The sequence below is a fragment of the Triticum urartu genome, chromosome 7, assembly GCF_003073215.2.
Source record: "Triticum urartu cultivar G1812 chromosome 7, Tu2.1, whole genome shotgun sequence".
NCBI classification, from domain to species: Eukaryota; Viridiplantae; Streptophyta; class Magnoliopsida; order Poales; family Poaceae; genus Triticum; species Triticum urartu.
This window is the reverse complement of record NC_053028.1, coordinates 73027275-73099363: the sequence shown is the minus strand read 5'-3', so window position 1 is coordinate 73099363 and position 72089 is coordinate 73027275. Positions and strand designations below refer to the sequence as shown.

The 72089-nt window shown below is 47.9% G+C and overlaps 3 protein-coding genes and 1 pseudogene across 3 annotated transcripts; 2 read left to right on the top strand and 2 right to left on the bottom strand.

Moving 5' to 3' along the window:
• Window positions 1-43550: 43550 nt before the first annotated feature.
• LOC125525040 lies at window positions 43551-47065 on the top strand. Its single transcript, XM_048690059.1, has one exon. It carries the CDS (start codon window positions 43624-43626, stop codon window positions 45052-45054), a length of 1431 nt encoding a protein of 476 aa, XP_048546016.1. The 5' UTR covers window positions 43551-43623; the 3' UTR covers window positions 45055-47065.
• LOC125525041 lies at window positions 46939-49584 on the top strand (annotated as a pseudogene).
• A 63-nt stretch (window positions 49585-49647) lies between these two features.
• On the bottom strand, window positions 49648-51280 carry LOC125525043. Its single transcript, XM_048690060.1, has one exon. The coding sequence runs from the start codon at window positions 50862-50864 to the stop codon at window positions 49845-49847; it is 1020 nt and encodes a 339-aa protein (XP_048546017.1). The 5' UTR covers window positions 50865-51280; the 3' UTR covers window positions 49648-49844.
• Window positions 51281-55774: 4494 nt separating this feature from the next.
• On the bottom strand, window positions 55775-56893 carry LOC125525483 (non-specific lipid transfer protein GPI-anchored 7-like). Its single transcript, XM_048690481.1, has one exon. It carries the CDS (start codon window positions 56675-56677, stop codon window positions 56162-56164), a length of 516 nt encoding a protein of 171 aa, XP_048546438.1. The 5' UTR covers window positions 56678-56893; the 3' UTR covers window positions 55775-56161.
• Window positions 56894-72089: the final 15196 nt, after the last annotated feature.

Below are 72089 nucleotides of genomic sequence, written 5' to 3'. Positions count from 1 at the left end.
TAGTGCTGGTCGTGGCTCAGCAGGATAGCATAAGCTTGCCCTTGTTCTTTTGTGTTTGAATCAGATTTGCTGGTTCTTAGTTTTACATACACCTATCAATCTTTCTTCTGTATGCAGGTTACACACCTGATGATGTTTACGGCGAGGCGCGGGAACAACCAGAGGCCGAGGAAGTGTGGGCACACGCGAGGAAGGTTCAGCAGGCTGCAGAAGTCGGGCGACGCCCGGAGCGCCGCGCCAACACATGTGTGCGTGGTCGGTGGGTTGGCCAAGATCTGCATTCTACACATCTTCAAGTATTGTAGTAGTATGCTAATTAGGCTTAAGGCATCTGCGAATGTGACCAGACAGGTGGAATACTAGAATGCCTACATAGGGAGCACACTGGATGGGTTAAGGTCAGTCGTTCTAACGAATTCCACCAAGAATTTTCATGAAACCTTCAGAGATTAATTCCTCTTTATTTGGTAAGTTACTTAAATGTGTCACCAGATTAAGTGAACCGCTGACTTAAAGTGTTTCTGTTTGCTTAGATTGATGAGTCAAACAAGAACAATACTTCTCTTAATCAGTTGAGGGGCAGAGTTGTGGTCTTTGATTGTGAAGATGATTGCAACCAAAACTGAGCTACATGGATCTCCACTGCAGGGTCTTGACATTCTGAAAGCAAGGCACTAACTGAACTTCTGTTTTTCATCCTTATATATCTGCAGTAAAAAATAGCAGTTCTAGGTAAGGGAGGTTCTTTGCATTGGTTCCCTTTCTGTATGGTGTTCTTCCATCCATTTCCTTCCTTCTCTATAGTCATGTTTGTTATCAGTTCGATTACTGCGATAGATATGTATATGCGGATTGTGGTATAATTCTAGGTAAAAATGGAGCAGTTGTTCACTTGTTCTATAACAGTCGAAAGGGATTTCCAGTGAAACTCTAGGTATGTAGCTGTGTTTTATTTTGAACCAGTAATAATACTAGAATGATTTCCTGGCCAGGACAAATTGACGTGTGTGAATACCATTAAACTGCTATGATAAAATATTTAGTCTAATAAGAGTCAAAAAATACGATTTTGGGGAAAGTTTTCATATCCCAATCGTGGTACATTAAGATATTGAGTACCTTATACATGTATTGAGTACCTTACTTTCTTGTTATAGTTGATCTGCTGATGGTGCTTCACTACAAATTACTGGAATTTTGTGGGCACTACTAACAATAATATCATTCTTTCCGCGAGTTGCGGATACAATATTGAATGTTACAAGTCTATAAATCGGCCGCCTACCCATTTTCTGTTATTTAGTTACCAGTTTAACTCATAAAACTAAAGTATGATTGGTGCTCGAGATAATGTTGTTGCTAAGAATTTGAAGGTACTGCATTTCTCTCATTTTTGTCACCTGGCAAAATGTTCTCCCATTAATAGACTTGTAATTCAGTTTCTGTTGTCACTAGATTTTTTTTGTTAAAATTGTAGTTTGCAAGGAAACTGTAATGTTTGATTTTTTTTAATTTGAGGTAAAGCTAATTGTGTCTTGCATACACTCAGGTTTGTATTTGGGTCTGGTTGAATAACTCATATCAGGCGGCATGGAGCTAATTTGACTCCTAAAGCCAGTAAGAGGGTTCCTTGGATGGTCAATAAGGGGATGATGCCAATTAGTCTGGATTCTGGAACAATGCTAACATTCAAATCCTTGAACTTGTTGGTGCATCCGTGCTTTGAGAAAAAAACAGTTAGGTATGCTTCTCAGTTCTCACTACCTCCGCGTGAAAACCAAAATTACAAATCCTTATTTGTTATTTCCAACTATATTTTGTGGCTGCTTGGACAATATTTCCGTTGCTAACTTCCTTCCTTTGAATGACTTGCCAATGATCTTTCACAATTTATAGCGTTTTACTTTATTTCTGTAACTGATATCATTTAAATTCAGTTTGTTTTAAAGGTTCACCATGTTTCTTTAACAAAATTTATCCAGTGAATTGGTATGTCTGCTCCACTGGGCAGCAGCTGCAACCTTTCAACTTTGGCGCTTGCACCATTGTTTCATATGTGTATGCTCTATTTTCCTGTCAAGTCATTTGGTCTTTATATTCAGCTTGTGTTTGTCAAGAGCTTATTCGGTCAAACGTTATAAGAGATATGACATTGCCGCTGTTGCGCTAAGGGATACGGGGTCATGAAAAATCAAGGTTTGTTCGTGTTTCCCACCAATTGTTTTGTTATACACCCTGTTCTTACTACTTGCATGTGACAGCCCGAGCAGCAGGCAAAATTCTATTTCTTCTTCTAGATTGCTATACCATTGTGCAAGAATCAGAATACCAATGCAAATGTGCCTTTTCAGTCCATATTTAACAATGACAAAAAATTATTTTCCTTTTGTTTCCGTTTCACTTGTGTCTGCACCGGAGAATGTTCATCCTTGCCTTCCATCACCGGAGAATATTCATCCTTACCTTCCATCACTTGCGCTACTGTAACAATGCTAATTTCTCTGCCATCTAATTGCTCCATACACTTAGTTTGTTTATATCTAGAGTTCACATAGGGGTTAGTAAACAAATAGTCCTTTTTAATCAAACGGCCATGCAGGTTTGAGCAAGCTCAAAGTAGGCTGGGGGATGACCAATGATTATGCTGGTCAAAGCCATATTTTTTATGCAGGTCCTAGCAAGCTCATCGCCCACATAAAATATTCCTTGATGGTGGTCCATATTTTTTGTGCATATTTAGCTCGGTATTCGCCCAAACACTTTAACTTGTATATCATAAGAAAGAAAATGTACATTTTTTACTCGAGAAGCAGTAAATCTCTTGATTACTAAAATTGTCAGACACCTTTATGATTCAGAAGTATACTTGTCTACGATCGCGGCCGCCCACGCATTCGAGCCACCAGGACCGTTAAGGAGACCTTGCAAGGCAATACTTGGGCGCTGGACTTGGGACCAGTTATTGATTTGCCATGCCTGCAACAGTTTTGGATGCTATGGCCACGGATTGCTGATGTTCAGCTCATGGGAGGAGCAGAGGCCCCCATAAGATGGGCGTGGAAGAGTAGTGGCATGTTCTCCGTTCGCCCTGCCTATGCCTCAAAATTCGGAGGAAGCGATGTGGTACCGTACGCGGACTTCGCATGGAACTCGAAGGCCGCCCTTCAATGTCGGTTCTTTACTTGGTTAGCCATGTGAAACCGTTGTTGGACGTTCGTTCGACTCACCAAGAGAAGCTTGCCCACCACGACACATGCCCCTTTTATGAAACCGACGAGACCATTAACCATCTTCACATCGAATGCACCTCCACACGATCATCGATCGGTGTCGCATATGGTGTGGTCGGCTATTGGGAATCCGGACCAAGCTCCCACTGTTGATGATAACTTGGGAAACGAAACGAGGGCCATTATTTTCTTTTTTGTGAAATGAAACGAGGACCATTCTCTCGCTCATCACTTGGGAACTTTGTAAACACTGCAATGCTATTGTCTTTGGCGGAGCAACACTTTGTGTGCTTACGATCATCAAGAAAATTGTGACCGAAGGGAGGACATGGCAGCAAGCTGGGCTACTCAAGGGTAGGTGGGTTAGTAGAGAGTAGTCAATCATTGTGGCCGATAGATGGTGGGCTACCGTGTACTAATATATGATTAGCACACTCTCCGTGAAAAAGATGTATATGTATAATCTGGTCTTTTCTCTATTTGTGATTTTCCGCACTAGATTTTTTGTGGACCTTGGATCGTGCTGAGTCGGCTAAAAATGCTATATCATCAGTACCTTAGCTATTATTTTCATTTATTACCAATACATTAAAGACCCAGTTGGTGATGCTATATGTCATTTCTGACCATATGAGCGAACGCACGTGAGGTAAATTGCATGAGTGAGCAGTTCATATTTTTTACATAAAGTTGTATAATTTTTTGATTAGGATACAAGGGTAAATGCGTTGGTTGATTGTGTCAAGAGTTAATAACGAGCATGGTGGTGTATCAGTCGCATGCCCAACACTGGATATGATATTTTTGTTTCCTGGTAATGCTCGACATTAAACTGTATGTCACAACGTGACAATGGCTCATGAGACGTCGGATATGCCTTCTTGGCTCGGGAGCGTCACGGTGCACACCTCGTCGCCCTTGATGGCGGCAACGGATCGAAATGAATACGGGGGAGGGGATCAGGGCGGAGAGCGGGGTAGTTGGCGGGGGATTCCTCTTTAGCGATCCGTCAGGAAGTATGGTGGGAAGGAGAGGGGGCGCCATGGCAAATGTGAGGTCGGCGTCATCCAATTTTTAAGAAGTGGACTCCAGCGAGAAGTGTCTAGCTACGGTGGGAAACCTAGCAGGAAATGGAGGGTCCAACAGGAAGAGAGAAGGGTGCGTCGTTGGGAGGTTTTTTTATGAAACCGTGTTGGAGATAACATGACGGATAGTTCGAACAACCACATTTCTCTCCCAAATATAGGCTGGCTTTCTAGGAGCCCGGACTGTCCATATAGTTCCATTTTGTGGAGCCCGCTAGGCGTCATTTAATGTTCGAACTTGTTCGAATGTATGAGGGAGAAATGAGATTTGACCTTGAAGACGATCCTAATTATTTAGTTGATTCATTTATATGCATTATAGCCCGTAGCAACACACGGGCGTTCTACTAATAGATCTAGTATTGCCATCTTTGGTAGGAAATTCTTCAATGAGGCATCTACCATCCTTAGGAATTTCTTTCTTTTTATTAATTATCAAACTTTTAGGCACAAGATTGAAAAATTCATTTGTAACAAATGGTTCCTTAACGATAGCAAAATGATTGGGATGAATACTTATAGATTTGAGATCTGCAGTTTCCTTACTAGAAGATTCACCCTTATTTTTAGGAACATACATAAGCTTGGCAATTTTAGTGGGAGGTGTCGGTGTCAAAACTGGCGGATCTCGGGTAGGGGGTCCCGAACTGTGCGTCTAAGGCGGATGGTAACAGGAGGCAGGGAACACGATGTTTTACCCAGGTTCGGGCCCTTTTGATGGAGGTAAAACCCTACGTCATGCTTGATTTATTCTTGATGATATGGGTATTACAAGAGTTGATCTACCACGAGATCAGAGAGGCTAAACCCTAGAAGCTAGCCTATGGTATGATTGTATGTTGTCCTACGGACTAAAACCCTCCGGTTTATATAGACATCGGAGGGGGCTAGGGTTACACAAGGTCGGTTACAAAGGAGGAGATATACATATCCGTATTGCCTAGCTTGCCTTCCACGCCAAGTAGAGTCCCATCCGGACACGAGACGAAGTCTTCAATCTTGTATCTTCATAGTCCAACAGTCCGGCCAAAGTATATAGTCCGGCTGTCCGGATACCCCCTAATCCAGGACTCCCTCAGTAGCCCTCGAACCAGGCTTCAATGACGACGAGTCCGGCGCGTAGTATTGTCTTCGGCATTGCAAGGCGGGTTCTTCTCCATCTTTCGAACGTCTGTAAAGCAGTGTCCGGTCCCATAAATGTTTGGACCTCTTGGCTTCTGTGCCCAATAAGGGCTTTCTCCCACGCGTCGAATGAATACGAGGCGCCAGGGTGTTTTTACATTCGCCCCCCTAGCCAGATAAATAAATTGTCTATTAAAGGGATGGGGATCCTTAGATCCGATCCATACCATCCTCCCCCAGCGAGAGTCCATCAGAGTGCGTTCCGGACAGATCCATTCCAGCATGGCCGACCTCCGCAACTCCTCTTTCCCGCCCCAGAAGCCCTAAGCCCGGTGATTGGGAGAGGTGTTCAGTCCCGCACAGTCATTTAGTCGAACTGCAGACTAAGGGATTTCTCCCTCCGGCGTACATGGTGCCCGTTCGAGCCGGGCTCGCCACCTATAATGGCGGGGAGCAAGCGGAGAGCTTTCCCTGCCCCTCTATGGGGAAACGGGTCTGCCTTGTTCCCTATCTATTAAGGGGACTCAGATTTCCAATTCATCCGTTCCTCCGCGGGCTCCTGGAGTTCTACGGCCTCCAATTACACAATTTTATCCCCGCCTCCATCCTACATATCGCCGGCTATGTGGCTCTCTGTGAGTTGTTCCTGGGCTGCGAGGCTCACTTCGAGCTGTGGAAAAGGCTGTTTTGCCTCGTCCCTCACACACAGAGGGGGTCACTTTATCAAGTGGGCGGAGCCAAAATATGGCGCATCGCCGATACCGGATACCTGTTCGGTACTCCGAAGAAGTCGCCCGAAGACTGGCCTTCAGAATGGTTTTATATGGAGGACGTTCCCCTTCTGGACCCTGTTCGGCGGGGTCTTCCTGAGTTCAACAATGCCCCTCTAAAGAAACGCCGAAGTTGGCGCCCATGGAGCCCCCAGGTAGAAGACAACAGAGAAGTCCTCTATCTGATGAACCGAATCAAAGCTCTGGCTCAATTAGGATTGACAATAATCGAAGTTATGTCGATTTGCATAATGCGGGGAGTGCAGCCACTTCAATATCGTGGGCACTTGTTGTGGTGTTATAACGGGGCAGATGACGCCACCCGCTGCGGGCGTAAGGGTCCGGACAGTGCCGCCGCTTTAGCGAAAATTCTATCCGAATTGTTCAAGGGTGAGGAAGAGGAGTTCACCCGCATCAAGCCACGGGATGGGTTCTCCATGTACAATCCTACAAGCTGGGTAAGTTATATCTCCCTACTCCCATTTTTCCCGCATTCTTTGTCATAAGTATTCACCTTGCCACTTTGCGGCAGGAACTGCGAAAAGCCATAAAGGAGGTCAGCAGCCCTTCTCCACAACCAGAGGACCCTGACCGGGCCCTCGACTCCGGACTCGAAGAAGATTCGGTTATATCCGTGGAGCTGATAGACCGGCAGTTCTATCAGTTAAGCTGCGACGATGCCATGGTGGCCATTACGGCCGACTATCCCGGACTGCTCCCTGCATCGTAAGTAAGAAAAACCAAAAATCCGAACTCCAAAACTAGGATCCCCTTTTAGGCACTTCACCCACCATATACACATGGCATCTTTTACAGGGAAGGCATTCGGGACGCCCTGCCGAACCCGCAGCAACTCGCCAACAAGAGGCACCGAGGCCGGGTAGGCCAAAAAGGAAGGCGGTCAGGACGGAGACGCCGGCGCAAAGGTATAAGAAAAACCCCGCTCCGTGGTTGTCGTCTTTCTCGAAATGTAATGACGCCCGTGTTTCTTTAACAGAAAAAACGCTCGCCGGAATATGTCCGGCGATGTTGCCAATCACGCTTCCACCAGTCGGGCGCCAGGACTGGACATGGAGGCAGAAGCCGATATGGGGCAGGCACCGGATAATCCCCCTACAGAGGATGTGGATAGATTATCCGCTACAAACTCAGAAGTGGAAGGCGCCATGAATCATAGGCGCCGTCAGGCCGTACTCCGTGACGCTTGTTTCTCACCAGAGGCGTTTGACGCCTTCAATTCTGGAGAGGCTTACCTCCGTGCTGCTCAAGATGGTCTAGCCAGAGCCACGGATCAGTATGTAAAGGATGTACAGGTGAGTAAATCTGACGATTTATATATATCAGTAGCCCATGAGACTTGAAACAGTTAGCAGAACTGATTTAAGGATCATCTTTATTGTGCAGGTTCTTACAGAGAAGAATACTAGGCTGCCACAGGAGCTGGAGGAATGTAAGACCCAACTGCGGGCTGCTATGGCCGCATTGCAGGAACCGAAAAAGGCACCTGCCGGTAACATCTACTTTAAAGAATGATGGTTACCATATAACGTGCGGCATGGCTGCAGATCTAACAACAGATGTTGCAGATGAATCCGGAGAGAATCCGGAGGACTAGCATGTTATGCGACAGCTAGAGGCTGGCAAACGCGTGCTGACTGAGGTTAGGCGGGAGAAAAACAATCTCCAAGATGCCAATATTAAGCTGAGCGTGGAACTAAAAGACATTCGGGGCCAGCTTGCAGACTCCGAGAAGGAGAATAAGCGGCTTCGGCGCGGCATTTTCAGTAAGTGCTTGAACGAATCCTTTTAAAGGAGTTCGGCGAAGAAGCCGACTAACAGTGTTATGTCTGTAAGTATGCTGATGGTTCGTCCCGCGGAGGAAATGCCCGGGTCTATGGGTGATCTTCTGTCCGAGTTGTCACATCTACACGAACAAGTTCGGCAGGTGATGCAGGGTGTTGCCCAGGCCTTGTGGCCGTCCGTCTCCCTGCCAGAGGGCATTGCCGAGCTTGCGGAGAAGCTCAAGGGAGCACGGCGGCGCTTCTGATTATGGAAGATATCAGCCTGCCGATAGGGTGCCAGAGAAGCCTGGGCCATGTTGAGGACGCGGTATACCAAGGCAGACCCAAATCACATGGCCGAGGTCGGACCTGTGGGGCCCGACAGAAAAGAGATCCCCGTTAGCTTAGTTTATGGGCAAGTAGAATTAGCCGCAAAGTATTCTCAACAGGATTGTAAGCTAGACCGCCTGTTGGATGGTATAGAAGAGGAATTTAGTCAGTCTGCATGACTATGTAATTAAGGTGACATGTATAATGCCTTCTAGCCGGATTGTAGATCATTTGTCGTTGCGGACCTTTTCGCTTCAACCTCCGGACCCAATAGTCCAGAGTGTATCCGAATACCCGCTCGGTTATATAAGAACCAGGGTATGCGTGAAGACCAGGCGTAGGGGTCATTAGTGCTTTATCAGACAAGTGCCCAACTAGTTATGTTATATTACATGGGTAGTAAGAAACATCTTCCAGGGAGAATAGTTCCGTTAAGGGTTCCTTTCCCTGGGTAAGCATGCCCTAAAGTGCATGTCCAGACTGCGATAGGAAACACAGGAAAAACATCTGGGGCAGATATGGACAATAAATAAAAATCATCTTTTGTTCACCGACCGAATATTCCCTTAAGAACGCTAGCTTTCGGCTTCACCCAGTCTGAGGTACACATCCGGCTGACCCGGTAGTAACAATCGCAGAGGTGCTCCCCTTATGCCCTAGCCGAATTAACGGGAACGTAGGGCATAAATACAAGAGCCAGGCAACCTAGCTTGGCCAAAACTTAAGTCATATCGATGCATATAATGGTGAAAAAAGGTACATACGGAAGTATAACACATGTGTGGGGCATGAGGCCCAGATAAATAATTTAAGCTTCTGTGAAAGAAGCCCCCAGGTATGAAGAGTGTGGCTAGCGCATCTGTAATGTGCAAGCGAGGCACAAGGTGACCCTTGAAGGCCTAGAGAAATAATAAAAGAAAGAAAGAACGAAAGAGAAACAAGACAGATAATGTATATGCAGAAAATGGACAAAGGGAGGGGACTAACATAGAGTCCGGTGCTAGGCGTAGAATCTTCGGAGCCTAGCCGCGTTCCATGGGTTCGGCTCGAGTCGACTAGTCGATGCATCCCGCAGTCGGTACGCTCCACCAGTCACAACTTGGTCAATAATGAAGGGACCTTCCCATTTGGGCTCGAGCTTGTTATTTTTCTTATCCAGCAGGCGTAGAACTAGTTCGCCAACGTTATAAGTTTTGGCCCGTACTTCTCTGCTTTGGTATCTGCGAGCCTGTTACTGATAAAATGCGGAACGGGCTTTGGCTACGTCGCGCTCCTCCTCTAGGGTGTCCAAACTGTCCTGCCGATCGAGTGCGGCTTCTCTTTCTTCGTACATGCGCACTCGAGGTGAGTCATGAATTATGTCACAGGGCAAGACTGCCTCTGCACCGTACACCATAAAGAAGGGTGTATATCCAGTACTACGATTCGGCGTGGTCCGCGGCCCCCAGAGTACGGAGTCGAGCTCCTCTACCCAGTGCATGTTAGACTCCGTTAAGGAGCGCACTAATCTGGGTTTAATGCCACTCATTATAGGACCGTTTGCTCGCTCGACTTGACCGTTGGTTTGTGGGTGATAGACTGAAGCATAATCGAGCTTGATGCCCATTTTGCTGCACCAGAGTTTTACCTCGTCGGTCGTGAAGTTCGTGCCATTATCAGTGATGATGCTGTGGGGGACGCCATAACGGTGTACAACCCCGGATATGAAGTCTATCACTGGTCCGGATTCGGCTGTTTTAACAGGTTTGGCCTCTATCCATTTGGTGAATTTATCCACCATGACCAATAAGTATTTTCTCTTGTGGGTTCCCCCTTTAAGGGGTCCAACCATGTCAAGCCCCCAGACCGCAAAGGGCCATGTAATGGGGATTGTTTGGAGGACGGTGGGTGGCATGTGGCTTTGATTTGCAAAGAGCTGGCAACCGGCGCAGCGTTGGACCAAGTTCTGTGCATCTGCCCGGGCCGTTGGCCAATAGAATCCAGTACGAAAGGCCTTGCTTACAAGAGCTCAGGCTACGGCGTGATGACCGCCGAGTTCGGCGTGAATTTCTGCCGAAAGATTCCGCCCTTCCTCTTCGGAGATGCACCTTTGAAGGACTCCGGTAGTGCTTTTTTGTATAATTCTCCCTCGTGGACCCTGTAGGCCTTGGATCACCGCACTATGCAGCGTGCCTCATTTTGGTCCTTCAGAAGTTCCTGTCTAGTTAGGTAGGCCAGGAATGGTTCTGTCCACGGGGCAATAATGGCCATTATTTCGTGGGCTGAAGGTGTTATTTCGGTGGCAGAGCCTCCGATTGTGTCAGAGAGTTCAATATCGGGTATTTTGGCCGGGTCCGGACTATTGTTACCGGTGTCCCCTTCCCATACTACGGATGGCTTGAACAGCCTTTCCAAAAATATGTTGGGGGGCGCATCACGTTTTGCGCCGATGCGGGCGAGGATATCCGCCGCCTGATTGTTTTCCCGAGCCACATGGTGAAATTCGAGCCCCTCGAACCGAGCTGACATTTTTAGGACGGCGTTTTGATAGGCCGCCATTTTCGGATCCTTGGCGTCAAAGTCTCCATTTATTTGGGATATTGCGAGGTTTGAATCCCCACGCACCTCCAGGCGTCGAATGCCCATGGAGACTGCCATCCGAAGACCATGCAATAGAGCTTCATATTCGGCCGCATTGTTGGAGTCTGTATACAATATTTGTAATACTGAACGGTATCTCCGGTTGGGGACGTCAGGACGACGCCAGCCCCTAGACCGGCCAGCATTTTAGAACCATCGAAGTGCATGATCCAATTGGAGTATGCGCCATGCTCTTTAGGGAGTTCGGCCTCCGTCCATTCGGTGACGAAGTCGGCCAATACTTGCGACTTAATGGCTCATCGAGGTTTGTATGTTATGTCGAACGGGAGGAGCTCAATGGCCCATTTGGCAATCTGGCCCGTAGCGTCGCGGTTGTTTATAATATCATTAAGTGGCATTTCCGAGGCTACTGTAATCGAACACTCTTGAAAGTAATGTCGCAGCTTCCGCGATGCCATGAATACCGCATATGCTATCTTTTGGTAGTGCGGGTACCGTGATTTGCATGGAGTGAGGACAGTGGATACATAGTATACCGGCTTTTGAAGAGGGAATTTATGTCCGTCCGCTTCCCGTTCGACAATGAGCACCGCGCTTACAACTTGATGAGTTATCGCAATGTACAACAACATTGGTTCGCCGATGTTTGGCGCGTCCAGGATTGGGTTGGTTGCCAAGATGGCCTTTATTTCTTCCAATCCGGCTGTGGCCGCGTCCGTCCACTCGAAGTGTTCGGTGTGCCGAAGGAGGCGATAAAGGGGTAAAGCCTTTTCTCCTAAGCGGGAGATAAAGCGGCTTAGAGCCGCCACGCATCCAGTTAACTTCTGGATTTGTTTGAGGTCTGTTGGGGTAGCCAACTGTGACAAAGCTCGGATTTTGGTTGGATTAGCTTCAATACCTCTACTGGAGACAATGAAACCCAGGAGCTTTCCGGCTGGTACGCCGAAAACGCATTTTTCCGGATTGAGCTTGATGTCGTATAGTTGTCGAATGTGAGCCTCAAGTCGTCTATGAAAGAGTCGACGTGTTTGGTTTTGCGACCACATCGTCTACGTATGCCTCTACTGTTTTGCCGATTTGTTTCTCCAGACATGTCTGAATCATGCGCTGATATGTTGCGCCAGCGTTTTTGAGCCCAAAAGGCATTGTGTTAAAACAGAAGGGATCGTATGGTGTGATGAATGCCGTTGCAGCTTGGTCGGACTCCGCCATCTTGATTTGGTGGTAACTGGAGTATGCGCCGAGGAAACACAATGACTCGTGTCCTGCGGTAGCATCAATGATTTGATCGATGCGTGGGAGGGGGAAGGGATCCTCTGGGCAAGCTTTATTGAGGTCTTTGAAATCAACACAAAGGCGCCAGGATTTGTCCTTCTTTGGTACCATCACCACGTTTGCTAGCCAGTCCGGGTGTTTTATTTCTCTGATGAATCCGGCCTCCAATAGCTTGGCTAGTTCCTCTCCCATGGCCTGTCTCTTAGATTCGGAGAAACACCGAAGAGCTTGCTTGACCGGCTTGAATCCCTTTAGGATATTGAGGCTATGCTCAGCCAGCCTGCGTGGGATTCTTGGCATGTCTGAGGGATGCCAGGCGAATATGTCCCAGTTCTCACGCGGGAATTCTCGTAGTGCGGCGTCCACAGCGGGGTTTAACTGTGCCCCGATGGAGGCTGTTTTTGTAGGGTCCGTTGGGTGGACTTGGAATTTGACTATTTCATTCGCTGGTTTAAAAGAGGTGGACTTGGATCTCTTGTCGAGTATCACGTCGTCCCTGTCCACTGTGGAGCGTAGCATGGTTAATTCCTCGGCCGAGAGGGTTTCAGATAATGCCTCGAGGGCCAGTGCGGCTGTTTTATTTTCGGTGCGGAGTGCCGTGTCTGGATCGCTGGCGAGAATGATGATTCCATTGGGCCCGGGCATTTTGAGCTTCATGTACCCGTAATGGGGTATGGCTTGGAAGATTGTGAACGCCTCCCATCCTAAAAGAGTGTGATAACCACTGCTGAACGGGGCCACTTGGAATGTAATTTCTTCGGACCTGTAATTATCCAGCGTGCCGAATACCACATCTAGTGTGATTTTCCCAGCACAGCGTGCTTCCCGACTGGGGATGATTCCTCTAAAGGTTGTGCTACTTTGCTCGATGCGGTTCCAGTCTATTTCCATCTTTTGAAGAGTTTCCTCATAGATGAGGTTTAATCCGCTGCCGCCGTCCATGAGTACTTTGGTGAGTCGAAGGCCGTCCACTATTGGATTGAGGACTAGTGCGGCTGGTGCTTGGGCTGTTCGGAATTTAGGTTCGTCACTGGCATTGAAGGTAATAGCCGTGTCACTCCATGGATTTATTGCTGCTACGTGGCAGATTTCGGTCATGCTGCGGAGTGTTCGCTTGCGCCTATTATTTGACGCGAAGGTCTCAAAGACTGTTAACACCGTATTGTTATCCACGGGATGGTGCTCTGTGGTATTTGGGATAAGAAGATCCTCACCACTTTTGGCCACCTGCCGGAGTATCCAACATGCTCTAAGGCTGTGCGTTGGTATTGTATCCGCTGTACTATGAATTTTGCAGGGTCCGTTGAGCCATCCCTCCAGTACGGTTCCGTGCCCTGTAGAGGGTTTTTGCTTTTTGGTAGTTGACCCGGGTGTGTTGTGATAATGCACCCTTTTATTTCGGACTAGGTTTGTATTCAGGGCCGCATTATCCCAAAAGTTTGTTTCGGTTTTCCAGGCACTTTCCATCGCACAGTACTTTCGTACTATGCACGCCAAGTCAGCGAAGCGTGTTATATCACGGAGATTTATGGCGTTGAGGATTCCCTTGTCCGTGCAATTATTGCAGAAAAATAGGATTGTGTCTTCCTCGTGACAGTCCTTAACCTTGTTCATCGCAAGGAGGAATCTGGCCCAATAGTGATGTACTGTTTCCTGGGGCTCTTGCCTGATGTGGGAAAGATCACTTATGTTTGGGTGGGTGGGTGGAATTGAATCCGAATCCTTACCTGATCTAGGATCCAGGGGCCGAGGAGTTTCCAATTTTGGAAGTTCCGGTTCCGGGGTGTTACCCGATAATCCTGGCCCGCTACCTGACTCTAAGTTCAGGGATTGGATGTTGTCCTCCCGCGAACAGGCGTCTGGCTCGGAGAGCTCGGGAATCCAGACATAGTTGGTCCTCAAGATAGAGGAAAGGTCGCTGCATTGTTCCTCCACCACTGCAATATGATGGGTGACCAGTGGAGAGTTAATCTTCCTTTGATCGGGTTTAAGCCCAATCCGATCATAGTCCGTAGCGACTCCCAAGGCGGCGATGCGATCCAAGAGCTCGTTTAAGGAGGCGAGCTCCATTGGATCCATCTGTTCGGCGAGTGCCGATTTGACGTGGAGGCTGTTTTCGATGACCCGAGAAGTCATCGTCGGCGCGGCGGCCGAACAGATGGTCATGATGAAACCGCCTAGCCGGAGAGTTTGGCCGACAGCCAAAGCTCCCCCAACAGTGGTACCATCTTTAAAGATGAGATGAGACATCCTTCCTTCTGGATACGGCACAGAGGAAATCTCAATGAAAGCACCAATGTCGGTGTCAAAACCGGCGGATCTCAGGTAGGGGGTCCTGAACTGTGCGTCTAAGGCGGATGGTAACAGGAGGCAGGGAACACGATGTTTTACCCAGGTTCGGGCCCTCTTGATGGAGGTAAAACCCTATGTCCTGCTTGATTTATTCTTGATGATATGGGTATTACAAGAGTTGATCTACCACGAGATCGGAGAGGCTAAACCCTAGAAGCTAGCCTATGGTATGATTGTATGTTGTCCTACAGACTAAAACCCTTCGGTTTATATAGACATCGGAGGGGGCTAGGGTTACACAAGGTCGGTTACAAAGGAGGAGATATACATATCCGTATTGCCTAGCTTGCCTTCCACGCCAAGTAGAGTCCCATCCGGACACGAGACGAAGTCTTCAATCTTGTATCTTCATAGTCCAACTGTCCGGCCAAAGTATATAGTCCGGCTGTCCGGATACCCCCTAATCCAGGACTCCCTCAGGAGGACTTGGAGTATTCTTTATGGAAGAAAAAGCGGTTCCCAAGTTGGTAATAATACCTTCAAGTTTATCGATTCTAGTGGAATCCTGATTTATTTTCTCATTAACTATAGGTTCCTTTTCTTTATTATTTTTCAAGGTGACTCCTACTTTAGATCCATATTGAGTGATTTGGTTGTGGATCTTTTTATCCAAATTTTCAATTAACTCTACAGTAGCAACCTTATTCTCAATAATTTCAAGTCTTTGCATTACATGCTCCAAGGTTAACGTAGTTCCATTAACCAAAAGAGGTGGTGAGCCAAACAAATATATCATAGCATTATAAGAATCAAAAGTATGGCTACCCAAGAAGTTCCCTCCGGTAATGGTATCAAGGATATATTTGTACCAAGGAGTAGCGCCTACATAAAAATTGCGAAGAAGAATGGAAGTAGATTGCTTCCTGGTAGATCTTTTGAGCATTGCAAATTCTATAGCAAGCGTCTTTTAGATTTTCTCCCTCCCTTTGCTTAAAATTTAGAACTTCATTCTCGGGAGACAACGGAGAAGATAAGGGACTAGCCATAATGACAAGCAAACAGAAAAGAGGCGAACGGAAAAGAGAGAGAGGATAGAGAGGGCGAATAAAATGGCAAGGGTGAAGTGGGGGAGAGGAAAACGAGAGGCAAATGGCAAATAATGTAATGCGTGAGATAAGGGTTTGTGATGGGTACTTGGTATGTTTGACTTTTGCGTAGACCTTCCCGGCAACGGCGCCAGAAATCCTTCTTGATACCTCTTGTGCACTGTGTTAGTTTTCCCTAGAATAGGAAAGGGTGATGTAGCAAAGTAGCGTAAGTATTTCCCTCAGTTTTTGAGAACCAAGGTATCAATCCAGTAGGAGGCTACGCGCTAGTCCCTCGCACCTACACAAAACAAATAAATCCTCGCAACCAACGCGATAAGGGGTTGTCAATCCCTACACGGTCACTTACGAGAGTGAGATCTGATAGATATGATAAGATAATATTTTTGGTATTTTTATGATAAAGATGCAAAGTAAAATGAAAGGCAATGAAAATAACTCAGTGTTGGAAGATTAATATGATGTAGATAGACCCGGGGCCATAGGTTTCACTAGTGGCTTCTCTCAAGAGCATAAGTATTTTACGGTGGGTGAACAAATTACTGTTGAGAAATTAACATAATTGAGCATAGTTATGAGAATATCTAGGTATGATCATGTATATAGGCATCACGTCCGAGACAAGTAGACAGACTCCTGCCTGCATCTACTACTATTACTCCACACATCGACCACTATCCAGCATGCATCTAGAGTATTAAGTTCATAAGAACAGAGTAACGCCTTAGCAAGATGACATGATGTAGAGGGATAAACTCATGCAATATGATAAAAACCCCATCTTGTTATCCTCAATGGCAACAATACAATATGTGCCTTGCTGCCCCTACTGTCACTGTGAAAGGACACCGCAAGATTGAACCCAAAGCTAAGCACTTCTCCCATTGCAAGAAAGATCAATCTTGTAGGCCAAACCAAACTGATAATTCGAAGAGACTTGCAAAGATAATCAATCATACATAAAAGAATTCAGAGAAGATTCAAATATTGTTCATAGATAAACTTGATCATAAACCCACAATTCATCGGTCTCAACAAACACACCGCAAAAGAAGATTACATCGAATAGATCTCCACAAGAGAGGGGGAGAACTTTGTATTGAGATCCAAAAAGAGAGAAGAAGCCATCTAGCTAATAACTATGAACCCGAAGGTCTGAAGTAAACTACTCACACTTCATCGGAAGGGCTATGGTGTTGATGTAGAAGCCCTCCGTGATCGATGCCCCCTCCAGCGGAGCTCCGGAACAGGCCCCAAGATGGGATCTCGTGGATACAGAAAGTTACGACGGTGGAATTAGTGTTTTGGCTCCATATCTGATCGTTTGGGGGTATGTAGGTATATATAGGAGGAAGAAGTACGTCGGTGGAGCAATAGGGGGGCCACGAGGGTGGAGGGCGCGCCTGGGGGTTTAGGCATGCCCCCCTACCTCGTGGCCTCCCTGTCAGTTGCTTGACGTAGGGTCCAAGTCTCCTGGATCTTATTCGTTCCAAAAATCACGTTCCCGAAGGTTTCATTCCGTTTGGACTCCGTTTGATATTCCTTTTCTTCGAAACCCTAAAACAGGAAAAAAAACAGCAATTCTGGGCTGAGCCTCCGGTTAATAGGTTAGTCCCAAAAATAATATAAAAGTGTATAATAAAGCCCAATAATGTCCAAAATAGTAGATAATATAGCATGGAGCAATCAAAAATTATTGATACGTTGGAGACGTATCAGTTTCCTACGATGAGACCTTCTCACCCGTAGCGATGCTTAAGTCCGTCTGAGTGATGTTAGCAATTGCCGCATTTTATGATTATGAAATTTGGCAAATGGATGTAAAGACTGCATTCCTGAATGGTTTTCTGGAAGAAGAGTTGTATATGATGCAACCTGAAGGTTTTATCGATCCAAATGGTACTAACAAAGTGTGCAAGCTCCAACGATCCATTTATGGACTGGTGCAAGCCTCTCGGAGTTGGAATAAACGTTTTGATAGTGTGATCAAAGAATATGATTTTATACAGACTTTTGGAGAAGCCTGTATTTACAAGAAAATGAGTGGGAGCTCTGTAGCATTTCTAATATTATATGTGGATGACATATTGTTGATTGGAAATGATATAGAATTTCTGGATAGCATAAAAGGATACTTGAATAAGAGTTTTTCAATGAAATATCTTGGTGAAGCTGCTTATATATTGGGCATCAAGATTTATAGAGATAGATCAAGACGCTTAATTGGACTTTCACAAAGCACATACCTTGATAAAGTTTTGAAGAAGTTCAAAATGGATCAAGCTAAGAAAGGGTTCTTGCCTGTGTTACAAGGTGTGAAGTTGAGTAAGACTCAATGCCCGACCACTGCAGAAGATAGAGAGAAAATGAAAAGTGTTCCATATGCTTCAGCCATAGGCTCTATCATGTATGCAATGCTGTGTACCAGACCTAATGTGTGCCTTGCTATTAGTTTAGCAGGGAGGTACCAAAGTAATCCAGGAGTGGATCACTGGACAGCGATCAAGAACATCCTGAAATACCTGAAAAGGACTAAGGATATGTTTCTCGTTTATGGAGGTGACAAAGAGCTCGTCGTAAATGGTTACGTCGATGCAAGCTTTGACAGTGATTCGGACGATTCTAAATCGTAAACCGGATACGTGTTTATATTGAATGGTGGAGCTATCAGTTGGGGTAGTTCTAAACAAAGCATCATGGCGGGATCTACGTGTGAAGAAGAGTACATAGCTTCTTCGGAAGCAGCAAATGAAGGAGTCTGGATGAAGGAGTTCATATCCGATCTAGGTGTCATACCTAGTGCATCGGGTCCAATGAAAATCTTTTGTGACAATACTGGTGCAATTGCCTTGGCAAAGGAATCCAGATTTCACAAGATAACCAAGCACATCAAGAGATGCTTCAATTCCATCCGGGATCAAGTCTAGGTGGGAGACATAGAGATATGCAAGATACATACGGATCTGAATGTTGCAGACCCGCTGGCTAAGCCTCTTCCACGAGCAAAACATGATCAGCACCAAGACTCCATGGGTGTCAGAATCATTACTGTGTAATCTAGATTATTGACTCTAGTGCAAGTGGGAGACTGAAAGAAATATGCCCTAGAGGCAATAATAAAGTTATTATTTATTTCCTTATTTCATGATAAATGTTTATTATTCATGCTAGAATTGTATTAACCGGACACATAATACATGTGTGAATACATAGACAAACATAGTGTCACTAGTATGCCTCTACTTGACTAGCTCATTGATCAAAGATGGTTATGTTTCCTAGCCATAGACATGAGTTGTTATTTGATCAACGGGATCACATCATTAGGAGAATGATGTGATTGACTTGACCCATTTCGTTAGCTTAGCACTTGATCGTTTAAGTTTACTGCTATTGCTTTCTTCATGACTTATACATGTTCCTATGACTATGAGATTATGCAACTCCCGAATACCGGAGGAACACTTTGTGTGCTACCAAATGTTGCAACGTAACTGGGTGATTATAAAGGTTCTCTATAGGTGTCTCCGAGGGTGTTCGTGGAGTTGGCATAGATCAAGAATAGGATTTGTCACTCCGATTGTCGGAGAGGTATCTCTGGGCCCTCTCGGTAATACACATCACTATAAGACTTACAAGCAATGTGACTAATGAGTTAGTTGCGGGATGTTGCATTATGAAATGAGTAAAGAGACTTGCCAGTAACGAGATTGAACTAGGTATTGAGATACCGACTATCGAATCTCGGGCAAGTAACATACCGATGACAAAGGGAACAACATATGTTGTTATGCAGTTCAACCAATAAAGATCTTCGTAGAATATGTAGGAACCAATCTGAGCATCCAGGTTCCGCTATAGGTTATTGACTGGAGACGTGTCTCGGTCATGTCTACATAGTTCTCGAACCCGTAGGGTCCGCATGCTTAAAGTTCTATGACGATCGGTATTATGAGTTTTTGTGTTTTGATGTACCGAAGGTAGTTCGAAGTCCTGGATATGATCACGGACACGACGAGGAGTCTCGAAATGGTCGAGACGTAAAGATCGATATATTGGAAGGTTATATTCGGACACCGGATGAGTTCCAGGGGTTATCGGATAAATACCGGAGAACCGGGAGGTTACTGGAACCTCCCAGGGGGTTATTGGGCCTTATGGGCCCAAGTGGAGGAAGACGAGAGGCGGCCAGCTAGGGGCGCGTGGCCCCCTAGCCCAAACCGAATTGGACTAGGGGCCAGCCCCCCCCCTTTCCTTCTTCTTCTCCTCCCCTTCCTTCCCCTCTCCTACTAGGACTAGGAAAGAGGGGGGAATCCTACTTGGAGTAGGATTGCCCCCCTTGGGCGCGCCTCCTCCTTGGCTGCCTCCTCCTCTCTTAGCCGTATGCGGTGCCCCCCTCCACCATAATACACCTCGGTTATATCATAGCGGTGCTTAGGTGAAGCCCTGCGTCGGTAGCTTCATCAACATCGTCACCACGCCGTCATGCTGACGAAACTCTTCCCCGAGTTCTACCGGATCGTGAGTTCGCGGGATGTCACCGAGCTGAATGTGTGCTGAACGCGGAGGTGTCGTACGTTCGGCGCCGAGGATCGGTCGATTGTGAAGACGTACGACTACATCAATCGTGTTTTTATAACGCTTCCGCTTAATAGTCTACAAGGGTACGTGGACGATACTCTCCCCTCTCGTTGCTATGCATCACCATTATCTTGCGTGTGCGTAGGAAATTTTTTGAAATTACTACTTTCCCCAACATGGATCAGCGTTATAAGACTCATGACATATGATTTTTTGGTATTTCATCATATATTGTGTCCTAGCAATTGATCCAGTGACTAACACATATAGCATAGAGATTTGGGTCCTTATCAGGATTTGGCTCATTAGAAATGCATTGATCATTATTTTGATATTTATATTACAAGGGATCGGGTTCTAGTTTCTCCACGGCCCCCAAAATCTCAGGACCAACCCTGAAAGAACTCTCCACTCTTGTTCCAGAGCCAGGTGATCGAGTTTGGCATTTTGGGGGTCTAGCGCCACCGAATTGATGATGGATGACAGTCGTGTTGGAAATATGCCCTAGAGGCAATAATAAATTGATTATTATTATATTTCCTTGTTCATGATAATCGTTTATTATCCATGCTAGAATTGTATTGATAGGAAACTCAGGTACATGTGTGGATACATAGACAACACCATGTCCCTAGTAAGCCTCTAGTTGACTAGCTCGTTGATCAATAGATGGTTACGGTTTCCTTACCATGGACATTCGATGTCATTGATAACGGGATCACATCATTAGGAGAATGATGTGATGGACAAGACCCAATCCTAAGCCTAGCACAAAGATCGTGTAGTTCGTATGCTAAAGCTTTTCTAATGTCAAGTATCATTTCCTTAGACCATGAGATTGTGCAACTCCCGGATACGTATGCTAAAGCTTTTCTAATGTCAAGTATCATTTCCTTAGACCATGAGATTGTGCAACTCCCGGATACCGTAGGAATGCTTTGGGTGTGCCAAACGTCACAACGTAACTGGGTGGCTATAAAGGTACACTACGGGTATCTCCGAAAGTGTCTGTTGGGTTGGCACGAATCGAGACTAGGATTTGTCACTCCGTGTGACGGAGGTATCTCTGGGCCCACTCGGTAGGACATCATCATAATGTGCACAATGTGATCAAGGAGTTGATCACGGGATGATGTGTTACGGAACGAGTAAAGAGACTTGCCGGTAACGAGATTGAACAAGGTATCGGGATACCGACGATCGAATCTCGGGCAAGTATCCCTAGACAAAGGGAATTGTATACGGGATTGATTGAATCCTTGACATCGTGGTTCATCTGATGAGATCATCGTGGAACATGTGGGAGCCAACATGGGTATCCAGATCCCGCTGTTGGTTATTGACCGGAGATGTCTCGGTCATGTCTGCATGATTCCCGAACCCGTAGGGTCTACACACTTAAGGTTCGATGACGCTAGGGTTATAGAATGTATGTGTACGAATGTTGTTCGGAGTCCCGGATGAGATCCCGGACGTCACGAGGAGTTCCGGAATGGTCCGGAGGTAAAGATTTATATATGGGAAGTCCTGTTTTGGTCGCCGGAAAAGTTTCGGGGTTTATCGGTAACGTACCGGGACCACCGGGAGGGTCCCGGGGGTCCACCAAGTGGGGCCACCAGCCCGGAGGGCTGCATGGGCCAAGTGTGGGAGGGACCAGCCCCAGGTGGGCTGGTGCGCCCCCCCCCCCAAGGCCAAGGCGCAGAGGGAGGGGGCAAACCCTAGGCTCAGATGGGCCTAAGGCCCACCCTAGGGGCCCCCCTCCCTCTAGGGCTGCCGCCCCCCTAGGGGTGGGAACCCTAGAGGGGGCGCACCCTCCTCCCCTCCTCCTATAAATAGTGGGGGTTTTGGGCTGCCCACACGATTTGATCTCTCCCTGGTGCAGCCCTACCTCTCTCCTCCTCGTCTCTTGCGGTGCTTGGCGAAGCCCTGCTGGACACGCTCCTCCACCACCACCACGCCGTTGTGCTGCTGCTGGATGGAGTCTTCCTCAACCTCTCCCTCTCTCCTTGCTGGATCAAGGCATGGGAGACGTCACCGGGCTGTACGTGTGTTGAACGCGGAGGTGCCGTCCGTTCGGCACTAGGATCTCCGGTGATTTGGATCACGACGAGTACGACTCTCAACCCCGTTCTCTTGAACGCTTCCGCATAGCGATCTACAAGGGTATGTAGATGCACTCTCCTTCCCCTCGTTGTGTTTCTCCATAGATAGATCTTGGTGCCCCTCGTTGCTGGTTTCTCCATAAGATAGATCTTGGTGATGTTGGGTTTCGTAGTAATTTCAAAAAATTTCCTACGCACACGCAAGATCATGTGATGCATAGCAACGCGAGGGGAGAGTGTTGTCTACGTACCCAACGCAGACCGACTGCGGAAGCGCTGACACGACGTAGAGGAAGTAGTCGTACGTCTTCACGATCCAACCGATCAAGCACCGAAACTACGGCACCTCCGAGTTCGAGCACACGTTCAGCTCGATGACGATCCCCAGACTCCGATCCAGCAAAGTGTCGGGGAAGAGTTTCGTCAGCACGACGGCGTGGTGACGATCTTGATGAACTACAGCAGCAGGGCTTCGCCTAAACTCCACTACAGTATTATCGAGGAATATGGTGGCAGGGGGCACCGCACACGGCTAAGGAATAGATCATGTGGATCAACTTGTGTGTATAGAGGTGCCCCCTGCCTCCGTATATAAAGGAGTAGAGGGGGGAGGCTGGCCGGCCAAGCTTGGTGCGCCAGGAGAGTCCTAATCCCTCTGGGAGTAGGATTCCCCCCCCCCCCAATCCTAGTTGGAATAGGATTCGCGGAGGGGGAAAAGAGGAGGAGGGGGCCGGCCACCTCTCCTAGTCCTAATAGGACTAGGGGAAGGGGGGAGGCGCGCAGCCCATCTAGGGCAGCCCCTTCTCTTTTCCACTAAGGCCCACTATGGCCCATATAGCTCCCGGGGGGTTCCGGTAACCCTCCCGGTACTCCGGTAAAATCCCGATTTCACCCGGAACACTTCCGATATCCAAATATAGGCTTCCAATATATCAATCTTTATGTCTCGACCATTTCGAGACTCCTCGTCATGTCCGTGATCACATCCGGGACTCCGAACAACCTTCGGTACATCAAAATGCATAAACTCATAATGTAACTGTCATCGTAACCTTAAGCGTGCGGACCCTACGGGTTCGAGAACAATGTAGACATGACCGAGACACGTCTCCGGTCAATAACCAATAGCGGGACCTGGATGCCCATATTGGCTCCTACATATTCTACGAAGATTTTATCGGTCAGACCGCATAACAACATACTTTGTTCCCTTTGTCATCGGTATGTTACTTGCCCGAGATTCGATCATCGGTATCCAATACCTAGTTCAATCTCGTTACCGGCAAGTCTCTTTACTCGTTCCGTAATACATCATCTCACAACTAACATATTAGTTGTAATGCTTGCAAGGCTTTATGTGATGTGCATTACCGAGAGGGCCCAGAGATACCTCTCCGACAATCGGAGTGACAAATCCTAATCTCGAAATACGCCAACCCAACATCTACCTTTTGAGACACCTGTAATGCTCCTTTATAATCACCCAGTTACGTTGTGACGTTTGGTAGCACCCAAAGTGTTCCTCCGGTAAACGGGAGTTGCATAATCTCATAGTCATAGGAACATGTATAAGTCATGAAGAAAGCAATAGCAACATACTAAACGATCGGGTGCTAAGCTAATGGAATGGGTCATGTCAATCAGATCATTCAACTAATGATGTGACCTCGTTTAATCAAATAACAACTCATTGTTCATGGTCAGGAAACATAACCATCTTTGATTAATGAGCTAGTCAAGTAGAGGCATACTAGTGACACTTTGTTTGTCTATGTATTCACACATGTATTATGTTTCCGGTTAATACAATTCTAGCATGAATAATAAACATTTATCATGATTATAAGGAAATAAATAATAACTTCATTATTGCCTCTAGGGCATATTTCCTTCAGGTGACACGTAGGAAAATTTTGAATTTCTGCTACGTTCCCCAACAGTGGCATCATGAGCTAGGTCTATTGCGTAGATTCTATGCACGAGTAGAACACAAAGTAGTTGTGGGCGTAGATTTTGTTCAATATGCTTACCGTTACTAGTCCAATCTTGATTCGGCGACATTGTGGGATGAAGCGGCCCGAACCGACCTTACACGTACTCTTACGTGAGACTGGTTCCACCGACTGACATGCACTAGTTGCATAAGGTGGCTAGCGGGTGTCTGTCTCTCCCACTTTAGTCGGATCGGATTCGATGAAAAGGGTCCTTATGAAGGGTAAATAGCAATTGGCATATCACGTTGTGGTTTTTGCGTAGGTAAGAAACGTTCTTGCTAGAAACCCATAGCAGCCACGTAAAACATGCAAACAACAATTAGAGGACGTCTAACTTGTTTTTGCAGGGTATGCTATGTGATGTGATATGGCCAAGAAGAATGTGATGAATGATATGTGATGTATGAGATTGATCATGTTCTTGTAATAGGAATCACGACTTGCATGTCGATGAGTATGACAACCGGCAGGAGCCATAGGAGTTGTCTTAATTTATTTATGACCTGCGTGTCAACATAAACATCATGTAATTACTTTACTTTATTGCTAACCGTTAGCTGTAGTAGTAGAAGTAATAGTTGGCGAGACAACTTCATGAAGACACGATGATGGAGATCATGATGATGGAGACCATGGTGTCAGGCCGGTGACGATGATGATCATGGAGCCCCGAAGATGGAGATCAAAAGGAGCAAAGTGATGATGGCCATATCATGTCACTATTTGATTGCATGTGATGTTTATCATGTTTATACATCTTATTTGCTTAGAACGACGGTAGTAAATAAGATGATCCCTCATTAAAATTTCAAGAAAGTGTTCTCCCTAACTGTGCACCGTTGCGAAAGTTCGTCGTTTCGAAGCACCATGTGATGATCGGGTGTGATAGATTCTTACGTTCGAATACAACGGGTGTTGACGAGCCTGGCATGTACAGACATGGCCTTGGAACACATGCGAAACACTTAGGTTAACTTGACGAGCCTAGCATGTACAGACATGGCCTCGGAACACAAGAGACCGAAAGGTCGAGCATGAGTCGTATGGTAGATACGATCAACATGAAGATGTTCACCGATGTTGACTAGTCCGTCTCACGTGATGATCGGACACGGCCTAGTTGACTCAGATCATGTAATCACTTAGATGACTAGAGGGATGTCTAACTGAGTGGGAGTTCATAAGATGAACTTAATTATCCTGAACATAGTCAAAAGGTCTTCGCAAATTATGTCGTAGCTCGCGCTTCAGTTCTACTGTTTAGTTATGTTCCTAGAGAAAATTTAGTTGAAAGTTGATAGTAGCAATTATGCGGACTAGGTCCATAAACTGAGGATTGTCCTCATTGCTTCATAGAAGGCTTATGTCCTTAATGCACCACTCAGTGTGCTGAACCTCGAACGTTGTCTGTGGATGTTGCGAACATCTGACATACACATTTTGATAACTACGTGATAGTTCAGTTAAACGGTTTAGAGTTGAGGCACCGAAGACGTTTTAAAACGTCGCGAAACATATGAGATGTTTCGAGGGCTGAAATTGGGATTTCAGGCTCGTGCTCACGTCAAGAGGTATAAGACCTCCGACGATTTTCTTAGCCTGCAAAGTAAGGGAGAAAAGCTCAATTGTTGAGCTTGTGCTCAGATTGTCTGAGTACAACAATCATTTGAATCGAGTGGGAGTTGATCTTCCAGATGAGATAGTGATGTTTCCCCGAACTCATTACCACCAAGCTGCTAGAGCTTCGTGATGAACTATAATATATCGGGGACATATATGATGATCCTTGAGATATTCGCGATGTTTGACACCACAAAAGTAGAAATCAACAAGGAGCATCAATTGTTGATGGTTGGTGAAACCACTAGTTTCAAGAAGGGCAAGGGCAAGAAGGGATACTTCATGAAACGGCAATTTAGCTGCTGCTCTAGTGAAGAAACCCAAAGTTGAACCCAAACCCGAGACTAAGTGCTTCTGTAATAAGGGGAACAGCCACTGGGGCAGAATTACCCTAGATACTTGGTAGATGAGAAGGCTGGCAAGGTCGGTAGAAGTATATTATATATACATTGTGTTAACGTGTACTTTACTAGTACTCCTAGTGGCACCAGGGTATTAGATACCGGTTCGGTTACTAAGTGTTAGTAACTCGAAATAAAAGCTACAGAATAAACGGAGACTAGCTAAAAGGTGAGATGATGATATGTGTTGGAAGTATTTCCAAGGTTGATCAAATATCGTACGCTCCCTCTACCATCAAGATTGGTGTTTGCGTTGAGCATAGACATGATTGGATTATGTCTATCGCAATACGGTTATTCATTTAAGGAGAATAATGGTTACTCTGTTTATTTGAATAATACCTTCAATGGTCTTGCACCTAAAATGAATGGTTTATTGAATCTCGATCGTAGTGATACACATGTTCATGCAAAAAGATATAAGATAGTAATGATAGTACCACCTACTTGTGGCACTGCCACGTAAGTCATATCGGTATAAAACGCATGAAGAAGCTCCATGTTGATGGATCTTTGGGCTCACTCGTTTTGAAAAGTTTGAGACATGCAAACCATGTCTATTGGTGTATATGCATGAAGAAACTCCATGCAAATGGACCGTTTGGACTCACTTCATTTTGAATCACTTGAGACATGCAAATCATACCACATGGGCAAGATGACTGAAAGCCTCATTTTCAGTAAAATGGAACTAGAAAGAAACTTGTTGGAAGTAATACATTTTGATGTGTGCAGTCCAATAAGTGTTGTGGCATGTAGTGGATATCGTTATGTTCTTACTTCACAGATGATTTGAGTAGATGTTGAGTATATTTACTTGATAAATCATGAGTCTGAATTATTGAAAGGTTCAAGTAATTTCAGAGTGAAGTTGAACATCATCGTGACAAGAGGATAAAATGTCTATGATATGATCGTAGAGATGAATATCTGAATTACGAGTTTGGCACAGAATTAAGACATTGTGGAAATTGTTTCACAACCAATACAGCCAGGAACACCATAGTGTGATGGTGTGTCCGAACATCATAACTGCACCCTATTGGATATGATGCATACCATGATGTCTCTTATCGAATTACCATGATAGTTTATGGGTTAGGCATTAGAGACAACCACATTCACTTTAAATAGGGCACCACGTAATTCCGATGAGATGACACCGTATGAACTATGGTTTAGAAAAACCTAAGTTGTCATTTCTTAAAAGTTTGGGGCTGCGACGCTTATGTGAAAAAGTTTCAGGCTGATAAGCTCAAACCCAAAGCGGATAAATGCATCTTCATAGGACACCCTAAACAGTTGGGTATACCTCCTGTCTCAGATCCGAAAGCAACAAGGGATTGTTTCTAGAATCGGGTCCTTTCTTGAGGAAACGTTTCTCTGGAAAGAATTGAGTGGGAGGATGGTGGAGACTTGATGAGGTTATTGAACCGTCACTTTAACTAGTGTATAGCAGGGCACAAAGAGTTGTTCCTGTGGCACCTACACCAATTGAAGTGGAAGCTTATGATATTGATCATGAAACTTCGGATCAAGTCACTCCCAAACCTCGTAGGATGACAAGGATGCGTACTACTTCAGAGTGGTACGTAATCCTGTCTTGGAAGTCATGTTGCTAGACAACAATGAACCTACGAGCTATGGAGAAGCGATGGTGGGCCCGGATTCCGATAAATGGCTCGAGGCCATAAAATCCGAGAGAGGATCCATGTATGAAAACAAAGTGTAGACTTTGGCAGAATGGCTCGATGGTCGTAAGGCTATTGAGTACAGATGGATTTTAAAAAGGAAGACGGACAATGATGGTAAGTATCACCATTAAGAAAGCTCGACTTGTCCTTAAGTTTTTTTCCGACAAGTTCAAGGAGTTGACTATGATGAGACTTTCTCACTCGTAGCGATGCTAAGAGTCTGTTGGAATTATATTAGCGATTACTGCACTATTTATGAAATCTTGCAGATAGGATGTCAAAAAACATTGTTTCCTCGACGTTTTTCTTGAGGAAAGGTTGTATGTGATACAACCGGAAAGTTTTGTCAATCCTGAAAGATGCTAATAAGTATGCAAAGCTTCAGCAATCCTTCTAAGGACTGGAGTAAGCATCTCGGAGTTGGAATGTATGCTTTGATGAGATGATCAAAGATTTTGGGTGTATACAAAGTTTATGAGAAACTGGTATTTCCAAAGAAGTGAGTGGGAGCACTATAGAATTTCCGATGAGTGTGTGTTGTTAACATGTTGTTGATCGGAAATGATGTAGAATTTCTAGAAAGCATGCAGAGTTATTTGAAAAGTGTTTTTCAATGGAAAGCCTGGATTAAGCTACTTGAACGTTGAGCATCAAGATCTATAAGGATAGATCAAAACGCTTAATGGTACTTTCAAATGAGCACATACCTTGACATGATCTTGAAGGTGTTCAAGATGGATCAGTCAAAGAAGGAGTTCTTGCCTGAGTTGTAAGGTATGAAGTTAAGACTTAAAGCTCGACCACGGCGGAAGAAAGAGAAAGGACGAATGTCGTCCCCTATGCTTTTGTCATAGGCTCTATACGGTATGCCATGCTGAGTACCGCACCTGATGTGTGCCTTGCCACATGTCTGGCAAGAGGGTACAAAGGTGATCCAGGAGTGGATCACTAGATAGCGGTCAAAAATTGTCCTTGGAGTAATAAGGACATGTTTCTCGATTATGGAGGTGATAAAGAGTTCGGCGTAAAGGGTTACATCGATGCAAGCTTTAACACCTATCCGAATGACTCTGAGTAGCAAACCGGATACGTATAGTGGAGCAACCATTTGGAATAGCTCCAAGTGGAGCGTGGAAGCAGCATTTATAATATGACCTAGAGATTTGCGAAGTACATATGGATCTGAATGTTACAGACCCGTTGACTAAAACCTCTCTCACAAGCAAAACATGATCAAACCCAGAACTCATTGAGTCTTAATCACATGATGATGTGAACTAGATTATTGACTCTAGTAAACTCTTTGGGTGTTAGTCACATCGGGATGTGACCTTGAGTGTTAATCACATATTGATGTGAACTGGATTATTGACTCTAGTGCAAGTGGGAGACTGTTGGAAATATGCCCTAGAGGCAATAATAAATTGATTATTATTATATTTCCTTGTTCATGATAATCGTTTATTATCCATTCTAGAATTGTATTGATAGGAAACTCAGATACATGTGTGGATACATAGACAACACCATGTCCCTAGTAAGCCTCTAGTTGACTAGCTCGTTGATCAATAGATGGTTACGGTTTCCTGACCATGGACATTGGATGTCGTTGATAACGGGATCACATCATTAGGAGAATGATGTGATGGACAAGACCCAATCCTAAGCCTAGCACAAAGATCGTGTAGTTCGTATGCTAAAGCTTTTCTAATGTCAAGTATCATTTCCTTAGACCATGAGATTGTGGAACTCCCGGATACCGTAGGAATACTTTGGGTGTGCCAAACGTCACAACGTAACTGGGTGGCTATAAAGGTACACTACAGGTATCTCCGAAAGTGTCTGTTGGGTTGGCACGAATCGAGACTGGGATTTGTCACTCTGTGTGACGGAGAGGTATCTCTGGGCCCACTCGGTAGGACATCATCATAATGTGCACAATGTGATCAAGGAGTTGATCACGGGATGATGTGTTACAGAACGAGTAAAGAGACTTGCCGGTAACGAGATTGAACAAGGTATCGGGATACCGACGATAGAATCTCGGGCAAGTACAATACCGCTAGACAAAGGGAATTGAATACGGGATTGATCGAATCCTCGACATCGTGGTTCATCCGATGAGATCATCGTGGAACATGTGGGAACCAACATGGGTATCCAGATCCCGCTGTTGGTTATTGACCGGAGAACGTCTCGGTCATGTCTGCATGATTCCCGAACCCGTAGGGTCTACACACTTAAGGTTCGATGACGCTAGGGTTATAAAGGAAGTTTGTATGTGGTTACCGAATGTTGTTCGGAGTCCCAGATGAGATCCCAGACGTCACGAGGAGTTCCGGAATGGTCCGGAGGTAAAGATTTATATATGGGAAGTCCTGTTTTGGTCACCGGAAAAGTTTTGGGTTTTATCGGTAACGTACCGGGACCACCGGGAGGGTCCCGGGGGTCCACCAAGTGGGGCCACCAGCCCCGGAGGCTTGCATGGGCCAAGAGTGGTAAGGGACCAGCCCCTGAGTGGGCTGGTGCACCTCCCACAAGGCCCAAAGGCACAGCTTGGAGGAGAAGGGGAAACCCTAGGCTCAGATGGGCCTAAGGCCCACCCTAGGGGGCGCCCCCCTCTCCCCCTCTTGGCCGCCCCCCCTTTTTCCCATCTAGGGCTGCCGCCCCCCTAGGGGTGGGAACCCTAGAGGGGGCGCACCCTCCTCCCCTCCTCCTATAAATAGTGGGGTTTTGGGCTGCCCAACACATGCGATTTGATCTCTCCCTGGTGCAGCCCTACCTCTCTCCTCCTCGTCTCTTGCGGTGCTTGGCGAAGCCCTGCTGGAGTACCACGCTCCTCCACCACCACCACGCCGTTGTGCTGCTGCTGGATGGAGTCTTCTTCAACCTCTCCCTCTCTCCTTGCTGGATCAAGGCATGGGAGACGTCACCGGGCTGTACGTGTGTTGAACGCGGAGGTGCCGTCCGTTCGGCACTAGGATCTCCGGTGATTTGGATCACGGCGAGTACGACTCCTTCAACCCCGTTCTCTTGAACGCTTCCGCATAGCGATCTACAAGGGTATGTAGATGCACTCTCTTTCCCCTCGTTGCTGGTTTCTCCATAAGATAGATCTTGGTGACACGTAGGAAAATTTTGAATTTCTGCTGCGTTCCCCAACAAGTCGATGAACTACCATATGTGTTTCGGCCTGTTAAAGTGTGCACCGAGCGAATCTAGTTTTGTAGTTTACTACAAACCGTCTTGTCCTTCTGAGAAGATGTGGACAACAGTTGTGAAGGGTTGTCATGGGTCAAGTTGTCATGCTAGAAAGAGGCATCTTTTTGATCGATGTTGGAGATGACTGTGGAAGCCTTAAATAGGGACACATTTGTCTCATCATAGGGAAGTTGCGATCCAACATGCATGTAGCCAAAGCCAACACAGTCTAAGATCCCGCCCAAATCTGCCAAGGTCCGCAATGCAAACCCCCCAAGAACCTTATTCTACCAAGACATCTGAGGCTTCAGCCCCAAGATGATCTTGCTATCGACCTCCTTGTAAACACAAAAACCTAGTTCCCATACGAGGCCAGACCAGCAATACAGCATCTGGATCCAGACCAGCAATCCGAGGGCTTAGACTTGCGTAATTGTTCTCCTGTGCACCATCTGGATCTCTTACATGTTCACTATCCTCAGATAGGTGTTGTTGGGAATTTACACCAGCCACCACATAATGCTTCAGGTTGTTCCCCATTCCGAGCTTTATACAAAAGGGAGCCAAACTTTGGAGGTATGCCAAACATCACCGTCGATGAACGATCTTTAGTACTTGAAAGATCAGCGGACTACCAGCCCCACATCGACTTGTTGAACACACAACTCTTCTGTTAGAAATATGCCCTAGAGACAATAATAAATTGATTATTATTATATTTCCTTGTTCATGATAATCGTTTATTATCCATGCTAGAATTGTATTGATAGGAAACTCAGATACATGTGTGGATACATAGACAACACCATGTCCCTAGTAAGCCTCTAGTTGACTAGCTCGTTGATCAATGGATGGTTACGGTTTCCTGACCATGGACATAGGATGTTGTTGATAACGGGATCACATCATTAGGAGAATGATGTGATGGACAAGACCCAATCCTAAGCATAGCACTAGATCGTGTAGTTCGTATGCTAAAGCTTTTCTAATGTCAAGTATCATTTCCTTAGACCATGAGATTGTGCAACTCCCGGATACCATAGGAATGCTTTGGGTGTGCCAAACGTCACAACGTAACTGGATGGCTATAAAGGTACACTACAGGTATCTCCGAAAGTGTCTGTTGGGTTGGCACGAATCGAGACTGGGATTTGTCACTCCGTGTGACGGAGAGGTATCTCTGGGCCCACTCGGTAGGACATCATCATAATGTGCACAATGTGATCAAGGAGTTGATCACGGGATGATGTGTTACGGAACGAGTAAAGAGACTTGCCGGTAACGAGATTGAACAAGGTATCGGGATACCAACGATCGAATCTCGGGCAAGTGTCGTACCGATAGACAAAGGGAATTGTATACGGGATTGATTAAGTCCTTGACATCGTGGTTCATCCGATGAGATCATCGTGGAACATGTGGGAGCCAACATGGGTATCCAGATCCAGCTGTTGGTTATTGACCGGAGAACGTCTCGGTCATGTCTGCATGTCTCCCGAACCCGTAGGGTCTACACACTTAAGGTTCGATGACGCTAGGGTTATAAAGGAAGCTTGTATATGGTTACCGAATGTTGTTCGGAGTCCCGGATGAGATCTCGGACGTCACGAAGGAGTTCCGGAATGGTCCGGAGGTAAAGAATTATATATAGGAAGTGCTATTTCGGCCATCGGGACAAGTTTCGGGGTTATCGGTATTGTACCGGGACCACCGGAAGGGTCCCGGGGGCCCACCGTGTGGGGCCACCTGCCTCGGGGGGGCACATGGGCTATAGGGGGTGCGCCTTGGCCTACATGGGCCAAGGGCACCAGCCCCAAGGGGCCCATGCGCCTAGGGTTTCACAAAAGGGAAGAGTCCCAATAGTGGAAGGCACCTCCTAGGTGCCTTGGGGGGAAGGGAAACCTCCCTGGCCGCCGCCCCCCCTAGGAGATTGGATCTCCTAGGGCCGGCGCCCCACCCCCCTTGGCCCTCCTATATATAGTGGGGGATGGAGGGCTTTTCATCGATGCCTTTGGTTGCCTCCTTCTCCCTCTCCAACACCTCTTCCTCCTCTTCTGCGGTGCTTGGCTAAGCCCTGCAGGATTGCCACGCTCCTCCATCACCACCACGCCGTTGTGCTGCTGCTGGATGGAGTCCTCCTCAACCTCTCCCTCTCTCCTTTCTGGATCAAGGCATGGGAGACGTCGTCGGGCTGTACGTGTGTTGAAGGCGGAGGTGCCGTATGTTCGGCACTAGGTGTTGGAAATATGCCCTAGAGGCAATAATAAATTGGTTATTATTATATTTCCTTGTTCATGATAATCGTTTATTATCCATGCTATAATTGTATTGATAGGAAACTCAGATACATGTGTGGATACATAGACAACACCATGTCCCTAGTAAGCCTCTAGTTGACTAGCTCGTTGATCAATAGATGGTTACGGTTTCCTAACCATGGACATTGAATGTCATTGATAACGGGATCACATCATTAGGAGAATGATGTGATGGACAAGACCCAATCCTAAGCCTAGCACAAAGATCGTACAGTTCGTATGCTAAAGCTTTTCTAATGTCAAGTATCATTTCCTTAGACCATGAGATTGTGCAACTCCCGGATACCGTAGGAGTGCTTTGGGTGTATCAAACGTCACGTAACTGGGTGGCTATAAAGGTGCATTACAGGTATCTCTAAAAGTGTCTGTTCGGTTGGCACGAATCGAGACTGGGATTTGTCACTCCGTGTAAACGGAGAGGTATCTCTGGGCCCACTCGGTAGGACATCATCATATGCACAATGTGACCAAGGAGTTGATCACGGGATGATGTGTTACGGAACGAGTAAAGAGACTTGCCGGTAACGAGATTGAACAAGGTATAAGGATACCGACGATCGAATCTCGGGCAAGTAACATACCGATAGACAAAGGGAATTGAATACGGGATTGATTAAGTCCTTGACATCGTGGTTCATCTGATGAGATCATCGTGGAACATGTGGGAGCCATCATGGGTATCCAGATCCCGCTGTTGGTTATTGACCGGAGAGTCATCTCGGTCATGTCTGCATGTCTCCCGAACCCGTAGGGTCTACACACTTAAGGTTCGGTGACGCTAGGGTTGTAGAGATATTAGTATGCGGTAACCCGAATGTTGTTCGGAGTCCCGGATGAGATCCCGGACGTCACGAGGAGTTCCGGAATGGTCCGGAGGTAAAGAATTATATATAGGAAGTGCTATTTCGGCCATCGGGACAAGTTTCGGGGTCATCGGTATTGTACCGGGACCACCGGAAGGGTCCCGGGGGTCCACCGGGTGGGGCCACCTGCCCCGGGGGGCCACATGGGCTGTAGGGGGTGTGCCTTGGCCTATATGGGCCAAGGGCACCAGCCCCAAGAGGCCCATGCGCCAAGAGATGGGAAAAGAGGAGAGTCCTAAAAGGGGAAGGCACCTCCGAGGTGCCTTGGGGAGGATGGACTCCTCCCCACCCTTGGCCGCACCCTTCCTTGGAGGAAGGGGCAAGGGCTGCGCCTCCCCCTCTCCCTTGGCCCTATATATAGTGGGGGAAAAGGAGGAGCAAACCAATCTAAGGCCTGGCGCCTCCCTCTCCCTCCCGTGACACATCTACCTCCTCCCGCAGCGCTTAGCGAAGCCCTGTTGGAATCCCGCTACTTCCACCATGCCGTCGTGCTGCTGGATCTCCATCAACCTCTCCCTCCTCCTTGCTGGATCAAGGCATGGGAGACTTCTCCGTTCCGTATGTGTGTTGAACGCGGAGGTGCCGTCCGTTCGGCGCTAGGATCATCGGTGATTTGAATCACGACGAGTACGACTCCATCAACCCCGTTCACTTGAACGCTTCCGCTTAGCGATCTACAAGGGTATGTAGATGCACTCTCCTTCCCCTCGTTGCTGGTTTCTCCATAGATAGATCTTGGTGATATGTAGGAAAATTTTGAATTTATGCTACGTTCCCCAACAGTGGCATCATGAGCTAGGTCTATTGCGTAGATTCTATGCACGAGTAGAACACAAAGTAGTTGTGGGCGTTGATTTTGTTCAATATGCTTGCCGTTACTAGTCTTATCTTGATTCGGCGGTATCGTGGGATGAAGCAGCCCGGACCGACCTTACACGTACTCTTACGTGAGACAGGTTCCACCGACTGACATGCACTAGTTGCATAAGGTGGCTAGCGGGTGTCTGTCTCTCCTACTTTAGTCGGATCGGATTCGATGAAAAGGGTCCTTATGAAGGGTAAATAGCAATTGGCATATCACGTTGTGGTTTTGCGTAGGTAATAAACGTTCTTGCTAGAAACCCATAGCAGCCACGTAAAACATGCAAATAACAATTAGAGGACGTCTAACTTGTTTTTGCAGGGTATGCTATGTGATGTGATATGGCCAAAAGGATGTGATGAATGATATATGTGATGTATGAGATTGATCATGTTCTTGTCAAAGGAATCACAACTTACATGTCGATGAGTATGCCGGTGACAAGATGATCATGGAGCCCCAAGATGAAGATCAAAGGAGCTATATGATATTGGCCATATCATGTCACTATTTGATTGCATGTGATGTTTATCATGTTTATACATCTTATTTGCTTAGAACGACGGTAGTAAATAAGATGATCCCTCATTAAAATTTCAAGAAGTGTTCTCCCCTAACTGTGCACCGTTGCTACAGTTCGTCGTTTCGAAGCACCACGTGATGATCGGGTGTGATAGATCCTTACGTTCACATACAACGGGTGTAAGACAGTTTTACACATGCAAAAACACTTAGGGTTAACTTGACGAGCCTGGCATGTACAGACATGGCCTCGGAACACAGAGACCGAAAGGTCGAGCATGAGTCGTATGGTAGATACGATCAACATGAAGATGTTCACCGATGATGACTAGTCCGTCTCACGTGATGATCGGACACGGCCTAGTTGACTCGGATCATGTAATCACTTAGATGACTAGAGGGATGTCTATCGGAGTGGGAGTTCATAAGATGAACTTAATTATCCTGAACATAGTCAAAAGGATTTTGCAAATTATGTCATAGCTCATGCTATAGTTCTACTGTTTAGATATGTTCCTAGAGAAAAATTAGTTGAAAGTTGATAGTAGCAATTATGCGGACTAGGTCCGTAAACCGAGGATTGTCCTCATTGCTTCATAGAAGGCTTATGTCCTTAATGCACCGCTCAGTGTGCTGAACCTCGAACGTCGTCTGTGGATGTTGCGAACATCTGACATACATGTTTTGATGACTACATGATAGTTCAGTTAAATGGTTTAGAATTGAAGCACCGAAGACGTTTTGAAACATCGCGAAACATATGAGAGGTTTTGAGGGCTGAAATTGGGATTTCAGGCTCGTGCCCACGTCAAGAGGTATAAGACCTCCGACGATTTTCTTAGCCTGCAAACTAAGGGAGAAAAGCTCAATTGTTGAGCTTGTGCTCAGATTGTCTGAGTACAACAATCATTTGAATCAAGTGGGAGTTGATCTTCCAGATAAGATAGTGATGTTTCTCCGAAGTCATTACCACCAAGCTGCTAGAGCTTCGTGATGAACTATAATGTATCAGGGACATATATGATGATCCTTGAGATATTCGCGATGTTTGACACCGCGAAAGTAGAAATCAAGAAGGAGCATCAATTGTTGATGGTTAGTGAAACCACTAGTTTCAAGAAGGGCAAGGGCAAGAAGGGATACTTCATGACACGGCAATTCAGCTGCTGCTCTAGTGAAGAAACCCAAGGTTGAACCCAAACCCAAGACTAAGTGCTTCTGTAATAAGGGGAACAACCACTGGAGCAGAATTACCCTAGATACTTGGTAGATTAGAAGGCTGGCAAGGTCGATAGAAGTATATTGGATATACATTGTGTTGATGTGTACTTTACTAGTACTCCTAGTAGCACCAGGGTATTAGATACCGGTTCGGTTGCTAAGTGTTAGTTACTCGAAATAAAAGCTACGGAATAAACAGAGACTAGCTAAAGGTGAGCTGATGATATGTGTTGGAAGTGTTTCCAATGTTGATATAATCAAATATTATACGCTCCTTCTACCATTGAGATTGGTGTTTGTGTTGAGCATAGACATGATTGGATTATGTCTATCGCAATACGGTTATTCATTTAAGGAGAATAATGGTTACTCTGTTTATTTGAATAATACCTTCAATGGTCTTACACCTAAAATGAATGGTTTATTGAATCTTGATCGTAGTGATACACATGTTCATGCCAAAAGATAGTAATGATAGTACCACCTACTTGTGACACAGCCACGTAAGTCATATCGGTATAAAACGCATGAAGAAGCTCCATGTTGATGGATCTTTGGACTCACTTATTTTTGAAAAGTTTGAGACATGCGAACCATGTCTATTGGTGTGTATGCATGAAGAAACTCCATGCAAATGGACCGTTTGGACTCACTTGATTTTGAATCACTTGAGGCATGCGAATCATACCACATGGGCAAGATGACTGAAAGCCTCGGTTTCAATAAAATGGAAATAGAAAGCAAATTGTTGGAAGTAATACATTTTGATGTATGCAGTCCAATGAGTGCTGAGGCGTGTAGTGGATATCGTTATGTTCTTACTTCACAGATGATTTGAGTAGATGTTGAGTATATTTACTTGATGAATCACGAGTCTGAATTATTGAAAGGTTCAAGTAATTTCAGGGTGAAGTTGAAAGATCGTCGTGACAAGAGGATAAAATATCTATGATATGATCATAGAGATGAATATCTGAATTACGAGTTTGGCACAAAATTAAGAAATTGTGGAAATTGTTTCACAACTAATACAGCATGGAACACCATAGTGTGATGGTGTGTCCGAACATCATAACTGCACCCTATTGGATATGATGCATACCATGATGTCTCTTATCAAATTACCACAATAGTTTATGGGTTAAGCATTAGAGACAACCACATTCACTTTAAATAGGGCACCACGTAATTCCGATGATATGACACCGTATGAACTATGGTTTAAAGAAACCTAAGCTGTCATTTCTTGAAAAGTTTGGGGCTGCGACGCTTATGTGAAAAAGTTTCAGGCTGATAAGCTCGAACCCAAAGCGGATAAATGCATCTTCATAGGACACCCAAAACAGTTGGGTATACCTCATGTCTCAGATCCGAAAGCAATAAGGGATTGTTTCTAGAATCGGGTCCTTTCACGGGGAAAAGTTTCTCTCAAAAGAATTGAGTGGGAGGATGGTGGAGACTTGATGAGGTTATTGAACCGTCACTTCAACTAGTGTATAGCAAGGCACAAAGAGTTGTTCCTGTGGCACCTACACCAATTGAAGTGGAAGCTTATGATATTGATCATGAGACTTTGGATCAAGTCACTCCCAAACCTCGTGGGATGACAAGGATGCGTACTACTTCAGAGTGATACGTAATCCTGTCTTGGAAGTCATGTTGCTAGACAACAACGAACCTACGAGCTATGGAGAAGCGATGGTGGGCCCGGATTCCGATAAATGGCTTGAGGCCATATAATCCGAGAGAGGATCCATGTATGAAAACAAAGTGTAGACTTTGGAAGAACTACTTGATGGTCGTAAGGCTGTTGAGTGTAGATGGATTTTAAAAGGAAGACGGACAATGATGGTAAATGTCACCATTAAGAAAGCTCGACTTGTCGTTAAGATGTTTTCCGACAAGTTCAAGGAGTTGACTACGGTGAGACTTTCTCGCTCGTAGCGATGCTAAGAGTCTGTTGGAATTATATTAGCGATTACTGCGTTATTTATGAAATCTTGCAGATAAGATGTCAAAAACATTGTTTCCTCGACGATTTTTCTTGAGGAAAGGTTGTATGTGATACAACCGGAAGGTTTTGTCAATCCTGAAAGATGCTAATAAGTATGCAAAGCTCCAGCAATCCTTCTAAGGACTGGAGTAAGCATCTTGGAGTTGGAATGTATGCTTTGATGTGATGATCAAAGATTTTGGGTGTATACAAAGTTTATGAGAAACTGGTATTTCCAAAGAAGTGAGTGGGAGCACTATAGAATTTCTGATGAGTATATGTTGTTGACATATTGTTGATCAGAAATGACGTAGAATTTCTGGAAAGCATATAGGGTTATTTGGAAAGTATTTTTTCAATGGAAAGCCTAGATTAAGCTACTTGAGCATTGAGCATCAAGATCTATAAGGATAGATCAAAACGCTTAATAGTACTTTCAAAATCTTGAAGGTGTTCAAGATGGATCAGTCAAAGAAGGAGTTCTTGCCTGAGTTGTAAGGTATGAAGTTAAGACTTAAAGCTCGACCACGGCAGAATAGAGAGAAGGACGAAGGTCGTCCCCTATGCTTAAGACATAGGCTCTACAGTATGCTATGCTGTGTACCGCACCTGAAATGTGCCTTGCCATGAGTCAGTCAAGGGGTACAAGAGTGATCAAGAATGGATCACAGGACAGCGGTCAAAGTTATCCTTAGTAACTAGTGGACTAAGGAATTTTCTCGATTATGGAGGTGGTAAAAGAGTTCGTCGTAAAGGGTTACGCCGATGCAACTTAAACACTAATCCAGATTATTCTGAGTAGTAAACTGGATTCGTATAGTAGAACAGTTATTTGGAATAGCTCCAAATAGAACGTGGTAGCTGCATCTACAAGATGCATAGAGATTTGCGAAGTACATACGGATCTGAAAGATTCAGACCCGTTGACTATAACATCTCTCACAAGCATAACATGATCAAACCCAGAACTCATCGAGTGTTAATCACATGGTAATGTGAACTAGATTATTGACTCTAGTAAACTCTTTGGGTGTTAGTCACATGGGGATGTGACCTTGAGTGTTAATCACATATCGATGTGAACTGGATTATTGACTCTAGTGCAAGTGGGAGACTGTTGGAAATATGCCCTAGAGGCAATAATAAATTAGTTATTATTATATTTCCTTGTTCATGATAATCGTTTATTATCCATGCTAGAATTGTATTGATAAGAAACTCAGATACATGTGTGGATACATAGACAACACCATGTCCCTAGTAAGCCTCTAGTTGACTAGCTCGTTGATCAATAGATGGTTACGGTTTCCTGACCATGGACATTGGATGTCATTGATAACGGGATCACATCATTAGGAGAATGATGTGATGGACAAGACCCAATCTTAAGCTTAGCTCAAAGATCGTGTAGTTCGTATGCTAAAGCTTTTCTAATGTCAAGTATCATTTCCTTAGACCGTGAGATTGTGCAACTCCCGGATACCGTAGGAGTGCTGCTTTGGGTGTGCCAAACGTCACAACGTAACTGGGTGGCTATAAAGGTACACTACAGGTATCTCTGAAAGTGTCTGTTGGGTTGGCACGAATCGAGACTGGGATTTGTCACTCCGTGTGACGGAGAGGTATCTCTGGGCCCACTCGGTAGGACATCATCATAATGTGCACAATGTGATCAAGGAGTTGATCACGGGATGATGTGTTACGGAATGAGTAAAGAGACTTGCCGGTAACGAGATTGAACAAGGTATCGGGATACCGACGATCGAATCTCGGGCAAGTGTCGTACCGATAGACAAAGGGAATTGTATACGGGATTGATTAAGTCCTTGACATCGTGGTTCATCCGATGAGATCATCGTGGAACATGTGGGAGCCAACATGGGTATCCAGATCCCGCTGTTGGTTATTGACCGGAGAACGTCTCGGTCATGTCTGCATGTCTCCCGAACCCGTAGGGTCTACACACTTAAGGTTCGATGACGCTAGGGTTATAAAGGAAGCTTGTATGTGGTTACCGAATGTTGTTCGGAGTCCCGGATGAGATCTCGAACGTCACTAGGAGTTCCGGAATGGTCCGGAGGTAAAGAATTATATATAGGAAGTGCTATTTCGGCCATCGGGACAAGTTTCGGGGTTATCGGTATTGTACCGGGACCACCGGAAGGGTCCCGGGGGCCCACCGGGTGGGGCCACCTGCCCCGGGGGGGCACATGGGCTATAGGGGGTGCGCCTTGGCCTACATGGGCCAAGGGCACCAGCCCCAAGGGGCCCATGCGCCTAGGGTTTCACAAAAGGGAAGAGTCCCAATAGTGGAAGGCACCTCCTAGGTGCCTGGCCGCCGCCCCCCTAGGAGATTGGATCTCCTAGGGCCGGCGCCCCCCCCCCTTGGCCGTCCTATATATAGTGGGGGAAGGAGGGCTTTTCATCGATGCCTTTGGTTGCCTCCTTCTCCCTCTCCAACACCTCTTCCTCCTCTTCTGCGGTGCTTGGCGAAGCCCTGCAGGATTGCCACGCTCCTCCATCACCAACACGCCGTTGTGCTGCTGCTGGATGGAGTCCTCCTCAACCTCTCCCTCTCTCCTTGCTGGATCAAGGCATGGGAGACATCGTCAGGCTGTACGTGTGTTGAACGCGGAGGTGCCGTCCGTTCGGCACTAGGATCATCGGTGATTTGAATCACGACGAGTACGACTCCATCAACCCCGTTCTCTTGAACGCTTCCGCACGCGATCTACAAGGGTATGTAGATCCACTCCTCCCTCGTTGCTAGATGACTCCATAGATTGATCTTGGTGACACGTAGGAAAATTTTGAATTTCTGCTACGTTCCCCAACATCTTCAAGGTACAAGCTCGGATGAAAGCTCAAGCTGATAGAAAGTGCACAAAATGATAGTTTGTTGTTGGGGAGCAAATTCTTCTAAAGGTCAAGTGAGCATGTTGCAAGCTATCTTACAAATATTTCAAGCATTTCACAATTCTGGAACGCATTGGCGAAGTGGCGTACCGCCTGTATTTACTGTTTGTTGTACATGTGCACCCAAATTTTTCATGTTTTCCAGTTGAAACCATTTACTGTAGGTTACTCCCTGGTCTTCAAAGATATCCCTCTATCGGATTATTTAGCTGCGACAAATTACCCACTATCGAACTGTTAAAGTGCGCACCAAGTGAATCTAGCTGCGTATTTAGTTGCGAACCGTTTTGTCCTTACGTGATGGAATATCGAAAAGATATGGACAACGGTTGCGAAGGGCTGTCATGGGTCATGTTGTCATGCTAGAAAGAACTATCTTTTTTATTGATGATGGTGATGATCATGGAAGCCCTAAATGTGGACACATCTGTCTCATCATAAGGAAGTTGTGATTCAACACGCATGTAGCCAGAGACAACACAGTCTAAGATACCGCCCAAATCTGCCAAGGTCCGCAATGCAAAGCCCCCAAGCACCTTATTCTAGCAAGATACCTGAGGCTTCGGCCCCTAGACAATCTCGATATCAACCCCCTTGTAAATACAAAAACCTAGTTCTCATACGAGGCCAGACCAACAAAAAACAAGCATAAAGTAGGGTATTGCCTTGATCCAAGGGCATGGACCTGCGTAAATCGTTCCTGTGTGCACCATCCGGATCTCCTATGTGTTCACTATCCTCAGATTGGTGTTGTCGGGAATTTACCACGACATTACCCATGGTCGAGTTTTTGTATAAAACCAGCCACCACATGATGCTTTGGTTTGTTCCCCATTCCAACCTTTATATGGAAAGCAGTCACCCTTTGGAGGTATGCCAAACATCACTATCAATGAAGGGTCTTTAGTAGCTAAAACATTAGCTGACTACTAGCCCCACATCGACTTGCTGCGCACACCCTTCAAGGTACAAGCTTGAATAAAAGCTCAAGCTGATAGAAAGTGCACAGGATGACAATTTGTGGTTGGGGAGCAAATTCTTCTGTTGGAGATCACCGTCCGTTGGATTATTTAGCTACCCACATGATCCTGCAACACCGACTTATCCACGTGGGGTCAGCGTATTCTCCTAAGTGCTGATCAAATGGGGTATCTTTCGGACGAGGCAACCAGGTGGGAGGACTACTACGTGGCACGTCGTCTCTTGTTAACGACATCAAGGGGCGAATGTCACACCCTCACCATCATCAATAATGATGATGGACTGTAAGTCGCCTGCCCCCAAGAATCCAGCCAGTGGACAGGCGAGCGAAGCTGGCAAGCACCAGCGTGATTCACAATCTAGACGGCTCAGTAAACCATGCAGAGAGTTCTTTCTTGACGATGAATCGTTCGTACATTGGGACGGCAGTCACCGACATCAAGATTTTGGCGAGCAATTTTTGTTTTGTTCCTTTAGTCATGTTATTAGTTGTTTGTCGAATGTCGTGGCCCATAGCACAATTGTGTTTATCTTGCTGATGATTCTATTCTTTATAATGTAACCCTAGATTAGTATATAAACTTCAGTCATTTATTTTGGGGCGGAGGGAGTAGTATTTTGTGATCAATAAAGAGCGGCATTCTCTCAACAACAATGAAAAATTCAAGATGGCTCCGTGAGCTGGGTTGAGACTGAGGGCCCACCTGTAAGCGTGTCACTCTCAACTCTCTGCATCTCACCCTGTACCTTCTCCTTCCTCCTCCCGTATCCTCTGATCAATCCATGGAAGGAGCTCGGGTCACACAAACTCCAATGCCGCAAGACACGCCGACCTCCCCAAGGAGACCTCCGACGGCCACAGCCTCCTTCACAGGGGTCTCAGGCCAGAGCCCTCCCTCCCTGTTTCCACACACTCCCGTCGTCGCTGGCGGCCGTGCAGGCAAGGTGCTCGACGAAATGCCTCCTGACACGCCAAGGCTCGTCGTCGCAAGCCTCGAGCTGCAGCGGCGGTCGTGGGCGGACGTCCCGCCGGACATCCTCGGGATCGTGGCCGGCCGCCTCCCCTGCGTTGAGGACCGCGCCAGGATGCGCTCCGTCTGCGCCGCCTGGCGCGCGGCGGCGCGCCTCCACCGCCCGCTGCCGCCGCCGCTCCCCCTGCTCGTCCACGCGGACTTCGCCTTCTCCAGCTTCTCCCCCGACGGTGTCACGACGGGGACGCGTCGCATCCCCCTGCCCGAGGACGTGGCGGCCGACGATGTCCGTTGCGTGGGCTCGTTCGAGGGGTGGCTCGCCGGCGTGCGGCCGAACCAAGGTCGCTACTTTGGCGATGCCCAGTGCTTCTTGATGAACCCTTTCTCCCGGGACGTGCTCCATCTCCCGCCTCCCTCCGCGTCCTCTCATTTCGTCGATGCCCACAGTAGATCCCTGCCCATCATCGGTGGCTCTGGTGTGGTTGAGTGCACCATCAACGCCCCACAGTACGTGATGTCGTTCTGCAAGGTAATCTTGTCCTCCTCACCTGATTCTGGGTCCAAATGCATTGTGGCTGCCTTCTCGGTGCATCGGAACGGAGCCAAGCTTGCTCTCTGGCGGCCTGGCATGACGTCGTGGTGCGTGTGCCTTGGTGGCTGCATAAGCAAGTTCAGTGATATTACCTTCTACCAGGGCAAGATTTACGTGCTCAGCGAGCTCACCACAAATCTCTTTGTCATCGAGATAACAGATGACGACGACTCTGGGCTGATGGCTTCTCGTGTCGAGCGTTGTGTGGCCGAGAGGCCTGAGATCAAGGGTAGCTACACACAGAGGTGGAACTTGGTAGAATGGCATGGAAAACTGTTGTTTATCGCCAGACACTTAGGTGGCGGTGAAGGCTGGCACGATATTTGCAAGGTTGGAGTATATATGGTGGATTTAAGCACTAAACCTCTTCAATTCACTGAGATCAACACCTTGGATGGCGACTGTATCTTCATCAGCCCGTGCAGCAGCAAATCATTTCATGCGTCAGAGTATGACAGGGTGGAAGGCAATGTTATCTACTTCATCGATGGCTATCTCTGCCATGCTAAAAATGGTCCCCTATTTGATAAGTTCATGTACAACTTGAGTGATGGTACATTTGCGCCATTTGCTGCAGATTTATCAGAGTGCAACTTTCAGGCACCAGATGGCAAGCCCATGAGTCAAACGTGGTTGTTTCCTTCTGAATGAACTGCAGCACAGCAACTCCGATGTTAATGAATCTTTAATGTATCAGAGATCCCTGATGCTGCTTGGCGCGTGGACCATTGTGTTTGCTTTTCAAGAACTGAAAAATAAAAACTAGTGTATGTTGTTGTCTAATTTGTGATTATTATGATGCTTGCCGACTTAAACTGTTTTAGTACTTCGTTTTCAAATTTCCATTTGGATCATCAGTTGATTCACATTTCTGGGAATCAGTAGTTAAGTGAGCAGTGGTTCTTCATATTAACTAGACTGTAGTGGTTCTGCAATTCCTCACCTATCCTCTTCCGGTCCTTTGGGTATTTCTGTCACTGGAGTAGACATTTCTACTAGTGGTTAATATAGCTAGTGGAGTGTTATATCTTCAAGTTTTATTCAATGGATTTCATTTGAATCTATGGAACTGCTTGCTTCCTTATTGAAGCATGGTATTATTAGGGATGAGCCTTTCAGTGCTGTTGATGCCCATACAGCAACAAGTCTCCTCAATATGTAAGCATCGTATCAGCACATGCAGATTGTATTAGTATTTGATTATGAGCTGATTTATAAATCTCTTATTTTGTATGACAACATTATGTCATGCCTTGTGATCTCGAACACTACTTATGATAATAAGAAATCCAAAGTACAGTGGCTATAGAAAGAAAGGAAGAGTTCGATTGCTTGGAGAAGGTATTCTTCTTGGTCGACTTTTTGCATAAAAATATTTAATATCACTAAAGAAAAATGTTTTATTTAAAACAGGGTATTTTATCAGATAAAACTGTTCCTTTGGTAACCCACCAAGTGGATTTTCTGCCCCTTATTTGACTAGTGAAAAATTTCGGCAGTTAGATGGGGAGGTTATTCATCTGCACCTTATCAAATTCTATTGGCAGACTGTCAACAATTTAAGGACCTTGTAAATGCGCATAAAGATACCGTTGGTGATTCAAATCTTAACAGTATGGCCTCTCGAAGAGTAAAGGAAATACCAAGAACAGCGACTGATAATATTCATGGAAACAGATATATGGAGGCTGTGAAGCCATCACCAGTAGATCACTCGATCAAGAGAGGAAAGAGAATCAGGGGATACAGGTCTTAAGCCTTATATGCTTTACCTGTGCCAGAACAAAGGCTTCTTGTATGCCTCTCTTTCTGTTATTTCTCACATAATTTTCTTAGCTGATCAAATTTCACAGAATTCATGTATGGCTGCTAATGTCCAAAATGCCTGTGTTAGTTTAGTACACTGAAGTTAATTTCTGTGTACATTGTTATCGGAGTCTGCACCATTTTCTTTGTGCTATCACGATCTTTGTTCCTCGTTGTTCTCGGAGTCCAGACTTCAAGATCCTTGTTTTCCCAGTTGCTCAATTCATTGTTCCATGCACCTATGTCCTTTTTTGATTCTACTCCTATAGGCAGGATTCTTAGCCGGGGTAAGAAAAGCCTGAAACAAATGACCGATATGGTAATTACAGTTCTGTTTCACATTCATTTTCTAATGATGGATTATCCCCTGCAGGTCTCTTCAGATTTGAGTATCATTGATCTTGATGTTCCATTTGCCTTCATGTTTACCTTTAGTGCCAGCTTAACTACATATAGCAATCTGGTAGTGTTGGCTGTTGTCACATGGCAAGTTCTGTTTGTATCGTCGCCGATGATAGTTTTGGCAATTCGGTTGCAGGTGATTGATCTAACTTTATTTCTGCATGGCTAAATTCCCTTTCTATTGTTATTTCATTTCCCGAATGATCTACTCTGCTGAATTTTCACCCATGGGGTTAATTTATCAGATGTTTCCTCACAATTCTGATTGAGTGAGATCTGTTATATTTGGTCTTCTAGAGGTACTATTTAGCCTCAGCTAAGGAATTGATGCGGATTAATGGCACTACCATGTCTGCCCTAGCAAATCACTTTGAATCGATTTCAGGGGCTATAACAATACGTGCCTTTGAGGAACAAGATCGTTTCTTTGCTCAAAATTTGGAGCTAGTCGACAAGAATGCTAGTCCATACTTTTATAATTCTGCAGCTACTGAATGGTTGATTCGGCGCCTGGAAACAATGAGTGCTGCGGTTCTTTCTTTTTCTGCCTTTGTCATGGTTCTTCTTTTTCCAGGAACTTTTAGCCCCGGTAAGTATCTTATCTGAAGTACTACAATCACAAGTTTCACATTTTTGAGAAAGTCATGGTTGCTTACAAGCTCTATGACTGCAAATATGTGCACTGAATTTTATAAGCATGCATCAGATGTGCAATGAATTTTATATGCACTGCGAAGAATTTTTTTTCCTCTCTTTTGATAGGTTCCTGGTATTGAGTTATGAAGGTTAAGCTTGTGATAAAAAAGCCTATTAGATAACCATGAATGGCTCGAAACCCTAGTGGTATATATATCCAACTTTCCCTTTAGCAACACTTTATATGCCCAATGTCTATGTGCCAAACTCATTGGAAATACAGTCATATAATATCATCCAGTTTATGAAGAAATTAACATTGCCCATCAGAAAACTAATTACTTCCGTTCATACTTGCGCAGGTTTTGTTGGAATGGCATTCTCTTATGGTCTTTCCTTAAATAATACTCTTGTTAACTCTATTCAAAGGCAATGCAGCCTTGCGAATCAAATAATATCTGTGGAAAGGGTGAACCACTACATGGACATACAAAGTGAACCAGAAGTTATTGAAGAAAACCGTCCGGCACCAGATTGGCCCCAAGTTGGCTGTGTGGAGCTTAGAGATTTGAAGGTAATCAAATTTAAACATGTACATGTACACTTGACCAGGTGAAACCCTTTAGAAATTCTAACAATTTTATGTGATTTATTTTCATTTGACAGATTAGGTACAGGGAAGACGCACCCCTTGTACTACATGGTATCACTTGCAAGTTTGAAGGTGGAGACAAGATTGGTATAGTTGGTCGAACAGGAAGTGGCAAGACAACTTTAATTGGTGCATTGTTCCGCCTTGTTGAACCTGCTGGAGGGAAAATAAGTATTGACTGTGGACATCACTACGATAGGCTTACATGACCTGCGTTCGTGTTTGGGCATCATTCCCCAAGATCCAACACTTTTTCAGGGTACAGTAAGATATAATCTGGATCCTCTTGGGAAGTTCTCGGATCAACAAATATGGGAGGTAAGGCGTGTAATATATCTACAATTTCAGAAAAATAAGCACCTTATCTAATCAGGATTAATAAACTGATTTATGGGGTCGTAATGACAAGTCGCCATTCTCTGTTATGGCATACATGCGTCTTAAAAGGAATCACTAAATTAGTTATATGCTATTGTGTTGCAGGTTCTTGACAAATGTCAACTTCTTGATGCCGTCCAGGAGAAGGAGCAGGGATTGGATTCACTTGGTAGGAGACCTCACTGTATCTATACATATATAAAATTTGGTCTCGCATTTATTTTAGGCCCCTAGCGAATTGGGCAAACATACAGTTCTGCTCTGGCCCTTTCAGAATTCAAAATGCATGTGCCTCTAAATCTGTCAAACTGTTAGTGGTACTAATCAAGATCTTGCCATACAGTTGCTGAAAACGGGTCGAATTGGAGCATGGGCCAAAGGCAGCTCTTTTGCTTGGGTCGGACGCTTTTGAGAAGGTGACGTATCTTAGTTCTTGATGAAGCCATGGCCTCTATAGACAACGCAACAGACGCCGTCCTTCAGAAAACGATCCGGACAGAGATCAAATATTGCACCGTTATTACAGTCGCCCACCGTATTCCAACAGTTATGGACTGCGATGTGGTACTTGCAATGAATGACGGTATGTTTGTCTTATTACTGCCAACTTATTAGGACTGCATCATAGAGTTTTTTATTCCACACTGATGAGCTACATGAACACTTCCAGGGAGAGTAGTGGAGTATGACAAACCTATAAAGCTCATGGAAACTGAAGGATCTCTCTTCCGCAAACTGGTGAACGAGTACTCGTCGTACACATCGAACTGAAACAGTTAGGAGAGATCGTTGATGACGTGCGTTACTGTTCAAGAATCAGTTTCTCTGGAGATGTACAAGAACCAGTTTCAGGGAACGGGCATGTTTGGATCAGAAAGAAAAATCTCTTGTCATACTCCAGAGGAGCTCATTTATTTGCAATCTGAAGAAGATGCAGTGCCATCTTCCAGAAATTGCCTGGATTCTTTTAGTTATGTATTGCTACCTGAAATTTTGAGTAATATACTACAGTTTAGCTTATTATTTGTTGACCGTTGCCGCTCTTCACAAGCGCTGAAGCTGAACAGAGCAAATCCCAGAATAGTTCCTCGTTCCAGCAATCAAGCATACAAGTCTACAGTAATTGGGAAGAACTTCAAATCTGTAACCCTGCTCGAACTTGTTAGGAGAAGAAATGATGATGTATATAATTTGTATGTAGATTTAGTGACACCAAATAATGTGCATATTGGCATTATATTTCGGTCACAATTTTGAGTTTCGCTCTGTACTGGAAGTGGAGGGAGCATCAGAAGTTGAGAAGAGCAAATTATATGTAGAAATGAAGTAGAAAGTCCATTGCAATCTGCTACTAGTTCTCAGAGAACATGCAGTGAGATGTTGCTCCCAAGATGACCTATTTCGATGTACATTTTTAATCCGAGTTTACACAATATATCATATATAGAGTACTACAAAGTACTGTGTGTAATAATGTACAACAACAATACAAGTCTGAATATCTGATGCTGAGAAAAAAAAGTACACCTAGTTAAACCAGACGGCGACAGTGCGACCGGCGGAGGAGCTAGCGCCGCCACGCCAGCGGGCTCCCGTCCTCCAGCTCTGGCCGCGTCCTCACCATCTTCGCCGCCGGCATCCGGCTCCCCCGCACCGCCATCCTCCCCAGCTCCTCCCCGGCGAGCGCCCGCAGGTCCATCTCCTCCCTCCTGCGCCTCCTGCTCCACCGCACCGCCGCGACCACGGTGGCCGCCAGGAAGCTCACCACCACCACCCCGCCGACGCCGGCCACCGCCATCCACGCCCACCACCGCTCCCTCACCGCCGCAGGCGGCTGCGGCGGCGGCGGCGTCGGCGAAGGCGGTGGCGGTTGCAGCCGCACCGCCACGCCGTAGTGGCCCGTGCCGGTCACCGTGCACGCGGTGTCCGACGCCATGACGTGCGTGGCCACGGCCTTGGCCTTCCCGCTCTCCACCGCGAAGGTCACGCACCTCGCCGCCGTGGCGTTGAACGGCGTCGTCCCGTTCGCCGCCGCATGCGCGAGGTCCCCGAACTCCACGCGGACGGGCGCGCCGAGCGCCCGGAGCCCGACGGCCCTGCTGCCGTTGTTCCCGGTCGACACGTCGTACGCGAGCAGCGCGGCCACGGGGGCGGCCAGCGCGTACCCGGGCGGCGCAGCGAAGAGCGCGCCGGAGGAGGAGTTGCCGAGGAACCGCTCAAAGACGACGTCGACGCGGCGGGCGAACGGGGACGGCACGACGCGGGGCGGCACGGTGAACCCCGCGGTGCCGGCGGCGGCGTCGGTGGCGTTGACGCCGTCGTCCCAGAGGGAGCTGCTCCGCACGCGCAGCGCCGAGGCCTGGACCTCGACGAGGCCGCACGGCGACGGGCAGGCCGTGAGGGGCACGCCCACGAGCTTGTCGGTGCGGTGGAGCAGCTCGAACGCGCGGTCGCGGACGACGTCCTCCACGGCGGAGATGTTGACGACGACGGCGGCGCTGCCGCGATCCTGGGCAGCGGAGCAATGATGATGCAGGAAGAGCGCGAGGAGCAGCAGCGACAACAAGGACGACGATGGGACCGCCATTGCTGCCTCTCTTTCTGGAGGGCTAGCGCCGTGGCGTGTGGCGGCGGCGGTAGGATGCCGCCATCTCGACGGAGGGCTCGAACGGCGGGCCGGATGGACGGAGCGAGCGGAGGAGGTGGCCAGAGCTACGAGAGGTTAATCACCAATGGAGGCAAATGATCTCCTATATTTAGGGGGGATGCTGGCTGTTAATTAGTACCAGCACTCAGATGAAATGCAGCATTATATTATCTTTTTTTTAACACAATACAGACGCACAGACACGCATACACTTATTTCTATGTGCCATGAACAAGTTTTACAGGATTTTAAAATTTAGAAAAAGATCGAGTTTAAGAAGAATGTACACGGGCCATGTAAAACTATAGAGAGAAAATTAACTCCTAAAGATGAGATTAGAGGAATATTTTATCAGACAAACGTTCAGTCTCTAGTCTTCATGGCTAACGCTTCCGCGAACTAGTGGAGAAGAGCATGAGTGAAGGAAGGAGGACGAGGAAGGAGGAGAGGGAGGGGAGCTAACCGAAACCGTTAACGAGGCAACGACAACCTAGTGACAATGTGGCAATGCCTTGACTTGACGCTGGTGAGACCGAAAAATCGAGGAGGAGGGAAAGAATGACATGGCGAGGAGGATGAGGAAGAAGAAGGTATGCGCCAATCTCTCATGATGAAGAAAATGAAATAGGGGTTTGGAGGTTTGCGCCATATGATTAGTGCACATATGCAACATTCTAGTCCCATCTGAAATTTTATTTTTGAGGGATCATCCGAAATAAATTGAGAATGCATGTTGGGTTCCCAGCGAAAGTGGGGATGCGAAAATGCGTTCGAAAGAATTATTGAACTTGCCAAAGAAAAACAACTTTTTTCAGGAAAAAGAAAAACAACTTTAAATAAGTCAGTCCAAAACATTTGTTCTGAACAATGAAGTCCTCTAAACGTTCATGCGAAAATGCCATGATCCACAATGAACAAGTACAAAAAATGTTAATGTTTGCTGAAACGTTAAAAGTACATTTTTTTGTTTTCTTAAAAAAAAGGATCACAAAAGCTAGAGCCCTAAAGGGTATTTCTGTCCAAAATCGGCCTTCTTTTCTAGTACTGCCAAAGAGAAAGAGCAATGGAGCAGCTCGGTTCTCATTTTATATGTCATCTTTATCGGAGCAACGGAGGGTGGAGCAGTTGATACGATAGTGCTACGGTCTCCAACCCAACCTTTTTCCGATGGCGACACGCCTCACCTCACCGGAGTTCGTGGAGTGCGGCAGCTTTATATATGGGGCGGCGCGGCGCGGCCGGGTTGACCCTCCATCGTAGAGAATCCTGCACATTCTCCAACACTTTCATACATCCGAGCCGAGCTGTCCGGGGCATCTTCAACCCTTGAAACGCCCGCATGTATCTGGACGGAATTGTCACACTTTGCCATGTGCCTCATCGGTCCGCGTCCGCAAACCAGACGCAAATCAGAAAAGCTTTGCGGGCATCTGCATCGCCACCATGTACACGTCCGACACCCTAGTCCATCGAAAAACATCTCTTGTACGGTTGTGCCGGCACCCTATCCCACGTGACAGAACCCCCGCTCCCCACATCACATTCATGCAAGCGAAGAGTGGACGCAATCATGCATTGGAGTCGGTATTGAAGCGTCACTCAGGTCGAGAGCGCTGCCCACATCGTGTCCCGGCCTCCGCACAAGTTCAATGTCGAAGAGACTACTGGACGGGCCGGTCTCTACCACATTCAAACCGGCTGCCTGTCCATCCGTCAGCCGGCATTAAATAGTTGTGGCGGTCGAGAAACCAACTCAGACGCCCGCATTGAAACAACCCGCCATTTGGCCTTGCCAGCGTCCGCTATTTATATGTGGCCAGAATCGACACGATCCGTACCCCACCACCTCCGCCATGAACGCGAGCTCTAGAGCGATGTGGGAGAGTCTCTCGATGGAGAAGAGGCAGGAGTTAGTCGGCCTTGCGACAGAGTGTGACTGGCCCGTCATGTGCAAGGATAGAGGATGACTTGCCGGAGGTCAGCGACGTCGACCAAATGATACAGGAGGCATTTGACGAAGAGCCAGCGCGCGGCCATCCCTATCTGCTTCACCATGGAGCAGGCGTATGCATATCAATGTCATCATGGCGGACGAGCAGTCAGCAGGTCTGGTGTTGGCGTTTCGGCAGGCGCGGTAGGACCAAAGCTACAACCTTGGGCTCATCGACGAGCATTGGCTCACCGAGGGACAAATCGCTGGCGAACGAGCGAGTGACGATGTGATGCGGCTTGAACTACGTCGGTATTTCCCCAGAGAGGAAGGGATGATGTAGCACAACTACGGTAGGTATTTCCCTCAGTGATGAGACCAAGGTTATCGAACTAGTAGAAGAACCACGCAACACCACGTAAACAGCTCCTGCACACAAAGAACAAATACTTGCAACCCGACATAAGAGAGGGGTTGTCAATCCCTCACGGGTAAAAAGATAGGTAAAATTGTAGTAGATTGGATAAATAGATCTCGCGGAAACGCGAGATAAAATAAATAATATTGTAGCAAGGTATTTTGTGTTTTTGGATTGATAGATCTGAAAATAAAAGCAAATAAAAATAAATCGCGAAGGCAAATATAATAAAGAAGAGACCCGAGGGCCGTAGATTTCACTAGTGGCTTCTCTGGAGAAAAATAGCATACGGCAGGTAAACAAATTACTGTTGAGCAATTGATAGAGCTTTAAATAATCATGAAGATATCCAGGTAATGATCATTACATATGCATCACGTCCAAGATTAGTAGGCCGACTCCTGTCAGCATCTACTATTATTACACACACACATCGATTGCTATCCAGCATGCATCTAGTGTATTAAGTTCATGGAGAAACGGAGTAATGCAATAAGAACGATGGCATGATGTAGACAAGATCTATGTATGTAGAAATAGACTCCATCTTGTTATCCTTAATAGCAATGATACATACATGTGGGTTCCAGTGGCGGAGCCAGCTCGGCCGGCGAGTCGGGGCAAAGTACACGGCGTTTCTGCCTGCCAGATTTTTGCCCCTACAAAATGCTGGTTAGCCCTCCATTTACTGCTCCTATTCAAACAAGAGTGCATGGTTGAGCCCGGGCAGCTGCCCCGGGTTGCCGGGAGGTGGCTCCGCCACTGGTGGGTTCCCCTTCTGTCACTGGGATCAAGCACCGTAAGATCGAACCCATCACAAAGCACGTCTTCCCATGGCAGGAAGAATCGATCTAGTTGGCCTAACTAAACCAAAGATTTGAAAAAGAAATATGAGACTATAAGTAACCACCCGGCGAGGGTGGTGAGCCATCTCTCATACTAAACCGCAAAAAGAGAATCAAAAGAGAGAGAGAGAGAGAGAGAGAGAGAGAGAGAGAGAGGAAGCCATCTAGCTACTAACTACGGACCCGTAGGTCTACAATGAACTACTCACGCATCATCGGATATGCACCAATGAGGATGATGAACCCCTCCGTGATGGTGTCTAGATTGGATCTGGTGGTTCTGAAACTTGCGGCGGCTGGAATTGATTTTCGTCGACTCCCCTAGGGTTTCTGGATATTGGGGTATTTATAGAGCAAAGAGGCGGTCCGGGAGGCCACCGAGGTGGGCACAACCCACCTGGGCGCCCTCGGGGCACCCCTCTGGCACTTCTTCGGCCCATCTTGTATTTTCTGGTTTAGAAAAATTCTTCAAAAAGTTTCGCTGCGTTTGGACCCCGTTTGGTATTGATTTTCCGTGAAGTAAAAAAACAAGCAAAAAACAGCAACTGACACTGGGCACTATGTCAATAGGTTAGTTCCAAAAAAAATATAAAGTTGTTATAAAATAATTATAAAACATCAAAAAATGATAATGTAATAGCATGGAACAATCAAAAAATATAGATACGTTGGTGACGTATCACGATGCCGTCATGGCCATGGGCGTGGAGGATCGGTGCTTCCTGGATGGGTAGCAGATGTACCGGTTCATGCACAACCCTTATGACATCCGTCGCGAGCGATGACGACTTCGCATTCTGCGGGCTAAGACAGATGCCATGTTCATGGAGATGAGCCGCGCCGCCCACACGCGATTCCCTCCTGGCCAGCCCGTCCACGTCCGGGGACATACATAGGGCGGACTCCGGCGAGGAAGAGTAGGAGCCGGCACACAGGCGTGGCCACTTTCCATGTGTGGTCGTATCCCACATACTACCCTTCCCCTCTCGTAGCTTCACTTCCTAGAGCTCACGGCCGTTGAGCTTGTTGTACATGGGGATGACAGGCCCCAACAAAGATTTGGACTAGGTTAAAAAAGTGTCGCCTGCTTTTGTTAAGTTGAAATATGTAAAATAGAAATGTAATGAATTTGATCCGGATTAAATGAAAACCATCCCGTTTGCATGAAAATCTGTCTGCTTGTTCAAATCCGTTTGAGATGTACGCAGACGTTTGAGATACACGGTTGAATGGTCGGCTCCCGTATCACTATTAGAGAACGGATACCGTTTCCGTTTTAGGGTTGCGTGTTGGAGATGCCCTCAAGGGGGAAAGAAAGAGTGATATGTGGGGGCTATGCCACGTGGGGTCCATCGGTTGAATGAGACGAGAGAAGTTTTTCTTTTTCTTTTTGAAGATGAAGGTATTTTTTAAAGTAAATTTTTCTTAATTTTTTTCTGTGATGATGGTTAGATGAGGTGAAAAAAAGCTTTTACATGCTGGTGAGGTTTTTTTGGCAGATTTTTCTTTATTTTCTTAGATGAAGGTGAGGCAAGGTTTGCTCTTTTATATGGACGTGAGTTTTTTTTTTCTTTTTTTCTTCAGATACACGTGACGGCGCACATGCCCAGTGAAATAAGCGCATAGCTTCATCTCATGCGACACGCAATGACGCGCCCCAACCACTATTGGTAGCACTGCTCATTTAAATGAGCTAATAAGCAACAATCAGTGAATTTTCCTAGCACGAAAGACCTAGAGGCTCTACCCTGAAAATGTGAAGACCAAACAAACTATCTGCAAGTGTACACGATCATGAGCTGAATGCAGCGAGCAGAACGCTCCTCAGTCCCAACGGCTTCGCGCGGTCGTCCAAGAAGCCTAAAGCAACACACCAAACGAGAACAATTCGCCAAACAGCATCGTCCAGACCGCGCGCCAGGCGCTTCCTGTCCAGCACCGGTCGCCGCCCGACGGATCGCCGGCGTGAGTATTGCGCGGCGCCGTCCGAACGGCGGGCGGCGGCGGCGGCGCCTGCACAACTGAGAGCAAAACTCTTGGCGCGTCAGATTCCTTGCAAATTATGGCTGAGACGCGCGTCGCACGTCGGCGGGAACTGACCTGGGTCGGGCATGCCGACGGAGCTGTCGCGGCAGCCGACGGGGAGGCGGCAGCGTGCGGGCAGCGCCAGCGCCTGCTCTCTGGTGACGTTGAAGTCGGCGAGCATCCCCGGGTCGGCGAGCAGCTGGCAGATGCACGGCATCTCGGTGGCCGCAGCGCGGCTCAGGGCGGTGCAGCACGTCGGCGCGGGGCGCCCCGCCGACTTGAGGTACGCCGTGCACGGCAGCACTTCCTCCAGGCACGGCAGGAGGGGGGACGGCGTGATGCTCATGCTCCTGCCGGGGGCGGGGGCGGGGGCGGGGGCGGAGGCGCCGACGGCCGCGGCTGGACGGGGTCGGGGGAGGACGAGGAGGAACAAGAGCACGGCGGAGCAATGCATCGCGGTCTCCAGAATGGCAGTGGCTGATCGACGCCGTGATGATCGATCTGAGGTTTGTTTTGACTCGTTAAGCCTGCGCATGCGCGCGCTCCGTGCAGAGAGGCCATCACCGGCGATGTTGTGGTGGTGACTCGCAGAGTGCGCATGCAGGATCACATCCAAGACCAGGTGTGTGTTGTGGGCATGTGCAGGCCGTTACAAACTCACGGCTTCTGTTAAGGCGGGCGGCATACTCGTTCTTTCTTCTTTGGAGAAGCGGGATTGCTAAATCTCAGCAATGTTATATTTGTGAGATCTTACATGGAAATAAGTGTAAAATAATAATTGTTCTTCTTCTTTTTAACTTTTTTTTGAATAACTTTTTTAACATTTTAAAATTTGAGGAGTTAAACGGTGGCCAGATCTAAATGAATCATCAGATTTAACTCCTCAAATGGAGTAACCCCATACGGATGTTCCTCTCCATCTTCTTCTCACTTCTTCCTTTCGGTGTGCCTTGGAGCAGCACATTGGTCGCGCATAGCTCTGGCGTGTCGCCAAACCCTGATCCCGCCGCCTCGCCACCGGCCTCTGCCACTACGGCGAGGTCTGACGTGCCCGTGCCCATGTGTGGCCTAGCTCCACGACCAAAGCAGAACACCCCGTATTCAAATTGGCGTCAGCTCGTTTTTTTAGAAAAGGAGGATGTACTCCCGGCTTCCGTATCTGGACAATACATGCAACCATATTATTAATTATTCCCAAAGACCATACAAGGTGATACATCAATAAGTTTGAAGGCACCATCTTGGCAACGTTGTTGCTACTTCTATCTCCTTGATGAAGGTGTGCCGAATGTTCGGGCTTAATACCAAACAGACATCGCACCAAAGCCTAACATCTAAAGCCGGGTGTCCCATACAAGCCACTACCTGGATTGGGTCCCACCCCGGTCTGTCACACTCTCAGTGAGCACCGCATGCTGCAAGGGCCGTCACCTCCATCATCCCTTGGTCCATCCTCAGAGTAAAAATGATGTACCGACCTTGCCAGGCCTGCCTGTCATCAACGCCACCATGACGTCAGACAACTCCCTCCTCCTGCGCACGTCCATCCAGACACATCCGTCGTCGAGAATCAGCTACACCATGCCGCCAATACTCGTCGTCGTCGACGCGGTAGATCCAACGCTGCTCCACCTGCTGATCCTCCACACCGTCGCCGCTGCAGGAACTGCCATGTAGAGCCCACCACCCACAGTACCTCTCCCGCAAACATCCAAGCCTCCCAAGACGGCGCCTCCATGGAGGACACGACGCTAAGGGCGCCGCCGCTGACGAAGCTATGTACCTAGGGTAGGGTCATGGATCTGTCCAAGATACCCTCCCCAAAGACATCTCTAAAAGAACCAGAAGCAGTTGAAGAGAGATCATCATCCATTCGACCATGAAGTTATGTTTCACTCGGCAGCTTTGAAGACACTCGACCATGCGAACAACCACTCGACCACCAGAAGATGTGAAGCCACTCACTCCGCAATGGTCAGGATTTAAGTCATAGCTTTAATAATCATTTATGGCACTCTACTCCGAACGTTACCAGTAACGCTCCTCCTTTATGAACATTGAACCCTGTGTAACGGAGGGGAGCTGGGGTCCTGGCGCACTCTATATAAGCCACCCCCCTCCTCTGGGACAAGGGTTCACACCTTTTGTAATTCACACGCATATATCCAGTCGACCGCCTCCGGGCTCCGAGACGTAGGGCTGTTACTTCCTCCGAGAAGGGCCTGAACTCGTAAAACTCGCGTGTACAACTCCTCCGTAGCTAGGATCTTGCCTCTACATTCCTACCCCCCTATTCTACTGTCAGGCTTAGAACCACGACAGTTGGCGCCCACCATGGGGCCGGTGTCTTAGTGATTTTGTGGAGAAGTTGCAAGTTTTCCGATCCCCTTCATCATGGTCTCAGGCGGAGGTTTGGCTGAGGGCCGCAAGATCCATCTCAGCGCGCTCGTGTTTATCGCCGACGACTCTGCTTGGCTTCAGGAGGCTCCACTCGAAGTCGACGCGCTCCCCATCTGTGGGGCAACGCACTTTCGCACGTGCGTCCGCGGCGTCCTCCTGCGGCAGCCGTCGACCCAGTATCAGTCGGCTCCAGCAGCTTTCCCCCTCCCTGTGGCCCGCTGGAGCAAACGTTCTGGTCGGTCGAGGCTTCAGCGGTGGGTGAGGCATGCAGTGGCCCGCCAATCGGGCACCCCTCAAGTCGCGGCAATCGAACCCGACGAAACTCTCTATGGCTTGTTCGATCTGTCGACTGGCTCCGTAGAGACTGCATCCGAGTGCGACAGTAGCGACCCAGCGGCAGAAGTTCTGATGGTCAATGGACCACGCGGTCCTCCTGGCTTCACCCGTGAAGACGGAGGTGATGGGGACGGCGATCCGTCGCGCGTTCATGAAGAGTACCGCCCCGAACCCCTCTCTTCGCAGTAGAGGGAGGAACTTCACCGCCGGAACATGGATGCACTGCATACTCCTATAGTTGGAGAAACGCCTGAGGCCCAGGCCTTGGAGCAGGCGCGCTTGGCCAACTTGGCTGAGCGCACTCGACTGGAGAACCTCCAGCGCGCACTCGACGATTGCGGTCGGCAACGTGCTCCTGAATCCAGTCGACGCCAGCTTTTTTCACCTCTGACTCAGGTATACCGAACCCCGATCCAGAATCTAGCAGCTGCTGCCCGGATAGCTGAGTCCATCCAACCTTCCCAGTCAGAAGCTGGCCGAGGTTTGGTGCAGATCCGAGCTTTGCTCCGAGCGGCGGGAGAACAGAGCACAGCCGTATCTCAGTCGCGGAATAGGATCCATAGCAGATCCATGGTTGCAGACACAGTTCAGTCGGCCCACAGCCCAAGATCGCCCCCGAGGCGTGAGGGACGTGGAGATCGACGAGATCAGTACAGAAACCATGAGCAGTATGATCACCGAGTCGATCGCGATGATCGTCGTCGAGTGCCCACGCCTCCCCCAAGGAGTGGGTCGTACGTGCCTCGGCAGCATGAAGACAGGCGCCCTCATAGCATTGGGCGAGGGATTCCACTCGACCCCAGGGAGCTAGGCTTTGATGCGAGATCTGTTCTCGTTCAGGGCTTGGTCGACAGAAACAGAGCTCACCGAGAGGGCCATGACAGGGATCCGCAAACCAGCAGCAGGGTGCATGTCTCAGGTCCAGAGTGCTTCAGCAGAGCCATCAGGGTTGCAGTGATTCCCCCCAACTTTAGGTTGGCGACTGGAGTCAGTAAGTTCACTGGTGAGTCCAAGCCTGACACCTGGCTTGAAGACTACCGAGTGGCTGTCCAGATTGGTGGCGGCAATGATGAAGTGGCCATGAAACACCTTCCTCTGATGTTGGAGGGCTCGGCTAGAGCATGGCTGAATCAGTTGGCACCCAGCAGTATTTATAATTGAGAAGATCTCGCCCGAGTGTTTGTCAGAACATTCAAGGGCACTTGCAAACGGCCGGCAGGTTTGACAGAATTACAGTGTTGTGTTCAGAAACCGAATGAAACTTTGAGGGATTATATCCAGAGATGGATCACCCTGCACCACACGGTGTAGGATGTGTCTGATCATCAGGAATTTGTGCCTTTAAGGAAGGTGTCAGGTATCGGGAGTTGAATCTGAAATTCGGTCGTACAGGAAATATGACTCTGACTCGGATGATGAAGATTTCCACCAAGTATGCCAATGGTGAAGAAGAAGAACGACTCCGGAGTGGCAAGCACAAAGCAGTCGCCCATGCAGCCGGAGGAGGAAACTCCGGTCGGAAACAGAAGCGCAAGGCCGAGCCAGCTGCTCCTGGTGAAGCCTTAGCTGTGGTTCAAGGAAAGTTCAAGGGGAAGCCCAAAGGGCCGTGGAACCCCAAGAAAGTAAAAGATCAAGATGGAAATGACGTGCTGGATCTGCCGTGCCACATCCACACCAAAAAAGATGAAGTGGGTAATTTCATTTATCCGGAGCACACCACTCGGCAGTGTCGACTCCTAATCCAGCAATTCCGAGAGAAACATCCCAAGGAAAAGGAGAAGGAAGCAGACAAGGCTGAGGATGAGGAAGAATATGATGATGGTTATCCCCACGTGAATTCCACTCTGATGATTTTCGCTAACGTTGAGAGCAAAAGCCGATTGAAAGTTATCAACAGAGAAGATGTCGGTGGGAACGACACCTATGGGATCACAAGAATACCTACTGTGGTTAGCGGGGCGCGGGGTCGTGAGAAGAGCGGATCAAATAGATAGCACACGGTTCGTTTATCCAGGTTCGGGCCGCGAGGATGCGTAAAACCCTACTCCTGCTTTGGTGGATTGTATATCTGTGTTCTTGAGCTAGCTATGGGGCGTGAGGAGCTCCAAAAAGCTGAATCCTTCCTCTGGTCGCCTCGGGCCTCCTTTTATAGAAAAAGGGGTTGCCACAGTGGCATACAGAAGGTGGAAAGGGTACAGTGATGCGAGGTTATCCCTCGCATTACATGACAAGGCGCATTTAATGCGTCTTGCCTAGGTGTCCTTGCTTTATCGGGGACGGGGGAGAGACCTGTCTCGTCCGTCGCCGCTCCTTCTTGTGTCGACACGCGCCCTGGCCAGTGACGCCTGCGATGCCACGTAGGTAGGCAGGCAGCTGAGGTGGCGTAGTGGTGGGTCTTCATGAAGATCTGCATGCCGCCACGCAGGTGCCTGCCCAGCTGGTTGGGTCGGCAGCTGCATGCATGTGGTGGTGGAGGTTTAGTCGGCGTGGGCCTGATGGTGGCCCTGCAGGTGTCCTTGGCAAGGGCCTTGCCGGGGCCCCGGCAAGGGTCTTGCCGAGGCGCCTGCTGTCATCCCCGGCAAGGTGCTTGCCGGGGGCCTTGTGGTCTTCCTCGGCTAGGATCCTGCCAAGGGTTGTCGTCTCCTTAGTGTGTATCTGATCTTGAATGTATTCACAAAGATCTGCATGCCGCCACGGGGATGTCTCCCGAATCCTTGCCCTTTGGGGGCAGTGGACTCAAGGGTGATTTGCTCCGTAGGCACGGGACGAGTCGCCGTGGCAAGGGTCTTGCCGGGGCTGCTAGAACTGTCTCCCGGCAAGGATCTTGATGGGGGAGTCCGCTTCATCCCCTTTGCTCTTTGTGGTCTTGGCATTGGCATCGTTCTAGTTCTCTTGAGCTTCGGTCCTACCCTGGCTCACCTCCCTTGCCTTGCTTGGTGTGGTGGTGCCCGTGGCTCAGACTGCCCGTGCACAGTTATAGGGGTACAAAAAGTGTACCCCTCTTTTTGTACACTGACAGGAGCCCCGGGCCTGGGCCACTCATAAGCGCAACGCATTGTTGGGCTAGGCCCAAAAACGGTGCGCGGGCAGGCGGGGCGGTTTTTACCGCGGTAAGATTCTTCGCGCGCTGCGCTTCCCACGATTCCCGCGCGTGGCGCGGCGTGGGGAGGCGCGTGTGACGTGGGCGGCATGCGTGGGGTTGGTTCCCGTAGGCATGCGTCACATCGTAGTAAATGGGCGGTTCGTGCCTTCCCCATAAACGGAGGGAGGCGTGGAGGCGCGGCCCACTTACTGAATGGGGCTGAGGCGCGGTCTTCAAGGCGTCCACTCCCCATGATCACGGGGTGGGGATTGGTCGTCTCACCCGTCCCCTCGGTTCTACACGTCCGCCACGTGTCTCCCATGCACCTGGGGTAGCGAACGGTGGATGCGGGAAACCGGGCCGTCTCTGGTTGGGGCGGCGGGTCGGTCCTGGCTCCCTGCGCCTTCCGTATCTTGATTGGCCGAGCGAGGCGGCCGAGCCCCAACCCCGATCCTTTATAAAGAGCGGGAGGGGGGATGGTGTCCCGCATTCTTTCATCTTCTTCTTCCTTCAGCTTCTGCTCCTCCCTTCCATCCGTCATGGAGAGAGGGAATCCCGGTCCTTCAACAGTGGCGGCGAGGGTCGCCGCTCGACAACGCGTCCCTCCTTCTCCTGTGCCTGCGGTGGCAGAGCCAGCCGTGAGGGGAAGGGGGAGGGGGCGAGGCCGTGGGCGAGTCCGGGGCGCTCGGGGAAGGGGAGGACCGGGCGGCGCGCCGGCCTCGCCTCCGCCAGCAGCTCCTCCAATGGAGGGCCATGTTGGGGATGACCCTTGTGAGTTCTTCGTCAGGCTGCGCCGGCCGCCGCGCCGTCGCCTTCGTCTCCCGACTCCATTTGCGCGGGAGATGGAGCTGGATCCACCGGAGTCGTTGCGGCTGCACATGAGGGGCTGCGGGATCAGTGGCACGCGGGTCCGCGTCGACTTCCCCGCCCCTCACGTGATGTATCTTCGTCGGGGATGGAAGACGTTTGCTCATATCCACCGCTTGACGGAGGGGCTCACTCTCCATTTTAAGCTGATGGAGGGTGACCTTCTCTCCGTCAAGGTCTTCGGGCTCTTTGGGACCCATGCAAGGTGCTGCGTGGAGAGCTCTTCTGATAGTGAAGACTCCTCCTCGGGCGGGAGTGATGAGGAGGACAGCGGCAGCGACAACGAGGGTAGTAGGCGGCAGGATGACGGGTCCGACTTGGTGTTGGGTGCCGCTCCGTGCGGCACCGGCGACCCCATCATCCGTGTCGCCGGCTCCCCGAACTTCTCGGGGTCGTCTCCTTGGGCGGCTGGCGTTGGGAGGCTGCGGAAGAGGAAGAGGGCGGGCGGCAAGGCCGTCAAGTCGGAGTACGCGGGCACCGATGCCTTCGACGCGCGCTGACGTCCTGCCGCCTCGTCTTCGAGCTCTGCTTCCGGCGCCGCCATCACCATCCAGCCTTTGGACGGCCACCAAGATGTTCTCTTGGTGTCTTCTGCCACCCATAGCTCGCCTAGGCGCTCCTTTTGTCCTTTTCGCCTCCTTGACCTGCCTCCTGAGGAGAGGGACAAGAAAGGGATTACGGGCACCTGATCTCTTTTTAGTTTGTAAGCCTTCGGGCCTTTGTTGAATTTAAAACTTGTAATCCCATCATTCATGTTTTTCATTCCCTATGGACTGTACCTGAGTGAAATGTTTTTTTTAATGAAAAAGGGATGCTTGTCGGGTCATTTGTTTGCGGGTGGAACCCATGACAAGGAGTAAATCCTTGATATCTTCAAGATAAAGATTTCCTTGCCCGGCAACAGGCCTTGCCATTTCCCCACTTCGCTCGACCTTCCTCACGCCTTTGGCGGAGGCAGGGATGAGGCGGGTTCAGGCTCCTTGTTTCATCCTTTCGCTGCCGTGACTACGACCAAACTTGGCCCCAGGAACGAGCCCTAGGGCCTAGAGTTATGGGAGCACGATAGCTTAGGGGAAAACGAGGTTTCACATACCTCAGTCCATAATGGAATGCATGATAAGGGATGAAGAACTTATCTGAAGCTGCAGTCCCCGGCAACCCTGGTTCGCCGTGGGTGAATCTTTGCTCTTGCAGCCCCCGTCAATACTGGCTTGCCGGGGGCTAGATGCTGGTCGGTTCCTCTTTTTTTCTCCCCAAGTGGTTCGGCACGGATATCTGTGTGTCCTATGAACCAAAGAAGACAAAAGAAAGACAAAGAGACGCACACTCGACCTCTAAGCTAGGGGTTAGTCGCCGCTAAGCACTATCAACCCTAACCAAGGACGAGACTCGACCTAGCATGCATGCTATAACTTAGGGCGCCAGCGCTTCATTTATTTATGCTCAGGGTCTGCGTCTGGCTTTGTACAAAGGGTTACATGCGTCATCGGCAAGGCTCGTACAAAAGGTGGCTTGCCGGGGGGGGGGGGCGGCAAGCCGCGCCTCACGAGTAAAACTTGCAAAGATGCTCAATGTTCCAGGAGTTACTCACCGGAACGGCGTCTTCGGTCTCCAGGCAGACTGCGCCGGGCCTGGTGACTCTTATTACCCGATAAGGGCCTTCCCACTTTGGCGTCAACTTGTTGGAATTCTTGGCCGATTGAACGCGCTGAAGAACAAGGTCGCCTTCCGCAAAGCTTCGGGCATGAACCTTGCGGCTATGGTAGCGGCGCAAGGCTTGCTGGTAGTGCGCTGCTCTCACAGCCGCCCGAAGACGATCTTCCTCAAGGAGCGTTGCATCATCTTGCCGCAATTGCTCTTGCTCAAGCTCGTCATAAGCGAGTACTCGAGGTGACCCGTATATGAGTTCCGTCAGGAGAACTGCTTCTGCCCCGTATACCAGGGCAAAGGGTGTCTGGCCGGTGGCTCAATTTGGTGTCGTTCTGATTGACCAAAGAACCGTCGGCAATTCATCAATCTAGCGCCTTCCACTCTTGTGCGGTCTGTCAAAGGTCTTTGTCCTCAGGCCTTGCAGTACTTCAGCATTTGCCCTCTCAGCTTGACCATTGCTTCGTGGGTGAGCAACGGAAGCGAAACATACCTTGCTGCCGAGGTCTTGAATATATTGCATGAAGGTGTGGCTTGTGAACTGCGTGCCGTTGTCGGTGGTAACCCTATTTGGTACACCAAAACGGCACACCAGTCCTTTGAAGAACTTGACGGCTGACTGTGCTGTGACCTTCCTCACTGCTTCCACTTCTAGCCACTTTGTGAACTTGTCGATTGCAACGTACAAGTACTCAAAGCCCCCGATAGCGTGGGGGAAAGGGCCCAGTATGTCGAGACCCCAGACCGAGAAAGGCCAGGAGAGAGGAATGGTTTGAAGGGCTTGAGCTGGCTGATGAAGCTTCTTTGAATGGAACTGACACGCTTCACACCTGGTGACTAGTGTCGTCGCATCCTAGAGGGCGGTGGGCCAGAAGAAGCCTAGCCGAAACGCTTTGCCGGCAAGGGCCCTTGACCCGATGTGGGATCCACATATGCCTCCATGTATCTCCGCCAACAACCCCAGTCCTTCCTCTCGAGGGATACACTTCAATTTCACGCCGTTCGGCCTCTTTCTGTACAGGACGTCATCGACGAACTGGTACATAGTAGAGCGACGGGCTACTTTTTCCGCTTCTTCCTGCTCCTCAGGAAATTCCCCTGTTTGGAGGAATCGAATGGTATGTTGTGCCCACGCTGGAGCCTGGGGCTCGATGGCGAGGACTAAAGGCATTTCCTCCGCTATCGGAGCGGCTGTCTCCATGGCAAGAGCTTGATGCTCTGTCGGAGCCAGCCGTCCTGCGGCGGGCTCAGTGTCTCCGGTAACATCCTTGCCGGCGGCTTCGGGGAGCTCGGCGGGAAAGTACTTGCCGGGCCCTGATTTTCTCCTCTTGTTCTGCTCTGCTGATGGATCAACGGATGGCTGAGTTAGCCGAAGCACAAAGGTACCTGGTTCCATAGGTAGCTTGAGGGCAGCGCGTTTTGACAGGTAATCGGCGATATCATTCTCCGCTCGGGGAATGTATTCTGCCTGTATACCGTCAAAACGCTCTTCCAGCTTTCTCACTTCATCGACGTAGGCCTTCATCAACGGGCTCTGGTAATCCTTGTTGACTTGCTTGACGACAAGTTGCGAGTCGCCTCTGACAACGAGTTTCTTGATTCCAAGGTCCGCCGCAATCCTAAGACCGGCAAGCAGCCCTTCGTACTCAGCCGTATTGTTTGTTGACACCTCCCTGGGGAAGTGCATCTGGATCACGTACTTGAGGTGCTCTTCGGTGGGCGCGACAAGCAGTACGCCAGCCCCGGTGCCCTGTAAGGAGAAAGCTCCATCAAAGTACATGATCCAGTCGCAACTTGCCTCCTTGCCAGGGAGAGCAGTCTCTTGGGTTTCTTCGTCAGGCATCGCGGTCCATTCTGCAACGAACTCCGCCAGGACTCGGCTTTGAATCGTTGAGGTACTCTCAAACTTGAGGCCAAAGCTGGACAGTTCCAGTGCCCACTCTACGATCCTTCCCCTTGCGTCTGGATTGTGCAATATCCGTTGCAGAGGGAGGCGAGTGATGACAGTGATTTCGTGCGCCTGGAAGTAGTGACGCAGCTTCCTCGAGGCCATAAGAAGGCCGAAGAGCAGTTTCTGCACACCGGAGTACCTCGATCTAGCCCCCTGCAGGAGGGAACTAACAAAGTAAACCGGGTGCTGCATCATTTTCTTCTTCGGCGGCACTTCAATTGGCTGCGTCGTCTCAGCATCGGTGGCATCGGGCTCCGTCGCTGCTATTACCTCATCATCAATTTCTCTCTGCGCCACTAGTGCGGCGCTGACCACCTGGTTCGTTGCCGCCAGGTACAGCAGCAACGGTTCCTGTGGCCTAGGCGCAACTAGTATTGGCGCGGAGGAGAGGTACCTCTTCAAATCTTGCAATGCTACTTCGGCTTCGGCGTCCACTCCATCGGGCCCGCCTTTTTCAAAATTTTGAAAAAGGGAAGGGTGCGCTCGGTGGACTTGGAAATGAACCTGCTCATGGCGGCAACGCAACCAGCAAGCCGACGCACATCCTTGACTCGCTTGGGCGCTTCAATCTGCTCTATAGCTTTGATCTTGTCCGGATTGGCCTCTATCCCACGCTGTGACACAAAGAACCCGAGAAGCTTGCCAGACGGGACGCCGAAGATGCACTTCTCAGGGTTCAGCTTGAGATTGATCTTGCGTAGGTTTGCAAATGTTTCTTGTAAATCTGATATGAGGGTTGCCCTGTTCTTGGTTTTGACCACTATATCATCCATATAAGCTTCCATATTTCTATGGAGCTGGGGTTCAAAACCAATTTGGACCGCCCTTGGAAACGTTGAACCAGCACTCTTCAACCCGAAAGGCATCCGTATAAAGCAATACGTACCACATGGGGTGATGAATGCCGTTTTCTCTTCATCTTCCCTTGTCATGAAGATCTGGTGGTAGCCGGAGTAGGCATCGAGGAATGACAACAGAACACACCCAGCTGTGGAGTCAACAATCTGGTCGATGCGCGGCAACGGGAAGGGGTCTTTGGGACAAGCCTTATTAATATCCGTGTAATCAATACACAGCCTCCACTTCCCATTTGCCTTGCGCACTACCACCGGATTGGCCAACCACGTTGGATGAAGCACTCCTCTTACCAAACCTGCTGCTTCCAGTTTCCAGATCTCCTCTGTGATGAACTCTTGTCGTTCCAAAGCTTGCTTTCTGACCTTCTGCTTGACGGGCCGCGCATGAGGACAGACAGCAAGGTGGTGCTCAATCACCTCCCTGGGAACGCCGAGGATGTCGGATGCTTGCCATGCAAACACATCGACATTCGCCCGCAGGAAGGTGATGAGCGCGTCTTACTATTTGTCGTCAAGGGTGGAGCTTATGGTAAAAGCTCCTCCTATGCCGTCCTCCTTGACAGAAACCTTCTTGGTTCCCGGCGGTGTGGCCCTGGACTTCCTGTTTCTGTCAGTGGAGCTCTCTGGCACGTCCTCGACGGGAGCGCTACACTCCGAAGAGGTGCGCTTGCCGGAGTGGGTGCCTGAGGTCTCACCGGTCTTCTTCTTTCGCCTTCCCGGGGCTCCAGCGGCAGGAGCAAGCGCCTTAGCAGTGGCGGCTGCTGCAACTGCTTGTTGGTAGAGTTGGTCAGCGCAAATTAGCGCATCCTTCTTGTCTGATGGGGCGGTGATGATCGTCACAGGCCCCGGCATCTTCAGGGTGTTGTAGGCATAATGTGACGCCGCCATGAACTTGGCCAGCACTGGGCGGCCAAGGATCCCGTTGTAAGGCAAGGGGATCTTGGCAACGTCAAACACAATCCTTTCTGTCCTGTAGTTCAGATCACTCCCAAAAGTCACGGGCAACGTGACCTTTCCCTTTGGTTGACTTCTTCCCGGGTTGACCCCCTGAAACGTGCCCGTCTCTTCAAGGTCTTCATCAGGAATCTGCAATTTCTCGATCACGGCAGGCGAGATTAAGTTCAGACCGGCCCCGCCATCGACTAGCATCTTTGTCACCTTGAGGTTGCGTATTGTTGGTGAAACCAACAATGGCAAGCACCCGACTGCAGTAGTGCGATCAGGGTGATCCTCAGTGTCAAAAATGATAGGTGTGCTGGACCACTTCAGCGGCCTTTGGGCATCAAACGACGGTTCCGCTGCTGTAATCTCACGCGCCCACTGTTTAAGCTGGTGGTGAGAGGTATGCAGCGAGGCGCCGCCACCGACGCACATGGCCTCTGTAGCTTTCTAAAATTCTTGGTCACCAGACTCATCGTCCTCTTCATGATCATCGTCTTCTGGCTTTTTGTCACGGCCCCCACTACTAGGAAAAGGGCTACTAATGGCGCACCAGTTTTGCCTACTAATGGCGCATCACTGGTGCGCCATTAGTATCACGCCACTAGTATTTTTTACTAATGGTGCACCACTGGTGCGCCATTAGTATAGGCCACGGTGCGCCATTACTATAGGCCACTGGTGCGCCATTAGTATAGGCCACTGGTGCGCCATTAGTATTTTTGAATTTTGAAGGCGGGAAAATAGTAGTGGCGCACCGTCTAACCCCCACCGTGCGCCATTGCTATTTTTGAATTTTGAATTTGGATCTGGATCGTGATTTTTTTGCCCATTTTTTGCTCGTTTTTGACACGATATTATTTCAAATTTTGTTCCTATTTTTGGATCTAGTACGTTCTTTTGCCGTGTTCTTTTGCCGGAGAGGAGTTCGCCGGAGAGGAGGAGGAGGAGGTCACCGGAGAGGCGCTCGCCTACATCGCCGGAGAGGAGGAGGAGGAGTTCACCGGAGAGGAGGAGGAGGTCGCCGGAGAGGAGTTCACCGGAGCATCGGAGAGGAGGAAGGAGAAACCATGAGGGGATGGGAGGAGAGGAGGGAGGAGGAGCTCACCGGAGAGGATGGAGGAGGAGCTCACCGGAGAGGAGGGAGGAGAAACCATGAGGGGAGGGGAGGGGAGGAGAGGAGGGAGGAGGAGGTCGCCGGAGAGGAGGAGGAGGTCGCCGGAGAGGAGGAGGAGGAGGAGGTCGCCGGAGAGGAGGAGGGTAGTATGGTGGAGGAGAGAAGGGAAGATGGAGTGGAGGAGAGGAGGAGATGGAGTGGAGGAGAGGTGGAGTGGAGGAGAAGAATGAAGAGGTAAGGAGGATAGGACCACGCCTGATGTCTACTACACAACCTTCTTCTTGTAGACGTTGTTGGGCCTCCAAGTGCAGAGGTTTGTAGGACAGTAGCAAATTTCCCTCAAGTGGATGACCTAAGGTTTATCAATCCGTAGGAGGCGTAGGATGAAGATGGTCTCTCTCAAGCAACCCTGCAACCAAATAACAAAGAGTCTCTTGTGTCCCCAACACACCCAATACAATGGTAAATTGTATAGGTGCACTAGTTCGGCGAAGAGATGGTGATACAAGTGGTATATGGATGGTAGATAATAGTTTTTGTAATCTGAAATTAATAAAAACAGCAAGGTAGCAAGTGATAAAAGTGAGCGTAAACGGTATTGCAATGATGGTAAACAGGCCTAGGGTTCATACTTTCACTAGTGTAAGTTCCCTCAACAATACTAACATAATTGGATCACATAACTATCCCTCAACATGCAACAAAGAGTCACTCCAAAGTCACTAATAGTGGAGAACGAACGAAGAGATTATGGTAGGGTACGAAACCAACCTCAAAGTTATTCTTTCCAATCAATCCGTTGGGCTATTCCTATAGGTGTCACAAACAGCCCTAGAGTTCGTACTAGAATAACACCTTAAGACACAAATCAATCAAAACCCTAATGTCACCTAGATACTCCAATGTCACCTCAAGTATCCGTGGGTATGATTATACGATATGCGTCACACAATCTCAGATTCATCTATTCATCCAACACAAAGGACCTCAAAGAGTGCCCCAAAGTTCTACCGGAGAATCACGACGAAAACGTGTGCCAACCCCTATGCATAGGTTTCCAATGTCACGAAACCCGCAAGTTGGTCACCAAAACATACATCAAGTGGCACGTGGTATCCCATTGTCACCACAGATATCCACGGCAAGACATACATCAAGTGTTCTCAAGTCTTTAAAGACTCAATCCGATAAGATTACTTCAAGGGGAAAACTCAATTCATTACAAGAGAGAAGAGGGGGAGGAGAAACATAAGATCCAACTATAATAGCAAAGCTCGCGATACATCAAGATCGTATCATCTCAAGAACACGAGAGAGAGAGAGATCAAACACATAGCTACTAGTACATACCCTCAGCCCCGAGGGAGAACTACTCCCTCCTCATCATGGAGAGCGCTGGGATGATGAAGATGGCCACCGGTGAGGGTTCCCCCCTCCGGCAGGGTGCCGGAACAGGGTCCCGATTGATTTTTGGTGGCTACGGAGGCTTCTGGCGGCGGAACTCCCGATCTATTGTGCTCTCTGATGTTTTTAGGGTATATGGAGATATATAGGCAGAAGAAGCACGTCGGTGGAGCTCCGAGGGGCCCACGAGGCAGGGGCGCGCCCAGGGGGGCGCCCTCCACCCTCGTGACCTCCCCGGAAACTTCTTGGAGTAGGGTCCAAGTCTACTGGATCATGTTCGGTGAGAAGATCACGTTCCCGAAGGTTTCATTCCGTTTGGACTCCATTTGATATTCTGTTTCCTCGAAATACTGAAATAGGCAAAAAATAGCAATTCTGGGCTGGGCCTCCGGTTAATAGGTTAGTCCCAAAAATAATATAAAAGTGGAAAATAAAGCCCAATATAGTCCAAAACAGTAGATAAAGTAGCATGGAGCAATCAAAAATTATAGATACGTTGGAGACGTATCAGGCATCCCCAAGCTTAATTCCTGCTCGTCCTCGAGTAGGTAAATGATTAAAAGAGAATTTTTGATGCGGAGTGATACTTTGGCATAATTTCAATGTAAATCTTCTTAATCATGGTATGAATATTCAGATCCGAAAGGTTCAAGACAAAAGTTCATATTGACATAAAAATGATAATACTTCAAGCATACTAATCAAACAATTATGTCATCTCAAAATAACATGGCCAAAGGAAGTTCATCCCTACAAAATCATATAGTTAGGCTATGCTTCATTTTCGTCACACAAAGATGTTCCCAACTTCTATACCCCCGATGACAAGCCAAGCAATTGTTTCATACTCAAATAATATCAAACTTTTTCAACCTTCACGCAATACATGAGCGCGAGCCATGGACATAGCACTATGGGTGGTATAGAATATGATGATGGGGATTGTGTGGAGAAGACAAAAAAGGAGAAAGTCTCACATCAACAAGGCTAATCAATGAGCTATGGAGATGCCCATCAATTGATGTTAATGCAAGGAGTAGGGATTGCCATGCAACGGATGCACTAGAGCTAAGAATGCTCAACAAAAGAAAACTAGTGGGTGTGCATCTAACTTGCTTGCTCATGAAGACCTAGGGCATTTTGAGGAAGCCCATCGTTGGAATATACAAGCCAAGTTCTATAATGAAAAATTCCCACTAGTATGAACAAGACAACTTATGAGACTCACTATATGAAATCATGGTGCTACTTTGAAGCACAATATATGAGACTCACTACATGAAGAACAAGGTGCTACTTTGAAGCACAAGTGTGGAAAAAGAGATAGTAGCATTGCCCTTTTTATTT

Bases quoted from the DNA above. Each gene is read 5' to 3' on its own strand.
- LOC125525040 (XM_048690059.1), top strand. From the start codon at position 43,624: ATGGAAGGAGCTCGGGTCACACAAACTCCAATGCCGCAAGACACGCCG.
- LOC125525043 (XM_048690060.1), bottom strand. From the start codon at position 50,864: ATGGCGGTCCCATCGTCGTCCTTGTTGTCGCTGCTGCTCCTCGCGCTC.
- LOC125525483 (XM_048690481.1), bottom strand. From the start codon at position 56,677: ATGCGCAGGCTTAACGAGTCAAAACAAACCTCAGATCGATCATCACGG.